At 40.9% G+C, this 72,089-nt stretch overlaps 1 protein-coding gene across 1 annotated transcript; it reads right to left on the reverse strand.

Moving 5' to 3' along the window:
* Nucleotides 1-2,905: 2,905 nt before the first annotated feature.
* Nucleotides 2,906-32,216, reverse strand: STAM2 (signal transducing adaptor molecule 2). The gene is made up of 14 exons (XM_075180881.1): nucleotides 32,036-32,216; nucleotides 21,804-21,888; nucleotides 19,759-19,834; nucleotides 19,546-19,641; nucleotides 16,835-16,981; nucleotides 16,634-16,703; nucleotides 14,413-14,599; nucleotides 13,001-13,095; nucleotides 11,067-11,146; nucleotides 9,872-9,959; nucleotides 8,678-8,732; nucleotides 7,571-7,724; nucleotides 4,296-4,474; nucleotides 2,906-4,175 (listed from the first exon to the last, which is right to left on the reverse strand). The coding sequence occupies exons 1-14, from the start codon at nucleotides 32,073-32,075 to the stop codon at nucleotides 3,959-3,961; spliced, it is 1,569 nt and encodes a 522-aa protein (XP_075036982.1). The 5' UTR covers nucleotides 32,076-32,216; the 3' UTR covers nucleotides 2,906-3,958.
* Between the last annotated feature and the right edge of the window lie 39,873 nt (nucleotides 32,217-72,089).

The raw sequence follows: 72,089 nt of genomic DNA on the forward strand, positions 1-72,089 counted from the left end.
ACATCCTTCATGCACCACATTCACTTGTGTCCTATTTGCATTACTCCCTCTCATTACCCCCCCCCCCTCCCTCTAGAATGTAAGCTCTCATGGGTAGGGTCCTCTCTACCCTATATCTTATGTCATGTCTTATACTGAATCTTCTGCTGTTTGTTTATTCACACGCCTGGAATTCATACCGGTATCTGTGTTAGCTGTAATTATTAGCGCATGATTATCCATGTATGTGTTATTATGTTCATTATAGCCATGTCATATATGCAAGCGGATTGTCCGATGCTACGGAATCTGTGGTGCCCTATAAACGACTTCCACTTTGAGCCACCCTTGCACATCTTGAATCAACGGTTCCCTTTTACCACTAAATTATAAGCTCACTGACGTTCCACATCTGCATTTATTTTGTCTGCATTGTACGTCTCTGTTTTATGTCTGCCCTGCTTTCTCCATTATTCAGCGCTGCAGAGCACTGTGGTGCTCTAAAAATCAACAATAAAAATAATTCAGCAGTGTCAATAAAATGATTTTCAATTTAGTCATTCCACTCCCAAAACGCATCTTCCACAACCGACAACCTTATCTCAAGTAGAATTCTCAAGTTCCTGAGAACTTGTATATATTACTTTCTAGAACAGCAGAGGGCACGTGGCATCCCTGTAGGGGAAGGGAGTGAACTGTGCTCTCCCTCCTTCTGTGCGGCCACTTTGAAGGCTGGAGAGCAGCAAACATGTCCCTCCAGATACTTCACGTTGCCTCTCACTGTTCTAGAACAACTAAATCAAGAAAGAAATTGACAATGAATGTTTTGCAATTGATCTCCTACAAAGAAATACAACAACACTTTTGGCAGCAAAACTTTTTTTTTTTTTTTTTTTTAATTGGAAACAATCCTGAAAATAAATATAACAATTTAGTATTGTGCAAGGAAGAGAAAGTAAGCAAACACCCCATTAACACCAATGTACCCCGCTAAATGCAGCAGCAAAGGATAAAATAATTATTACACTATCTACATAGCATCTTTCAAATGACGTGATCAGATTACAAGTTAGACATCACCCTCCGTCTCCTACCCAAAAATGACATAATTGCTGCCATATATACAAATTTAAGCCCCCACCTAAAAAGAAAATGGTTTAAAGAGCGGGATATATAAAATTTCACAACTGTCTATATTAGACTTAGAGAACAAGTGTCTTTTCAGGTGCTGTTGAACTACAAGTGCCAGCATGCCTTGATACGGCATAATTCAACAGCAGCTGGAGGTACAAGTTAACCACATTGGTCTATATACACTATACATTTTATATGTCAAATTAGATCTGTAGGTAAATGCAATAAATCTAGATCAATTCACTCTCAAGCATTTGTTTTTTAAAGTCAGAACACAACACGCGCCAGCATCTCACACACAAGTCTACGCTGGTCAGAATTTAATTCCTCCTATGAAATTGCATTTAGATAGAACACAAATGAATTAGGGAAGTTAAGAATATCAAAAGGAAATATGAGACACGAGAAAAAAAAATAATAATACAAAAAGGTTTTAAAAGTTAAACTACAGCCTAGACAAATAAAGGTGAAAGTTACTGGAAATAAAATAGGATGATCTATGGAAATAAAACTACATTATCATTATATATATTACACTATCCTCACTTGGGCTCAATGTGCACAAGTATTCATAGAAAGTGTTCCTCACTGCTCGAACGAGCCAGTTTGTCAGAAGCATGCGTGCAACATGGGGAAAAACAAACAAGTACATATGTCCACAAGGGGAAAGTTTTATGGAGTATAAAAACCTTCACTTCTATGCTTTAATTACCTATTAAAGTGTACACGTTGCCTACAAAGTGGAGGCAGGCCCTTTGTGAGCTATAAGAACACAGCCTCTCCATTCACCAGGAGCCACAGGGACAAAGTACTTCAGTAACACCACTGGTTCCTAGTGAATTAATTAGCTGCATAGTACTCTCACAACAGGACTGCCTCCACTGCTTGTGACTCAGGGACACTTTTTACTAGTGGATCGATAGGCTGCACCCTCAGAAATCTTGGTCCAGCTCACACAACGGCTTCCGTCACAAACGCACTTTAAGAACATTCACTGAAATGATTTTCATTAAGGTGCTGTTACCTGCATCATAGTCACTGCTACCTGCTACCTGCTACCTTTCTCCCCATTGTTAGAAAAGAAATTATAAATCACAAAAGGTCACATCCAGATGCTTTGCAGCCATAAACATGGCATGTTTCTACATCTCTTCTAGTAATTCAGCATCTTCCAGCGGCCACAGGAGAGTCTGGGTAAAGCACCGATACCAAGGAGACTGAGCTTACAAATACAAGACAACCAGAGGTTTCTCCCCTTAAAAAAATAAGACATGGAGCCTGGATACAAACATTGTTTTCATGCAGTATCAAAATCATTTTGGATCGGTGAAAGAGTCTCTTTTTGACTGGTGGGCAAATGATATGATGGCATCACAATATCTCATACGCCACATTCCATGATGTTGCGGGGCGGAATAGCCCTCTGGTCCACTTCACAAGTAAAGATGGAAGGCAAAGAGGAGCCCTTGATCGCCACCTCTGTTAATGTTACCCCAGTCGCCTCCCTTCCCTCCCAAAACAAAAATTATTCTGAAACCTAACTTAATGTGTCTGAGCTACAAATTCAATATTGGGAAAAAGTTTTTGGTTACAATTTAGTAAAATACAATCATCAAGCAAAACTAGCTTATCTCCTTGCCAAGAAAATACAATAGATAAGGTGCAGTTGGAAGAAAACAAAAGAAAAAAAGACCTAGATTAAAGTTTTATATTTTAAAATGAGGCTAATCCGCAGTGTGCAGTAACTTAAATGACAGAGATTCCAACAATATTTTGTGCCCTTGCATGTACAAGCGTCATTCTGTTTAGCAGTTTAAGTTTCGCCATTATTTTTTTTTTTTTTTAGAATTGTTCTGGTGAAGAACGGCTACATACAAAGCTAGAAACTCAAAACATTCTCCATTATTAGAGAGAACTCCACGCCTATATTTTATTCATATCCCTCAATAGATAATAGGATGATTTGCAAATAGGTGTCATGTATTTTTATGCTGCCTTATAGCTGAAATACAGCACTTAGCAAGGGTTTTAATAACATTACTGCAGGAGGATGTGGTGTACATTTATTAGGTATATTTTTACAAGTTGGCTATTCTGGGATATGACAGCCCCACAACTACCGATTCTGACTCACACATTATAATAGACTGAAGGCAGATAGACACTTTTTTTAGGGCTATCCAAACTATTTTACACTCTAATGCAATGAAGGCAAAATAATATTTATACAAAGTAGCTGTATTTCTACCATAATGCTCCAAAAAATAATAATGCTTTACAAACCATCTGATTATCAGTTTGTGAATATGAATTTAAACAGAACATTGGTTTTTACCCTTTTTAATCATGTAAGTGAAGTATTTTCCATAATATGGCTCAAGTAAGACAACATGGCGTATATGTTAGCACTGTTTTAAGACGCAGGATACAGACGACACAAGATAGGAGATATGTTACATTTTAAGTCTTTCAACTGTATAATGTGGTACTTAAAAGCTTTGCTATTTTTAAATCCTCTTAATAGAACCAGTTGGCACAAATCTAGTGTTAATTACTACATAAACTTTTGCAGCCGGAGCAGCTCAATAAGAGGCAGCGTTAACATCAACCTAATAGTCACAGGAAGTGTTTGTAATTGGAAATAAGACCGAACACAATGTCTAGGGAGGGGAATGCACCACTTGTATTGTTGGAATCTCAACACTTGCTCATGGTCCACTTTACACAATGATATACTGTCCTATTGTGTCTACAACCATCATTTTGGAGTTATGACTTTAGAGACTCGTGACTGACACAGGGATAACTTTGCAGAGGACTACAAGGGTGTTTTAATTTTTTCTTCTCAGAGCAGAGGCTGCTGATAGTAAGTTGGGGGCTGCTGAGGAATTGAATGTAAGGGGCCAGCCATAGTGTAGCCAGATCCTGGAGGCAAAGAGGATGTTGTGTTTTGATAGGCTGACATATCTGCCGACATTCCCATTGGCTGGCCATAATTCTGGGCCCCCGGGACGTTTGTATGATTTAAATACGGAGGATTTGAACCGGCATCGTGCCCAGTGCTGGAAAAAACAAAAAAAACAAAAACATTATGAAATAGCAAAATAAAAATAAATGAAAAGAAACCAAAACAAACAAAACAGCCAAGTAAGAAACAAAAGCGCACACGATGAAAACATTACCTCGGGTATGGTGTGTGAGCCGCTTGGGTCGTTACTGTGGAATTGATGTTTGGTGGGAGAGACCTCAGTGCGCCAATATGATCAGGGTTCATGCTATATCCTTGAGAGAGTGTCTGCGGATGGACCTGGGGCATACCATGCACCATATAGCTGCCAGCCTGAGGCTGCCCTGGGTAGCCCTGGAAATAGAGCACAGAGCTGAATTACTGCAAATAACATCGGGTAGCCACAAAGTAATAAGGGCAATCTCAAATTGAAATAATATTTGTAATAAAGCCAATATAAGCCTGAGAAATACAGTAATGCTGTAAATCCCAGTGACGGTTTTCTGGTCCAATATCTAATTACAATACAGTTCTAATGGGTGAAACAAACAGTCTGCCACAACGGCACTGAAGACCTTAAACACCATCATACATTCCATACACTGCAGTAACGCTAAACAGTAAATGGCACAGTCCTGCCACAGCGCTTCCAAGCAGCCATCAGTCTGACCCAACCTGCTTGAATATGGCCTACACTGAGCTGACAGCTGCAGAGAAGGAATCAATGAATCAAGGTTCAAGCTGGCTATTAACGCTGCAATATTGTGGCCCTAAACCAGACAACTGACACCAATATAGCAACGTGTGTGGCTCCATATCGACGGATTGTGACCGATTTGGCCATTGTAGAACAGCAATAATTCTGTTGCTTCAATGTCGCCTTGAGATGCAGGGTTGTCTCCTATGTGGGAACCGTATGGCTCCCCATTGTGGATGTTAAAAGTTTGACAGCTATTCTAATCTGGCATGGCTACATTCCAATGGGAGTCAGTGGAGGGGTGCTGGTAGACGAAACTAGAGATGTAGTCATTTTGATGAGCAGCTTGCTCACCCTTGGTGTAGTCCTAGTACAGTGGATCCCAAACTTTTTCAGTTCAAGGCACCCTTAGGTCTCCATAATTTTTTTCAAGGCACCCCTAAGCCAAAATAATTACCAAGTAGTCCCCTGCCTTGCTTACCACAGGCTCTGGCTGAGGCACCCCTTTGAGATTGCAGAGGCACCCCAGGGAGCCTAGGCGCACAGTTTGGGAACCACTGTCCTAGTAGAAAAGCTTTAAATTCCACAGAAAAACAGGAAAGAACCTCTTCAAAACATCCCTTGCTGGAAAGAAAAACAGTGTCTGAAAATATCTACATAGTATTTAAGCAGTGTTGCAGCAACTGTTTAAATCAGCTGTTTATAGATATCCCCATTTAGATCTCTTCCTGTGCGTCTTACATTCCAGCACAAATCCTGACTACCACATTGTAAGCACAAATTATTACTAACTGTGCTTGAAAGGGAAAGTAAAACTTATGTCCTTTGCTTCATTCAAAGGAGATTCCCTCCATACTCAATGCAGCTCCTTGCCAGGGACACAGTGCCATAACTCATCACAGACGTCACAGTACTCCGCACTGCAGAAGCCACCACTGCCATGGCACCTGTCCAATCTGTGCCACTCTCAGCACAAACCATCAGTGACAACTGCTTCAGTCTTTTAGCGGCACCAGTCCTTTGCCCCCCACCTCCTTCACTGGACTGCCATCTGGGGAAGCTCCCTTAGGTGGAAAACTTATTTTTTGACAGGAGTTCTCCTTTAAATGTTTGTGGGTATGGAAGGGGGGAAGGGGGTCAAGGGATTAGTACACTACATGACACAAATAGAAGAATTAGAACCTAGCAAAAAAACATGGGAGAATAACCAGGTGACAAATCTTAGCAAGATAAAACGGAGTGTTGTAGACTGTGGTACAGCCGGAGGCGTTTTGTTGGCCCTCTGATTCCAAGCCCGTGAACAAAGCTTCTCTTGATAACAAGCCATCCTGTTGAAGTTAGTGTCAAGGGTCAGTATAAAAGTGGTTATAAAGGAAGATCAAAGAGCAAGCTTCCCAGAGACACACTCTGCCAACTATATGAAAAGGCCATAATCCATTTTACTGCTGCTCTCAATCTGTAATGTGGTTCAAGCCGAGCTTCATTATACAAAAATCTTCTGACTTACACGGGTCAGCTATTCTGAGACGTACAGAGGCGTTCCTGGGAAAGGGAGAGAGTGTGAAGTATCCAAAAATATATTCTCTCCTCTATGCAAATACAGGCAGGTGAATTTTTTAGCGATTCTCAAATTGAGGCTATTAAATATCTCAAGAAACAGGATTTGTTAATCTGAGAAGCTTTCACTATGGTTAACCTGTAGTTAGAACCAATACAGGAATATACAGCGATAGACAGTAGAATTTTGACTATTTTCAAAACAATTAATTCACTAGCAGGCTGGTATCAGACGCATACTAAAATACAGCAGAAGGGGTCCAAAATGAACACACAGTAGTCCTGGTAAACAATCGTTCTGTGTCTAAAGCACTAACGTTGCAGGGAACGGTGGTGATCGCCTTAACGCTGACGAGAACCCCCACAGGCTTCACACCTACACCAAAACTCAAGTCAGTGCACTGTACATTAATGTTAACTTAAAGTGGCAATGTCTGGACCCCGCAGGCTAAGTGTTTAAACCCTTAGCCTGCGGGGTCCAAACATTGCCGCTTTAAATTAGTATTAACGTATGACGCACGGACATGAAAGTGAAGTCCCGGACAGCTGCCTCATCGGAATGACTGTCTGTCTGTACGCGCTGCTGTGGAAAAGCTGGATCTTTGGTTTTGAGGTAAGTCTGTTTATATTGGATTCTTTCTTGGCTGCAATCGGAATTTTGGTGAGGGTCTGAAGCGCGTCAGGGTTCTCGTCCCCGTTAACACGTACCCAACCCGTAGGGGAATCAAGATTTGGGTTCTGATGGACAAATCTTTATTTTTGCCTTTTGTGTAATAAAGTCTTAAAGTATAGATTGTCTGTAGGCATTACACAATAAAATAATGGTATACAGACGTTTCATCTGACCCAACATTGTTGCCTTCCTGCTCGTGGCACCTATTTATCACTGCACCATACTGTGTGGAACAGCAAGATGCACTTTAAACTACAATAAAATAGTTTTCTTGGCCCTCATATCAAGTCTGAGAGCAGTCTAAGCCCTGTATACTGGAGGACTGATTTATTTGGAGAACTATAATTTTATTATGTCCTGTCCACAGGCAGAACACAGTTCTGTGTGGAGAACTTCTTTAAGCATTGTGCATCCCTGCTACTTTATAAGTGACAAACTGTGCATTAAGATGAAACTGGGGAAACGGTCATATGCCTTACAGCCAGCCACAGGGTAATGCAATTAATGTGAAAGTAGCTCAAACCTGCATGGAGACACCAAGAGAAGGTGGGGTGTAGTGCGTCTGTGGAGGGGGCTTGCTGTACACAGAGTACATTGGCGCTTCATTCGCTAGCTTGTTGTACAGTTCTAACGCTTCCAGGACCTTCACGTTCAATTCAGAGAGTTCAGAATGTTTCCTGGTTAGAGAACAAAAGAATTACTTAGAAGTGTAAACACAATCTCAGTATAAAGAAGCGTGGACTACATTAACTACACGTGGAAAATTAAATCAGCAAAACACCAACGCTGCTGTTAAAAAGTACTTCTCCCCTATATGCACATGAATATCAGAGGTAGGGAGTGGATGCAGGCTGAACCAATATTCAGTCTATGTGATAGGTACACTTTAGGTGCTGTGTGGTAATGGGAAAATAAAAAATAAATATGTAAAAGGTAAAGATAGACATGCAGAATGATTAATATGGAGAGCCTTCAGCTACAGTGTAAACTGACATAATTATTATTATTATTAATTTTTATTTATAGGGCGCCACAAAGTATCCGTAGCGCCGTACAAGGACAAACAGTGGCACAGTACAAGGTGAAACAGCACAGTACAAGTAACAGTAAGCACTATAACTCTGGGGGCTCAGGCACAGCATGAAAGAGAGGGAGGGAGTGGAAAAGTGAGTACAGGCAGGTAACTATGGCCCAAGAGGGTGGGCACGGATGACAGGTTGAGAGTCACTGAGGGGAGCGGAGAGAAGCGAGAGGAGACAGAGGGCAGAGGGACTGAGAGGAGGTGAGCTGAGTAGCTGGAGAGCGCAGTTAAAAGTGATGGAAACAGAAGGTAGGAGAGCCCTGCTCAAAGGAGCGAACAATCTAAAGGGAGGGGAAGACAGACAGACACATGGATGAGACGGAGAGACGGGAGGAAGGGGGAGAAGGGAAGTAATGTAATGACTAGTTCTCCCCACTGGCAATAAAATATGCAATATACAAGCAGGTGAAGCGTAAAAATAAAACAAATCCTCAAATAGGTACTAGTGACAAAACACAACCAGACAAAAAAATTGCTCACTTCCCGCAAAACAAATCTATAAACACACAATACAATGTATGCCAGAAGTTACAAGATCTCAGGACTTACCTGTCAATCTCCTCTAACTTCTCATCGATCATCGGGCACATTTGTTGGCAGACATCTGCAAAGGTTGGAAATCACTGTCATTTCTGTGATAATCACAATATGTTTTATCATGTATCGTGAATGACTGTCTAGTTCTAATCTCTGTGCAACAATATCCCTCACACCTCTTAATGACACCAGCAGAACATACAGTTCTTATCCTTCACCCAGAACCTGTTATTCCAGCTTTCATTTACCTGCACATTAATCCTACAAGGGATTGCATATAATTCCTAATGTTATGCTAACAATGGCACCAGGAGTGGAGGTACTGGAGATGAACGATGATGGGAACCAGGAGGCATGGTGACAACCTCGTCCCAGCTGCTACTAGAATCCTTTCATCCAAACTGTGGTTCTCACCTCATGTTATGCACCCAGTCTGCCCTCCATGTACAGGGTGGAGCATAAAGAGCTCCCACATTTTGAAAGGGTATAAAAAAAATGGACAAAACTATTTAAGAAAACATTGTATTTATTTCTGAAAATATGCCCCACCCTATACTACCAGAATGCTGGAGGATTTTTTTATTTAGTTTTAGCTCACTAACAATCTTATATTCTAGTTTACATTAGTTTTAGCAAACATTGTACATACAATGCACAAAGTATGCATGACTTAATAGCCAAATACTTATGCAAACTACCACAGCACATACAGACATGCTTAGTTTGAAATCATAATACTTAAATGTCTACAGAATTCAATTTGTGGGATCAAACAACAACCAACATGCCTAAACCATACCAAGCTGTCAAGCAGACATTTAAATGATATGCAATATTTAATAAACTTTAGAAACTTCATCAACTAAAATGAACAAATAGTTGAAATACAGTGTATAATGTAATTGGAACAAGCTCCTATACCAGTGTTGGCTAACCTGTGACCCTCCAGGTGTTGTGAAACTACAAGTTCCAGCATACCCTTCCAGCAATAAGCTGCTATATATTGGCAAAGCACGCTGGGACTTGTAGTTTCACAACAACTGGAGTGTCACAGGTTAGCCAACACTGCCCTATACTGTACTTTTGGTACACGCTAATGATATAACTCCCATACAGGATCCCAAACATCATTGCTGGAGACCTAGGAACATGGGACAAAGTATATTTATTCCATAACACCAGTTATGTAAAAGTGTAACACAGTACCTTCCAAGTCAAGGAGAGCCACAGGATCTGGTTTGGGATCTGTGGGATCGATGTTCTGGAGGCAATGTAATGTCTGATTCATTTTGTCCTATAAAGGAATTGACATAAAGATGCTGAAAAAGAGATCATGTTCAAGCAGGTGATCATATTACAATAATACGCAGATTTTAGGTTACTATACTTCCTATTGTACCACAAACTGTCTTTGCAGTTTAAAGGGCATTTTTTGGAATACACACGAGGGCACATCTGTAATTACCCCATCAGGCCACAGAGGGAACAGCAGCCTGTTAAATATTGCAGGCTACAAAACACATCCCCATAAAAACCTTCCCACAACACTTAATGGTTGGTATATATCCTCCTGTGACTTTTGCTAAATACATTGTTTTACATCTGAGATTTTCACGAACACCTCTAGATACATCAGGCAGATTTTATTGTTGATGCCCTTGAATACTACACAAGTCAGCTCTAAAGCAAATCTGCTTAGAGGATTTCGTGAAAACCACAGAGGAAAGCAAGAAATATAAAACAATTCTTTTTAATTTTGCACTGTATATAAATATTTTATTATTGGTTTTCAATTTTGTTATGTTTTGTTATTATTTTTGGATTTTACATTTTGACATAAGTTGTTCCTTTACTACTAGCGACCAATCAGGATTAGGATTTTGTTCATTTACTTTGCTTCCTAGGAACATATATTGTGTTTTGTTACATCTATTGCATTTCCCAATTTGCTGGCCAGTTTGACAAGCTAGGAAGGCTCGCGACGCTGCAAACGTTCAAGGTCATTTAAATATATAGCTGAGGTATAAATATTATGAAATTGTTGTGATATGGGTTAATATAATTAACAGGAGGAAAGTTTGTTAAAGGGTTTGTTACTGTACTGAAAAAGTGTGTTCTGTTCATCCTCTACACAGAAATAAAAGGTTTACTCTCTCTCATTCAGGATTGATGGGGGAGACAAGACAAGTTTCCAGGCTAGCACCGTATATTATTATATGCAGTGATAAGTGCCATTTCTATCACAGACAAAACCCATTTAGTAATGACAAATAACCAGTGTGAATTTTGGCTGTGGTCTCTCTGTACCCAGCACTATCAGACCAGTAGCGGCAGCCAGAGGTTTGTGAGGGTTAGGATTCCTGCGCTATGTAAGTACAGTGATTAAAAGAAATGAACCTACTTCATCTATATATACTGGCTCGGGTTCAGACTGTGCCACAGTTTCAGGAATTTCTTCAAAAGCAGCAGAATTTTCAACAACTGCAAAACAAATGTATATTTGGCAAATGTTAATAAAATAACTTGTATAAAGAATATTAAGCATTACAGAACATTGGCACCGAGTGAACTTAATATACATTGTCGACATAAAGGTCCCATGACATTACAAGATATATTATGTAAATCAGATATATTAAACTATATACAACAAGCTTCTAATCAGTTATATGTTGCTGTAATCCTGCCCAGCAATGTGGGAGTTCTCCTGGTCATACAAGTTCCACTGATCTGTCCAACTGTTGAACCGCTGGATCTATATGAAATCGAGCAAGACGCTTGACGGGCCAAGCTGGAGACCTATTCATTTGGTGATCCGGCGGAAAACCAGATTGTGTGACTGCACATTAATACAGATTGCGGTCGCTACCTCAGATTTACAGACAGGAATGAAAAAGTTTGAGCAAACCAGAGGATGATCTGTATGGCTGTGTTGGCCTTATACAACGCTGTCAATGTGTGACAGTATTGTGTGCATGCAGGCATTAACAGACTGTTGTTTGCGGTCGTTGTGCTTGGACATGCAACCAGCACCAGGATGACTGTCAACTTTATATGATGTATAACTAGAGGCGGTACACAGCCTGGTTACATTCAGTATACATCTGCTTCTTTCAAGTATTATTTTTAAGACTCACTACACTAAGAGGCAGGCACGCTCCTTGTCTGTTGCTTTAGTCACCCAAGGAACGACATCTGAAGAATTTCCACAAGCTTTCACTGTATGCAGCTTTCTCTAAAGCTCCGGTTTTAGAAAACAGATGTCACCGTGCCCCCACTTTCCCATCCCGCACGTGCTGCGGGAACAGTTTTATTTGTTACAGTGTCATCACAGTTTACCCTGTATACAATATAGGATCTTATGGCCCTGGGGTAAGTACAACAAAATGCTGGGAATTCCTGTAATTCCAGGCAGGAGAAATTGAACTGCGAACAGCTTTATTTAATGGCCACATTCTGACAGCACTGTCAGCATTACTAGGATAGGGAGATCCTCTCTGCTGATTCGTTTGTACCTTTCTTATAGCAGGAAAACTTTTATTATGAAACAATGAAATACAGAGGAATATAAGTGTAGTCTGCTTTCTGCTTCAGTAACATTTGGGAGGTACAGAGACTTTATAAACCCAAGGAGATGACATCAGGGGAGACGGCTTCACCTGTTACAGTGTTGTAATGTTTTAGGCCCACTCTTTAGAAAGGCAGCTCATTAAGCAGACATCAATTAACATTTGCTGCTCAGGAAGCAGAGAAAACAGGAAATGCAGCAGCCATCTGCTAGCATTGCCACTACAGATTGGAGCTACAGATAAATGTATTTGTGACATTTAAAAAACTGGATGCGATTTCTACTGTTTGCTTGGTAAATATACAACGGGCGTGCTCAATTTCAACACAGGAATCCTTTTTACATGGAAAGATTTCTTCTAATTTAAATGCTTACAAAGAACCATAAATCAAACATTTTTAAACTTAAATTATAGTTTTGACTTGTGTTTTTAAAATAAAGTTATATCGTGGCTCCAATATTGATAAAGTGTAATAAACTGTATGTCCCCAATAGAATCATATGGCCATATATAACAACATAGTGCAATGTGCCTCAACCAGTAGCAATCAGATGCCTGAAATAGATTAAACAAATCAGTTCTAATTTGCTTGGTTGCCACGAGTTACAGAACATTTCTGCACACAGCAATGTTATGGTGTAAGCTCTTTATGCAGTATAAAATAACTGGCATGTACATAAGGCAGCACATACTGAATGTGTCATCATGGGAAAGAGAAGCCAAGCATTATTACACGCATTAAACAACCCCTCGTTATTTCACATACCTGCTTCCGGCTCCTCATTTAAAGTTGTTGAAACGAAATTAGATGGGAACAACCCAATGCCTTTCTCATTTTCCCCCTTCCACCAGTTTGTATCACTACAAAGTGAAAGTAAACAACTAATTATTGTAGTGCACAAACTTCTTCCGAAATAAAAAGGCAATAAAATACATTGCATCCATCTATCAGAGATACCTATGGTTTCACCTACACATAGTGGGGGCAGCCATTTTATTTAACCTGTTCACTGCCAGTGGATCCATGCCAAATCTGCACCCCAGGAAGCCACACCAATTTTAGCCCTCTCTCACTGTGCTGCCGTCACTGGGAATAGATTTGTTTCTACCATAGCAGGTTGTATATTGGGTTTTTTTCCCAGACAGAGCTTTCTTTTGGTACCATAGTCAAGTGTATATATATCCTTATATACACACTTTGTGATTATTCCCCCAGATACGTTCATGAAATTCATTCAAACCACGAAAGATACCCATTTTGCTTACTGCCATACCAAATATCGGCTTACTTTAGGTTTGGTCTTTATTTTGCACCATAATAAAACACCAAGTAATGTTCAATATCTTGTGACAGGTTACCTGCCTATCATCTAGAATGTGCTACGTGTAGTTAGATTTTTGGCATTCAATTCAAACAATGCTTTATTTTATTTACAGTTGTGGAAAATGCTACAGCGCAACTCTGAACAGCTGATAGACCTGTGATTTCACATACTGCCTGGGGTTGGATTACGGCATTGGGGGGCAGGTGAATGGTATTATGGTCCCTCTGTCTCCAAACCCAATGTGGTTTGATGGGCGGCTGAGCTCTTTCTTTGTAACAGCAGCTGCTGTCACAACTTTCACTTTCATGTCTCTATCTTTCACTTAAGAGGGGTTCATTTGAATCAAGCTAAGAGGCAGACCATAAGTCTTATCTCTCTTAGAAGCCAAACAAGCCCTCTGACGTATGTAGGCCTGAAAGCTGCCCAAAGGAGCTTCTGGGAAAAACAAAAATGGTGTTAAACATATCTCCAGGAAGCAGGAGCATGGGTCAAATAAAACCATTTGCTGGTTAGAACAAAATGTAAAAAAAAATGACTGAGGTGTGTGGGGAGGAGGTTTGACCTCTTACTGAAAGCGCACAAAATATGATTGGGCAAGATGAATATCTCATTTGGAACAAATGGACAGAGATGAAGAAATGGTTCTTTGTCCCATGGCTCCACCCACCCAATGGTTCTTAGCTCCACCACGGAGTCAGAGATGGGTCACTTGGGCAGGGGGCTTAACCCTTTCATAACTACTTGATAAAAAGTCAATCTGCAGTACGGCACAGCCAGGTAGGTTCTAAATATCATTTTGCGTGCAAGGGTTAAACAACCGTACAGGCTGTCACTGAGAAGTCATCCTTCTTACCTATCATCCAACACAATAATAATGTCTCCACTTTTAAATGTCAGCTCATTGTCCTCCACAGCTTCAAAATCGTATAGAGCCCGGACTCTTCTTGGCATCTTCTGACTGTCGTGCTGCACGTCCACAGATGGGTATAAGGATTTGGTTTCCGATGGCTGCTTCTGCTCTTGCAATGATAACTCAATTGCTGTTATTTGGAAGGAAAATACAATTATAAGGAAGAGAAAAACAAATGATTATAATCCTTTAACAAACCATTGGTTTGAAAAAAAACCTAAAAAAAACACACACATACAGTCATACCCCATTCACACTGCCTAAAAAACCCGGGATCTAATTAGACCCGGGACTTTTGCAGGGTTATTCCTGTGTCAGTCCTGGGTCGCCTGCTGTGTGAACAGTGCGACACGGGTTTTTCAACCCAGGTCTCACATAAAGAAGCTGAATGGGGGATTAGGGACGCTAGAGGATGACGTCATTTCAATGGTACAGAGAAAAGAGATAGGAGGAAGCATGAGCATGGCAGACTGGCCAGAGGAAGAAGTACGTGAGCTGCTGGCGATTAGAGAAGAGGAGGAAATCAAAAAACAGATCACAGGCACTGTATAGGATGCAACAGTTTACTATAACATAGCAAAAATACTAAGAGCTTGGGATAAAGCGCAGCCAGCAGAAGGTGGTAAATATATTTAAGTCACTTTGAAAACAGTCAACACAGACTTTGGCCTCATCTTTGTGTGCAAAAAAAAAAAAAGTTTCCTTTAAATGACCTCACAATTTTTCAGCCAATCAAAGCTCCTTTTGTGATGACTCACACTTATTGCCAGGACAGACACAGGAAATTCCCGGGTCCTAGGTGCAGTGTGAACGGGGTTCTCTGATCTGTGACACTGCAAAAACCTGGCTTGAACTACCCGGGATATGGCAGGGGCAGCAATGTGAAAGTGGTATAAGTCATCTTCTTAAAGAAGCTAAATGCACTACTTTTGTAATATTTTAAAAAATTGACAGTCATAAATAATGATTCCATTTCCCGTTGTCCATATTCTCCCTAACCCAGTTCATTCCTCTACTCTTTCAAAACTATTCCACACCCCCAGTCATTTTCAATGGCCCTTAGTTTTATGTCTGCTCCCGGTACTGAATTTAGCTTCCTCCTTTACATCATCCCTCACTGCCTTGTCTTCTCTTCAATTCTAGATCCAATATTATGGAAACTGTTCCATTGCCACTTTTTTCTCCCCACTTGTCAGTCTCATCATTAGATTTGTATACTACTGATAACAATTGAGGAAGAGCTCTGTGGTGGATAAGTAAAGGCTGCACTGATTGATACACTTAGTTTAGTTAAATTAACCCCTTCCTGGGTAATAGAAAAACCAGATTCATAACATATCTCAATGTTCATAAGCCTCGAGAGGTCACAGGGACAAGGTGAGGGACAGAACTGGAAGGGCCACTTTGTTTGCTTGCACTCACTCTTACTGAAAATTAGTGATATAGAGATTGATAGCACTAGCCAGATGTCTGTCACTCAGCCAATATGTTTTATGGATCTCACACCAACTAAACCTAGCAGTTGTTTTAAATAATTCCAATCACAAATACACAGATATATTCAAACTTGTTTCATCTGTAGCTCATTCCAGATAAATAGTAGAACATTTGTTTGGCGTGGCAATGCTTACAGCAAATTGAAATTTCAAAATACATTGAGATATTTTGACATTAATGTCTTGTGCAATTCATTACAGATAAAGACTAATAAATGTAATAAAAATAAATAAAAAAAGAAATACTATTTCAGGGAGATCCATGTATTTTAAATCTTACACATCTTGCTATTGTATTTATATCGCAAAATAATACTTTTAAAGAAATTATAGATATACAGAGAACCATTATTTCCATTGTGCAACGGGATTACAAAATTAAAATAACATCAAATATATCAACTATTTCATTGTTTAACTGTTATCAAGCCGCTTCCGTTAAGGCCAGTACCCAACAAAAGGTCTGTCTCACATTAGTGATATAACATAACTCAGAGAGCAAAACTACAAACACTACAAAGATGCACATTATTAGGTGTAAAGGACAAGCTCATTTTTTAAATATAAAACATTCAAGCAGGCAATGAACTACTCAAGTTATTTAAAATGAAGGTCTGGATTATTAGCAGTGAAAGGGCCTATAGATGGTCATGCAAAAATAAACGTACCCTTCGCAATATCTTCATCCTCCTTATTTTTGGTGGGCAGTGTTCCGTTCTTAGGAGTATTTGAATCACTCTGTGGAATACAGTAGCGTCTTAGTACATACACTGTATTTACCAGCAGGTAGAGAGTAGAGGGAAGTGTGCTACGTAATAAACAAGTAATCGCACAGGTCATGATTTTAGATACAAGCAGTGTTATCCTACCTGAGAGCCAGAGGCAGGGAATGTTACGCCTTCTTCCTTCAGAGATTTAATGGTGGCTGATAATAGACTTAACTGGGGATTCCGCTGGAAATCTTCTGACCATTCCACCATCAAAGCCTTCAGTTTCTCAGAAACTTTTGGATGTGCCTAGAAACACAGCATTGTCGACACAAACTGGATTACGAATAAAGAACTAGATGGACCTTATATGGAGCTTGAAAGTTCATTGAGACTAAAGCAGAAAATACAGAGATTGTTCTTACACACAACTTTACTAGGAGTGTATAAGAATAGACGGGTGAGTCATATAAGCATGAGGAGTTTTGAAGCTAAAAACCAAACCTGAATTCAATCTTCAAGTTTCATAAAGCATCAATCCCATAAAAATGTCAGGTGGTTATTGGGGGTGGGGGTAGGTTATAGAAACAATGTTGGTATTTACCATTTCCCTTTTTTTTCCCTGCAGGCTACAAGTAATAGTTTATACTTCTGGACTACCATGACAGCAACGGTCACATGATGATGTGAGCAGATAGGCTTTGGAACATTGCTCTGAGCGCTCTGTCTGAACTGTGACATCCTCCTCTCCCCCCCCCGTCACATGACATGCTGAGAACCGTGAACCTGTGTCTATGTAGCAGACTGACTGGGTGCAAGTCTTGCAGCCATTTTTGCTTGCCAAAGCGCTTTTTAGATAATGATTTGGAGGAGAATAGCTAAGAAAAACCAGATGTATGCTTAAAAAGGTACTTCACTTATCATTTAAAGAAGAAGAAGAAATAAATGTTGTGTGTGCTTTAAATGGCTGTAGAGGAAGGGTGCGAGTGGGAGGACCAATGAGCGTCTACAATGTTCGTGGTCGCAGCGTCTCATATGTCCTGCCGTTCACACCCTATTCCAAATGGTCACAGCTGGGTTTCAGAACCTGAGGTTCAAGTGAGGGGGCGGAGCCAAAATACTCCACTCCCTTGCTTAGGTGGAAGTGCAACAGTATAAAGAGACTATAGGTAACAAGAAGGGGGAAAAAATAGAAACATTTAGAAAGAAATCCTCCCTTCATACTCTTCATTAATTGCTTAACTTGACTGGCAGTTAAGCGGGAACACATCTATGCAATTATCGTGCAGAACACAAGATTCACAACCGTTTGTTCAGATATTGCAGAGTGTGTACACTCCCACGATCATGTTTTATCGTACCAAAGCACATCCCACGCGTGTTCCACTTTTCCCATCTCTTACTCATCCAAGATTCCCCATTATTTTCCAATAATGAACGGACGCTAATGGAATTTAAACACTATACAACATCAATGTTATCCAGTTAAATCCTGTTTTAAAAGGAAGTGAATGTGCAAAACTAATCTAACAACTGGAAGGAAGACTTGTTTAAACGCCATAGAATGCACTTTCAGATTACTTTAAGATTATTGCAACTTTTCTCTTTAGTGTCCTTTCTTTCTAAGGCACATATGTTATTATGCTTATATGTTATTAAGCGTAGGAGTTTATTGCTATTGCCCTTGCATAGGACACACAGCTCCATTTGGTTTATAATGGCATCTAATGCAGAGAGCACAATAGAAATGTGTCATACAGGGCAATCATAAACAACTGTAACTTTGCCCCATTATATAAATACATGGCTGAAAAACATAGGAGGTAGACGTATGGCTAAAGCAAGGAATGTCTGTGAAGCAACAGGTGAACATGTAACAGAAAAATACATTACATGAACCATCACTAGCTATTTATATAGCGCCACTAATTCCACAGTGCTGTACTGAGAACTGACTCACATCAGTTCCTGCCCCATTGGAGCTTACAGTCTAAATTCCTTAATATACACACACACTAGGGCAGGGTTTCCCAAACCCAGTCCTCAGGGCTCCCCAACAGTGCAGGTTTTCTGGATCACATGTGACATAATTAGGACCACCTGTGGATCTGTTACAATGTGTCAGTCAGTAATGAATACAGCTGTGCTCCAGCAAGGAGATATGGAAAACCTGCACTGTTAGGGAGCCCTGAGGACTGGGTTTGGGAAACCCTGCACTAGGGTCAATTTGATAGCACCAATTAACCTACTAGTATGTCATTGGAATGTCAGAGAAAACTGGAGAAAACATGGGGAGAACATACAAACTCCACACAGATAAGGCCATGCTCGGGAATTGAACTCATGACCCCTGTGCCAAGAGGAAGAAGTGCTAACCACTAAGCCACCGTGCTGCCGATGAATTGGACAACTGCTCTGTAAGGGATAAGCTGTATTTTGTAGTATAAACAATTTGGATGGTAGGGTGGAATAATCCCATTATGTTTGTCACAAGATGATAGCCAGCCCTGAATAAATGGTACACCACACAATCCATAGCCACATAGGAAAGCATTTCAATGCTAATATCTGCATAACAATGCTAATATCTGCATAACAGACTTCTTTGACCTCGGTTGATTTTCTTTACTTGTTAATAGAACTTTTAGCTTTACCATGTGACTTCATTTATTATACAGAATTCTGGTATTAGACCTCTGGGGCTATAACTAAGCATACATACCTACTCTAACATCCAGTCAAAGTATTTTTCTAAATATAAATACTCATTCTTATTCAGTGATCAGGAGGAAAACAGGCATTCAAGGTTAGGCATAAATCAATAGTCTTTGTAATTAGAAGCTGCAAAGATAGTAAATGAGCTATGAATATACCTTATTTATTATACCACGGACTTCACTTGCAAAATCTCTGGAACATATTTCAAGCTGAAAAGCCTTTCCGCAGTTTGACACGCAGGCCCCTAATAGCTATGGAGATACAGGAAAAGGCATTTTGATGAGACATATTTCATACCTCACAGGATGTTAAGTAACTGCTGTGTCCGAGAAGACTATGAAAATCAATAGAAGCCGGAATCTACTTACAGTGAGCGCTTGCAGAGCCACGTGCGGGACTTTGTGATTAACTCTTTTCATTATAGCTTTAAGGCCATCTTTTGTTCTGAAATTTAAAATACATGACAGAATATATTAGTTGAACAACCTACCTTGCTCTTAGAAAATCAAATGAATTCAGCCCACAAGATATAACTCTTATTATACTCTGCAAGTTCTAATGTTTACAGGGGCACCAAATGTGTATATATTTGTGGGGGGTTTACCTTTAACATGCAATATCATAAGCTTGGATGTCAGACATCTCACATCATCACGTTTATACTTAAGACACCACAAACGCTACAGTGCCAGAATTACAAGAATAAGTACATACAAGGTTGTACAACGGAGGTTCAGACATGAGACAGAGGGTAGAGAGGGCCCTACTCAGAGTCTAGAGGAAACATATGCTCCAACATGTAGGGAGAGATGATTTGCATCTAACTAGACACAGATCACCCCTCATATACAAGGTATAGAAAGCAATTCGTCTTCCCAAAAGTATATCAGAAAATAGTTACAAAAGCACCACACAATGCAAGGAAGTGATAACTGGGGTGTTTGTGCTTGGCATGGGTCCTCAGCACCACAGTCAGAGCACCTGATGACTGTATGACACTATGGAGGAAGGTGCACTAGTTCACACAAGGTCACAATTGTAATTTCATCTTACATAATTTTTCCACAGTCTCCAATCACCACAAGGCGATGATTAACTTAGTTAATGGTTAATTTAAAGAACAAGTAGTGAACCAGTTTATAGAATGAAAGGATTACAGAGTTGAAATTGTTGTTTCACATTATCAGTAAATCGAGTGACCCATAATAAAAGTACACATACAAATATAGAACCAATCTGTAATTTCTTGAAGTGAATCAATAAAAAGGATTAGTCCACTTTTGTAGGCTTTCTGCCCTAAAATTTCTACAACTATTGTGTACATAAATTTTCTTTCCTACTGTTAATCGTTGGTTAGATACCTTATTTAGCTAAGCATCTAATAGGGACCTGTTACTGCATTGTCTGTATTCTTAGAGAGCCAGGTGTATGTGTCTGCTTACACCCAGTTCACAATGGCATATTATATGCGCATCAGCAGTTCCAGCACAATATTTATGCCAGTGAGTTCACACCTACTGATGCCTCCAGAAGACAGTGTTGTGGGGGTTCGTAAACAAAGGACTATTCGTTTTCTAGCAGGTTGTCACATGATATTGGGGGAAATTGTTACTGCGTGGCCACATTAGAGGCGTAAAATAAAAACAAGGATATATGGACTATGTATGTTGATGTTCTGCAGGTTTGTAAAATATAACCCAATAGTAAGATGTAACAATTGCACATATGACACAACCATTTTCAATGTGACAAGCATTACTTGCTACTCTGTTGGCATATATCTTTGTAAATATGTCTCCATCACCTCAGTAATCACTATCAACTACACAATATTATAGTCAAATCACAAGGGAAACCTCACAAATGTATGCATATTAAACATAACAAGCTCAATCACTACATAACCATGAACTGTCCACACATCAAAGAGCTAGACTATATCATTGTATCATTATACAGTGTAGCTCTTCAGATCAATAGAAGATATTCTCTATCAAGCTGCACTAATAATGAGAGGAATATATTGAGGAAATACATTTATAATCCGTTAGATTTCGTACACTTAAACTATATAATAGGGTGAATGGATATAGAATACATTTTTTGGACTATAAAATATTACATAATTTTATTCACTTTTCTACCTAAATCTCACACTGTATTTTAGGTGACCTGTCTTGATATACTTTGCAGAAACAATATAATTGATTTAAGTACCTTATTCTATTACTAAGAGCACTATATGAAAAGAACCATATTTCTCTTCTTCTTGGATTAAAGAAAACAAAGTTAGCAATGCAAGTAATATTATTTATTGCAAGATACATTTTTAGTTAGTGTTGACTTTCTACTTAAGAACAACAAATATTGCATAAGGAAAACCATACAAAAGAGCAAGTAATTCCAACCTTACCCATTAGGAGTAACCACAATTTTGTCACATAAATCCATAATAAGGCCCCAATCTTCCGTGGTGTTATATTCATTTGTTGCTTTCTCTAAACAAGACAGAAACCATGACATTAGAGGGGTGAGGGGGAAATCAGCAGGAATAGAATAGGAGATTTAACTTGGAACACATAATATGCAACAATGACACAACATATTGCTCTATATTATCCATTGCATGACAATGTGTAGCCATTACACCATTCCATCCTGCTTTCATATGATTTACAACACGAATGCTGGTGACACTAATTGTGTTGATTCCCCTCTTCTATTTTTTTAAACAAATCACTACCCAAGTGCTAATGTTATGGCTCTTATTTTATTATATCTACACTTCATTATAAAGTAGTGACTGGGCAGCTGGGAATAATTAAATGGTTCATGGCAATATCCATGGAGTCCTGGGCAGTCAGATACTATGGGGCCAGTGCGGCTAAAGTGCGCACCGCTGCCGTCAGTGCGGCTAAAGTGCGCACCGCTGCCGTCAGTGCGGCTAAAGTGCGCACCACTGCAGGTTAACATTATTGCATTAACGTAATACGATTAGTGTTGCATTACTCCTAGACAAACATGGACGAATTGAATCGGCCCCTATGTGCGGTACGGCCCAAGGCACACTGCATTTGGTGAGAGTTTACGATTAATCGAATGATAATGAGAACATAAATAGTATTATCATGCTAGATGTGCAAGATGGCTGCCTCATATTTCTCTTTCAGAGTGCTAAAGTCTGTTCCATTAATTTGAAAAAAGATGGACAGGGCAGCTAGAAACATGGGTTTAAAAAAAAAAACAATAAAAGGACACAGGAGGTGTAAACACAATTGGGTTTATTTGTCCTAGAACATCCAGAAGACAAATTCAGCAGAAGACTGTAAATTGTGCACTGGGGCTCAGAATTCTCTGCTTCTACCGTGGTTTAGGCAATATGTCTATTCCGGTTCCTGGAGAACCATATTACCATCATTTAACACCAATGTTTGGGAAGCCATTTAAATGTCAGAAGATTCCACCCTGTTAAGTCAGAGTGAGGTTTGTATTAGGACAGTGTTGGCTAACCTGTGACACTCCAGGTGTTGTGAAACTACAAGTCCCAGCATACCCTTCCAGCAACAAGCTGCTATATATTGGCAAAGCATGCTGGGACTTGTAGTTTCACAACACCTGGAGTGTCACAGGTTAGCCAACACTGTATTAGGAGCACTGTCAACCTGCCCATCTGTTGTCACATCAAGTATTTATAGGATTTCTGTCCTGTTTTAGCCATGTGGCTAACTATAACTGGGGTTGGCTGTATGTTGTAGAGGGAAAAATCTGGTGAAGTGCAATAGTTTGCTTTGGAATTGAATGCATGGAAGTCACAGCCAATCTCTTTTACCACACAAACTAATTTGAAACACTACGGAGAGTCAAAATATAGAAAAGAAAAAGAAATTTAATATGACACAATTGTACAAATGTAGAAGGTTCTCTTTAAAAAAAAAAAAAAATAAGATTTTAGTTTCATGGTCAGCAAAATTGTGCATATTATATTATATGCATGTCAATTCTTGAACAAACATATATACATCTTTAGAATTTTAATTTAGGTTTTGTTTTTTTTATTTTTTCTCTCTCAGTCTCAATGGCTTGATATCATTAATTAATTGATTCAGTTTGCTATAGACTGTGGCAGGACACATTGGGGTATATTTACTAATCTGCGGGCTTGAAAAAGTGGAGATGTTGCCTATAGCAACCAATCAGATTCTAGCTGTCATTTATTTAGTGCATTCTACAAAATGACAGCTGTAATCCGCAGTTTAGTAAATATACCCCTTTGAGTGAATAAAGCAAGATATATCACTAAGCAAAATGTGCAGCAATTTCAGATTAATAGAGCATAGTGAAAACTCCCCAAATAATGGTTACAGAACAATGCAGTATATTTAATTGGTTTTGCCCTCTTCATTTAAGCCCCTTATTAGGTTGCCCCCCCAACCTTTTCCTCTAGAATGAGTTTGCAATGTACATGTATTACAAATACAGTATTCCAGTTGTTTCTAAGGCTGAGTACACACTGCAGGGTTTTCAGCAGATTATTGGGCCAATGAAACGATAAATGACCATTTGGCTCAATATCAAATTAGTGTGTATGCTGCAAAGATTATTTCATTTGATTTTTAACCCTGACTAAAAATGTCGTTCTACGGCATTGTTCCCATCCTGCAGTGTGTATGACCGGCAGTGTCCATAGATCTCTATGGAGTGTGCAGAGTCACAATCTCTTCAGCCAATGGTTATGACAGATGAAGAGCACAGACATGAAGGTAAATCTTGTAAAACGTGTATAGTGTGTACACATAAAACGGCTGCTGATCGGGACTTTTTTTTTTTTTTTAAAACTGTTGGTAAAATCATTAAAGATATTACATTGGGAGAAATGTTTGTACTGTGTGTACCCTGCCTAACAATGCACGTACTACAGCTAGCTATCTTCTGCCCAGGAGCTGACAAGTTTGCACAGATTATCTGTGCAGTATCTGTAAGAGATGAGTACAGAGCTGTGTATTTAGAGATATATGTAATGCAGGAATCAGATCAGTTATGGCAGGGATAGGCAAGTATTTGCTATATTACCTATTAACGAACTATCTTCTGTGGGGTGGGCAGAAAGGAGTTACATAATCTTTGTGTCCATCAACAGACGAAAAACAAATAGAACTATTTAAATTAAAAAAAAGTGACAAATCCAACCACTTTAAGGTTTACATACACACATATAGTGTACCATTTATGAGACAGGGAAAGAAATTAAAAAAAAAAAACTCAGACGCAACGACACAGTGCAATAACCAAATTATATATACTGTAACAAAAATAAATAAAAATAAAGCAAAATAAATAACTGGGGAAAAACACAATTAAAGTTGAACATGTCGCTCACCAATAAATAAAGTGGATTTTATTTCTTATGAACAAAGGAATATTTAGAGATGTAATTACTAAATGATAGCTTCATTTCAGAATAAGTAGCTTGAAAGAGAACCTCATTTTGCCTTTCCCATTAATAGGCATGTCCTCACATCTCATTATGAGAAGTAAACATTAGATGCTCTGAAAGCAGGACACAGGACAATCATTGTAATTCTGACCACTTTCATGTCAAAACAAAACAGAATGATGCATCTAATAACCATTTCACAGACAACCAAAACACTTAATCATGTTGTGGAATCTGTTATGCACTGCATGACATGCAGTACACTCTGACAGTAATATATTTATATATACACATAAAATATATACACACACACACATATAATGTGCAAGAAGCATCAGAGCATTTGAGCTTGTATGATACCTCCTATGGTTGACATGCGGACGGCAGTTAGATGGCTGCATTTTAGACCAGTTCTGACCCTTACATTCCATATAATTACCTTTCTGCAACTATAAAACATCGAAAAATGTGTGACGTCAATGGGTAATTACTGCAGTAGTGCCAACAAGTGATATCACACTAAGAGCAAGGTTGTTCAGTAGATCTACTGGAATATCATCTCAGTTCAGCCCCTGGACCCAGGGAGTTTAACGGTCATTGACGCAGCCTCCTCTGTCCCTCCTACGGTGATCTCCGCTGCCTCCTCTGTCCCTCCTACGGTGATCTCCGCTGCCTCCTCTGTCCCTCCTACGGTGATCTCCGCTGCCTCCTTGGTGACAGCAGCTGCCACCAAACATGGGGAACAACTGTTCTGGCTCTTTTCCTGCAGAAAGCATGACCCTAAAGAAAAACACCAGGCTCAGCCTCCTCTAGAACCAGCCAAGGAAGGGCGCTCAGTTATGAAGGACAGTTATGGTTACTGTTTTAAGATTTCACAGAGACTGGTTTATGTTTTGTGTCACTGCCTTCTGCAGTTTTTCCTCAATCCAACTGTACTACACCACTGGAAACTGCACAGAAACACCGAAGACTGCTTTAGTATCTATTACTGGAGGCTGATAATGCAGCTGCATGACATCTGCCAATCACACTTTCCCCACCAATTGTTAGCTCACTACCTTCTGCTGCATGTGTTCCCCACACCTCTGTAAGCTCATTTGAGCATCTTTACCTTCTGTTTCATTGTATGTAGTAAGTTTGTGTCAGGTCATGAACCCCTCAATATACAGTGCTGTGTAATATGTCAGTGCTTTATAAATAAAGATATAAGAGTAATGTGACGAGCTGTATACAGTAAGGTCATGATAATGTCTAGTAGCAGATAGTGCGACTAGGGAGTGCTACTCCTTTAGAAAACATAGGCAAATGCAGCACATTCTTATACAACATATCTACCAGATATATGTAGCCTTCTACACCGCAGTAATCCCACTCTGTGGAATACAGGCAGAAAATAGCATTGCTGTGAGACTCGTTTTATAAAGAGAGTAACAAATAATTGAAGTGTCCCCATTTTATACACACAAAAGAGGCAGCCATTGTGTATACTGAACCAACTTTCATAAGAATGCAGCCAATCAGGTCGCTGGGAAGTAAGGACATCTGCATGGCATAAACCAACAAAATCTGTGCTTCTACTGTGTGCAGGCACTGTTCTTATACAGTGGTCAAAGTGGACTGGCATACGATGGTAGCCATACCATCACTTCTTCTACGGCTTTCACTGTAACACTATCAGATTCCATTCACTTACATTTTCCATACCGCCACTTCTGTAAAACAGGTAATTAACGCTCTTTCTTACTACAGTGTTCCTGGCACTTATAAGCTCTTAACAAAATGTACAGTAAACAATATAAAAAGCATAAAACAACTGCATAATGTCAGGTTTGTCCTGTGCTGGCAGTATAGACTTTGTTCTGAACCATTTTTAAAACGCTGTTTATACATATCTATGAATGAAGCATTATGTGATAAGTAGAAACAAAAATGCCCATAAAGCTTTAAAAAGCTTCAGAAATAAAATAACTAAAAAATAATTATAAAAGTCCCGATAGCGACCTGAGCAGAAATGGCTCAACAGCGGACAGTCCCTAATCCTCCACAAATATTCAAACAGCTAAGGTGCAAAAAAAGTTTTGAAATTGAGACCTTCATCTGAAAATTCTCAACATCTGCCTCTTCTTCCCTAGATAAATGGCATGACTGGCAATGACTAATAAATATTGCATGCATAATTTATGCTGTACCCTCATATCAACAAGGTCTCTGCCATAAATGCAGCTTTTATGTGATGGGTCTTATATCTTTCTCTCATTCTGTAACTGATTAAGATTCTTAATCGATTGTTAGTTATAATTGTCTTTGTGAAAACTACCTACTCTTACTATTTGTTGCACATCCAAATGTTGTAATTCCTTATGTTTTCCTTCCCCTTTCTTCTGTAACTCATATATCTAAAATCCAAATGATAAAAAAGGCAACAGTTCCCTTTTGCAATAAATGTACAATCCAAACAATCTAAGTGCATGATTAGGGTCATAAAAGGATAGATAGGTGACATAACTTCTGCAAACAATAGTGCCATTAGCTCTGGCATGACTATACATCTGTCTGTGGAATTAAGTTGTAAACGAATGCTATGACAAGAGAGTCCTTCCATTGTTATGTATACAAATCATGAAATTCCATTCCTGTGTTTTCTAAGTAAAGAACAGCGTGAGCGCCTACATTTATACATACCATAATGAATTATTTACCTAGTGATTAGTTAGGCAGATAGCATCTCCTCCCTAGTCCATGTTATGGGAGAAATACACTATAGCCAACAGAACCTATCATTTAATTGTACACAGTACAGTATATCTCATGTCTGATATAGAAAAAAAACACGTAATTCTTAATGAGATGATCATTTCCCTTGTATACTTTTAGAATGTCACTTGTCCCAATCTGCATCTAAAATACCATGCAGAAAGTACGATATTTTTCCATGATTCACATACTTTGGTGCATAACTCATACGTGGAGTCATTGTGCACAGACTAAGGACATCCCTTTCAGGACACGGTCAACAAACACATTTTACTAATGAAAGATTGACAGAATTGTGGCAATCGTTAATAAAGTAAGACTATTTTTGCTTTTTATTTTGGAATCAAGGGAATTAAATATGAACGTGGACAGCCACAACATTTGTGCCAATTATAAATTGAAATTTTAGGCAAGGTAATTTTAAAAATGGCCTAGTGGTTAGCACTTCTGCCTCACAGCGTTGGGGTCATGAGTTCGATTCCCGACCATGGCCTTATCTGTGTGTAGTTTGTATGTTCTCTCTGTGTTTGCATGGGTTTCCCCCAGGTGCTCTGGTTTCCTCCCACTCTCCAAAAAACATACTGGTAGGTTAATTGGCTGCTAACAAAACTGACCCTAAGGGAATTTAGACTGTAAGCTCCAATGGGGCAGGGACTGATGTGAGTGAGTTCTCTGTACAGCGCTACGGAATTAGTGGCGCTATATAAATAACTGATGATTTATGAATTGTGCTGTATATGAATAAAGAGATTACCTTTATCCCTATCTCTGGGGAGCTTCCAGTGTGCCCTGCTACCTCCCATACTCTCCAGTGGATACTTAAATTTAAATATCTAGGGATATGGGTCACGCACTCGGTTGCTGACTACAAACCACTGAATATTGATTGACCCTGTGATTAATTATTTTCAGGCCAAGACTTCTACTTGGGACAAAATTGCCCCTGTCCATGTCGGGTAGAGTTAATATAATAAAAAAGGTACTTCAGCCAAAATTCCTGGACCCGTTGCACCACTCTCCGGTAGATCTCTTGAAATGGCTCTACTCCCGAACTTTTGGGGAACTTGCTCTTCCGGATTTCCGGGCTTACTATCTAGCCACACAACTGGCGCATCTGAAGGGATGGTTAGGGAATTCCCCACAGGCCACCCTTGTCAGTTGTATTTGGCCAGGTGGACAGGTTTTGAGCACCCACTGGTCCAGTTTCGAGAATTGATCCACTGCTACTTAGGCAGGCCTTATTGGTATGGAATGCATTCCAGGGGGTGATGGATACAGCTGGGAATGGACCCCAATATTCCGATCTGGGTTAATTCCACCTTTCACGAGTTGTATAAATTGCGGCAATTTCCCAGATGGCGTGCCGCAGGGGTCACATACATGTGTCAACTTTGTTCCAATGGTGTTCTTAATTCTTTTGTGCAACTGCAATCAGAATTTTCATTCCCAAACTACTTATTCTTTACTTACCTGTAGCTCAGACATGCCCTGAAAGCCCAGTTTGGCAGAACTCCCCTTACATTTGGCATGGCCCCCCTCCGTCCACTTCTGGGACAGGTGGGCACAACCAAGATCATCTCCATTCTATATACCAATGTCCTGTTTGTTAAGTTAATTATGTTATGCTGTATCTATATTGTTTGAATATTTGAATAAAAATACATTAAAAAAAAAAAAAAGATTAAACTTTAGTGTATCTGTATACAATTATTTTTTTACATTTACTTGATATATAGGATCGGTTGGGCTGCTGACAAGAAGCACAATGATATTTATAATGACAAATTCTATTCCTATATATTTTTCTCTAATATATTTTTTTTTTTACCAATAAAATCAATGATTGGAATTACAATCTGATAAGCACAGAGAAGAGCATTTAATACCACAGCTGCATTCAATGCCATGAACCAGATTGACTTGGTTTAAATTACAGCGAACAAGTTTGTTGTGATATGTGATCTGCTTGTTAAACTTAGCTCATAGGGGGGAAATGAATTGGGCGCTGTACTGTAAAAAGCGCCCGCACGCGGCTTTTTGCTCGCAGCTCCCTGAGCCACGAGCTGAAAGCAGGATTGAATTAACCGTAATAACGGTAATAGAGTTATCGCAGCAATAATCTGGGGGGAATTGAATTCCCCCCTCAGTGTATGCCTGGCCATAAATTTATGTGAAAATGTGAATAATCACCATTTATTTATATAGCGCCGCTGATTCCATAGCGCTGTACAGAGAACTCACTCACATCAGTCCCTGCCCCATTGGAGCTTACAGTCTAAATTCCCTAACACACACACACACAAACAGACAGAGGTCAATTTTGATAGCAGCCAATTAACCTACCAGTATGTTTTTGGAGTGTGGGAGGAAACCGGAGCACCAGGAGGAAACCCACGCAAACACGGGGAGAACATACAAACTACACACAGATAAGGCCATTGTTGGGAATTGAACTCATGCACCCAGCTCTGTGAGGCAGAAGTGCTAACCACTAAGCCACCATGCTGCCCATAGATGCCTGTGCAGTCTTGCACAACTGTGCAGGTATGCCTGTAACATACAAACCTACCTACCTACTGTTGTACAGTGTTGTAAAGGCTTGAATATTATACATACCTACACAGTTCTCTTTCATAGTTTTACAGACCTTTATTACATAATGACCTGTCCATGAAATTCTTCTCTTTATCATAGTTGCATAGTGCTATACAGAACTTGATTGCATGCATACACCCACAGTTCTATCCTTTAGTGCAGTGAATATTTTCACAAAGGGTTAGGACCAGACACCCACTAAGAACTTTGTTTAACTAGCAGATCCCATATCACAACAAAAATGTTCTCTGCAAGTTAAGTCACGCCAATATAATATATGTATAGTAAACTGGTACTTTATTTAACTACATCTTCCTAATGTTGCGTATAAAACTTTTCACCTTTGAATTCAGTGCAGTTTCTTGCTACACATGTACATTTCTCTGAAAGCTTTTGTCCACCTAAACTTTAAAAACTAATTTGCTCTGCTTATATGCTGATTAGATAAGAAAACTGCATTAGACAAGTTATGCATTCAATTTTGAAAATCTCATAGACCAAGAAGTTTAAATGAACACTCCAGTGGTCAGTACATCAGAAGGAGCAGACAGCTGTGGACAGGCCCTCAGTACGCGGTGCTTATGGGATGTAGTTAGTTCTAAATGATGTCTGTCCTGCGATTGGAGGTGGGGATTACTCCTTGCTCTGTACCAGGCCATCCACACTTAGAAAAAGTACCAAAAAAAGGTGGAGTTAGCCTTTTAGGGTCTATTTTTACAAATATAACAACTATCCTCTCTTAAACATCTTTCCACACTCTCTAATACAGTGCATCTTAACCATCCTGTCACATATTCAATATCATCCTATTTTAACTGTTGAAGCAGTGGAGAAAAAAAATAGTCACTTGGGAAAGTTCTATATACAATAATAAAGACTGATAATGGTTTAAGACAAGATAGGGAATATATGGGAGAAGCACCCTATTACCTTTTTGTCTGTCAGTTAACACCTTGGGGTAAATGTATCATACCCTGGTTTTTTCATCTCGCAAGAGATCGGCGTCTTCGCAGCTAAAATTTAACCGGGGTATGATACAGAATAAATACAGGTTAATGTTAAATATCTATTTCCAAATTGACCCTTGAAGTGCCGTCAGAGCATCGCATGGTATGTGTGTATGTGTATACACATACACACATATATATACACACACTTCCAGGTATTACAGTGAATACAATATTGCCGATTCTTGCTCGTACCTCATAGGCCAATTAATCAGTGCTATATTTATGCAACTAGTAATTGAATATCCACTTCTATTTCACACACACACACACACACACACACACACACACACACACACACACACACACACACACACACACCCCCCCCTTTAAAAAAAAATCCACAAAACTGGAGTTAGCCTTTACATGTAATAGAAAGAATATATACAGAGGAAATTAGTTATCCCAAATGAAGTCAACTTATCATGCTCCATATTAACCTAAAACATCTAAGAAAGAAGATTAGCAAGCTGCTCCAGTGATAAATGTTAGATAATCAGGTCAGGGATCACCAAGGCGGAGATGGAGCATTGGGCATCCCAAAGACTCCATCTTATACTGAGTCATTACAACGTAATTGGCACCATACCCTCCAGTAATTAGTAAATGGTTCAGGGGGGGGGGGGGGGTGATCAGGGATTAGTTTGGGAAACTGTCACTTTATCAGTATATTTCCTCGGATTGGTGAGGGGAGAACAGACATTGCATAATGGAAGGGGCCATTGTTTGCCTTCTCTATACCGGAGTCCTCTCACCCCACACATTACTCTGAGGTATTATCAGTATATTGGTACTGTATGACACAGTTGTGGGGGGTGTCTCTACACCCGGTACCCCGACACCCCAATCACTCACCCACATCCTGGTCGAACGGGCCGGAGCTGAAGAGCGGCATGGCGCTGGGCGGTAGGGAGGGGGGGATATGTCCGTGTAACCGACTCCTGTCAGACTCTTCCTAGTCCGACTTCTCCCGTCACAACATCCAGCGCAACTGGCTTCCGTGTGCCCCGGGGGCTGCCCCCGCCGCCTGACTCAGACCTCTGCCACCCTCACCTCCCCGCACGGGATAAACTCGCTGCCATTGCTATTAAACACCTCACGAAATATCCGCATCGTTATTATGGTCGCTCTGTGTGTGTGTTTTGTGCACCCATAGCTGCGCGTTCGGTTCAGGCATTTACTAGGGCAGCCTAATTAGGGGTCCTTCGTGTTCTGAGGCCCATGGCAGGAGGAAGGACAGATAGGCTATAATCAGGAATGTCACGTGAGTGACGTCACCGGCATGATGGCGCCATAGGCTCTCAATAAGGGCCTCTGACGTCATAGTTTGGGAGTGATCTTCTAAAATCCAGGTTCTCAAGCTGTGGTGACTGAATCTCAAATGGGGTACTTCTAATAGAGCCAGTGGGTACCTTGATCTGGTAAAAAATAACATTACATTAATTAGTAATGAATTAAATATATTCAAAGAGGTCATTATAAATTTTATAGTCAGAAACTGAATTTTATCATGGCGTTTACTGCTCTCATGACTAGTTATTGTCACACCCACTCACCCTACTTCTACAATTATTTATTGACATGTATTTGTAGAGCTGCAACATATTCCATAGCGCTCTACAGCTCTGCTGGGGTGCTCACTACTTACCCCCAGGAGATCTTTGCAGCGAGTCAGGAATTCAGGGACAAAGGAAGAGGACTGAATCGAGGAGAAATAGGTACAGGAGAGACGCCAGGCCTGAAAGACTGGGTGATGTGTAACAGTGCATTATTGACTTCAGGCTTATTTCATGAACTGAAGTAAGCAATTCAGTACTTGTGTTGGACCAGACCAGCTTCTGATGCTCTTAGTGCCTGGTTTTCACCTGCGCTGAAGTAGTGGCTACAAGTAAAACAGTGTTAATTGCCCTAGCCATTAGTGTGTCATTGCTAAAAAGAAGGCTATGTCAATGCTTGCAATACATGTGCCAGATTACGATCAGGCTACTTTTGGCATCACCTGAGGTTTTTGGTGCTTGACAGTCCGTAGGAAGCTTGTTACCAGGGAATGCTGTGACTGCCTTTGCTTGCATAGGAGGTCATTTACAAAGTGCAAAATTGCTGATCTGCATGCAAAAGCACCCTCAAACCTGCAAGTGTGCCTTTATGTCTAGTGGGACCAAAGGGTTAAATTAATATGGTTTAATTGTTGGAGTTGCAGCTGTTTTTTTACTATGGGCTGTTACTTTTCACTATGCTGCAAACAACAATAGTTACCATACTTCCCAAACTTGCCTCTTCTTCAATCGGAACAGGGCGAGTGACCAATGGGACCATGTCGCAATGGGACGGGGCCACACTCCTTGGGGCATGCCTAGCGTGGAAGTGCTAATCTGCCCCATAATCCCTTCCAAACACCATTTATTGCTTAAATCGGGACATTTGGGAGGTATGAGTTACTAATGGCTCTAATTAATGACTATAACTGATGAGTATAGCCTTTAATGCCTGAAGACAGCCGGAGTTAAGAGAGCCCAGAGAAATCACAAAGTGAGACCTTTCAGCTGTGCAAATTCCTTGTAGAAACACAGTAGACTTGCGCAGCATCTCGGATTTACAGCAATCGCCCTTCTGGCCAGAGGATAAAGATACCTCTGCTCCTTACGAGGGGCAAGGCCTCACCCTGATAGAAACGGATACACCTGATCGTAGCCAAAAGGTCACGAAAAACTGGAGTGCTTTTTTTAATGAAAGACGTGGTTCTAAAATGGTAGGAGGTTGGACTTTTACCACCTTCCTGCAAACCTTTGTCCATTTCTAGTATACAGAGGTGTGTCTGAAGTCTTCAGGCAGTGCATCTAAGAGTGCGCTGGGACGACCAATCGAAGCAAATGCACAAAATCTGTTTTGCAATGGGCATCCAGTGTGCGTTAGAGTGTGCAGGACACTGTGGTCTGATCACTGCAGTGTATGACAATTCCATGAGCTAAGAATCCTTTAAATCTAGGTATGCATACTTCATGACACATGATTTACTATTGAACTTTAATGTGGATAAAGTATGCTTTTTGCTTTGTTGAGGTTCTTTTTTTGAATCTTTGCCTGGAATAAATAGCCCTCCCTCAGTCAACTACAAAGCAAAATAATAAGGTCACTGGTTTATTTCGTGAATTGTCAGAACACATATCTATTAATTTTCTGCTAGAACATAAATAACATGAATACCAGTTTTGATTGTTGGTATTTCATCTCTCTCCCTCGGGAGTTAAGAGCACAGATTCCTCCTGTTTTGGAACACTGCCTTAAACATGATAGATTAGTGTTCTTAAAATGTTCCAAATCAGAAGAGGGGTCACAACATCTTTGCTGCGATTCATGTGAGGCTGGCCATGTCCTCTTAGTATCTACAGTAAAGGAAGTAAATATAAGCCTCATATAGAGCAGTTTAATTATTCATTTTTTGATTTTTTTTAAAATGTTGGAAATGTGCACAGATATTGAAAACAATTGTGGATTTGCATATTGTCTAATTGCGTTTATAAGCACATTAAAACACAAAGATAAAGGAAAATCATTATTGTCCTCATGTTCTGTGGATCTATTCACTACATCTGAAGGATGTGTAAGTCCAACTCATTTAAATAAAGTTGTCCGGGTTTTCTGCTCTACTTAGTCAACAATTTGGGAATCCATTCATCAAATACTACTTACTGTAAAAAGTCTGCAAATACAGTCACAGGGCTCGGAAAACATGGCTCCCAGATGGTTATGACGCTTTGATAAATTGGGTGCAGTTTGGAACCTAAATGACTTTTATCCTTGTATAGAAACATATTTTTACATGAAAAAGAACATTTTATTGTGAAGGAAAATAGTTTCAAGGCCTCCTTTTATTTTTAATTCTTGAACCTGTAACAGATGACTAGCTTTAACAGGATTGTGATCACTATACAGACTTCAGCAACTGTAGCATAACACCAGCTGCTGCAGAATCCCTAATTAGATGACTTTCCTTCAAGTCAAACTTTAGTTCTGATTTATTCTTTTGAAAACGTGTATGGGGGGGAAAGTGAGACAGATACTAAAAGGTCGTGCATTGCTTAATTAGTAGTTTAATGAATCATAAAAAAATATTAAATGTAGTTGAGGTGGATGTACAAAACATGTTTCTCCTTACACATTTAAAAGATAACTGTACACCCAAATATTGGCCAGTCTTAGTATCGATCTTGCTTTTGGTGGAAATACACACTCTCACAGTCAAACAAAGCCAGACACATATTTTAAAACATGTAAGATATTTCATATACGTGGTAAAAAAAACATTTACACATCTAAGTTAGTAACCTGGGATATGTAATGGCTTGTATGTTTTAGCAATAAGGAGTGTGAGTCAATAGCGGTGTTTTGTCATTGAAATAAGGCACACCAACCAGTACATTTCACTTTATAGTAGAACATGTTCCAGGCCAGTTTTCACTTGAAAATATCACTACAACTAATGTGTAATGTATGGGTTTGTTAACCTACTATATTGTAAGCACGGTGGCTAAGTGGTTAGCACTTCTGCCTTACAGAACTGGGGTCATGAGTTAGATTCCCGACCATGGCCTTATCTGTGAGGAGTTTGTATGTTCTCCCCGTGTTTGCTTTGGGTTTCCTCCGGGTGCTCCGGTTTCCTCCCACACTCCAAAAACATACTGGTAGGTTAATTAGCTGCTAACAAATTGACCCTAGTCTGTGTGTGTGTAGCCCCAATGGGGCAGGGGGTGATGTGAGTGAGTTCTCTGTACAGCGCTGCGGAATTAGTGGCGCTACATAAATAAATGATGATGATGATTGGGCGCCATCCTGGCTAATGTTGGAGTAGACTAGGATGGAAGGCAGTTTCCTAGTGTTTTCACACTCATGTTTACTGACATTTGAAGCTGACTGTTGACTTCTTCAACATGTTTTTTTTTCGTGGTAAACACACAGAGCCTCTAATCTGACCCTTTTCACCCAGTACGAATTGTTCGGCTCCCAAACATCCCACTAAAGCTACGTTTACAGTCACCTGGGCTGGGGTAATTCATTGATGGTTAAAAGGCACCCTTCTCAGTGAAGGAACACAGCCCTAGTGATTGCAATAATAGCTTGAGTGCTAAGTTTGGGAGCAGAGCAATTTGTACCGTGTGGAAGGGGTCAGCTTGGAGGGTCTAAACGCATATGGATGGAACAAGATGTGTTAAAAAAAAATGCAAGGAGGAGGAATCCTAGTAAAAAGGCGCGTGGCTATAGCGACATTAGAAACAATGGGTGCTATTGTCACATACACCTACATGCATTGAAACATTAGTAAAACACATTTAATTATCATGATTGTGTATGAGGCCTTATTGTAAGGTAATTACACTTTCATACAAGGTTCAACAAGGTTCCATATTAATCGCAGATGGGAAAACCAATTTAGCAGACCACAGAGCTGGTTTTATATTAATAAATAAAAAAAGTGCATCATACCATATTCCCCAAATCTTCAAACAGCCCCATTGCTAGACACTATAACAGGGAGATCATGAGGAAAAACCAGGAATGATTCCTCTATTGGGGGGGAGAGGGAAAAAATTGCTTTTCATCAACAATTCAGCTAAAGCTGCACTAACACCTAAAGGTTTTCACTAAGGTGTCCCTGATAATAAGTCAGAGCCCCAGGGGCATACACCTATATCTCCCTGGGCTCAGCAGTAATGGCAAATTAATTTAGCTTACTAATGGTGGTGGAGGATTGTGTGGAATTGAGAACCAATCATACAATGCAATCTCTTGATTGTGGCTTGTGATTGGTCCTCCCACTCACAATTGCCCCTCCCCTAGTTTTCAACCAGGGCTGTAAGAAGAACCTGCAAGTAACCAATGAGTAATTCTATGTGCTATATAAAAGTAGTAAATAAATGAAAACAGATATATTTCTTAAACTGCAACATAATGTCAGGAACACAGTAAATCTTTATGTATAATTATAATTACAGTAGCTTAAGTACATCACCTCATTTATAGATGGTTATGCTTAAAGCAACTTTATAGCGACAATTAACTTTAAAAGCACCATATGATTTGCAGAGCACTTTTGCAAAAATAAAACAGGTGAATAGGCTTTCCTCCAAAATTCTTGCTTTGTAAAAGCCACATGAAGTTTTCTACTATAATAAATAGTAAATTGCCTGCTGGGAACATTGTTCTTCTGGATTCTACCATCTATGTCTCAGCTGCAGAATTACACCTTGACCAATGCACAGTGCCCGTATTCCTTACAGCCGTACATCTTACATTCCTCGCAGCCGCCTCAGTTTAGCCAGAATGTGGCACCCCTTTACCAGCATCCCAGCAAAACACACATCTCCTTGTAGTTCACAGTGCATAGTAAAATTCATGTTATTTTGGGAAGAGTCATCCTTTGGGTTATCCTACCTCCAGAGGAGGGCTGGCAAATTTTAGCCCTGGGGGCAAGAATTGACTTTTAAAGGGGAAAAAATGTAGGCGATCCAGTCCAAGGTAGCCCACTATGGGACCAGCCCAGGGGGGGCAGATGCCTCCTTGCCCCCCAGCCCAGCTTGCCCCTGCCCACCTCCCAACAGAGGGTATGAATACTCAGAAAAGGTTATGTGGTCTGGATTTTTCCAGCCAGGTATTGTATGAGGTATGCTATGTATCATAGTGGAGATATAAAAAAATGGTGGGGGCATTTCGGAAAACAGATGCACAGAAAAAGGTGTAGAACCCATAATGGTTGGTATAGGTTACAAAACCACACCATAAGCAAACCAGGATGGGGGGGTGGGTTCTAGTGCATGGAAACCCCTCCTTCTAGCCTGTGGTACTGTATGCTTGAGGTGGTGGGACCAGCCACTTTGCAGCTTGTGTGCAGATCGTCTCTGTCTGCACTGTTCACAGCCATCTCTCCCCAACAAGCATTGAAAGCAGCAAGAACAGGTAGGAGAGAGCAGGACAGTCTGTCAACTGTTCTGTCACACTCAGTCAGGACTTTGTCCTGATTGTAGGGACAGTTGGGAGGTATGTCCTGCTTCACACGGCTCAGCTTGAAAAGGGAGAGCTGTGTGCCCTTAACAGTAGTGCTCGCAGCGTTGCCCGTGTATATGATGGGGATTAGGAAGAGTTGGAAAGCAGCCAAGCACTGTCTAAAATTATAGCCACGCCCCGAAGCATGCTGGCCACGCCCACTGGCGGTGTGGCATGGGAACCCCTCTCTACAAATCCTGTGCTTGCCCCTGCACACCGTCACCATTTGTTTTTCTTAGTCTTCATAAATATCCCCAAGTCAAGGCCTAGTCAACCTGTGGCTCTCCAGCTGGTGTGAAACTATACACACATGCAGTGTCGGACTGGGGCATGAAGGGCCCACCGGGAATGCAACACTAGGGGCCCACCAGAGGTGGTGTGGTCAGCCATCATAGAGGCGGGACCAGACACTAGAGGGGGAGCGGTCAGCCCACAAAGGACAGCTAGCACCTTAGTGTAGTATATAAAGAATGCAGTGTGTGTATAAAGAATACACAGTCTTGACCTGCCTCTTAGATTGGGCAGAACAGTCACCAAAAATCAGGATTGTCCCACTAGACCAGGTTTGGCTAACCTGTGGCACTCCAGGTGTTTTGAAACTACAAGTCCCAGCATGCTTTGCCAATATATAGCAGCTTATTGCTGGAAGGGTATGCTGGGACTTGTAGTTTCACAACACCTGGAGTACCACAGGTTAGCCAAGCCTACACTAGACTCAGAACATTTGACAGACTGTCCTACCTGTTGTTGTCACTTTTACTACCTGTGGCTGCTGGTTTCTTTAGTTGCGGCTTGTCTGCATCCTGGAATGTTGAGGGCCCTATTTGGAAAAAATAATTGGTACATTTAGAAACGCCAACCATCCCTGCCATTAAATCAACAGCACCCACATTTAATAATTAGGCCTCTCTCCAGCCTCAACATTAAAGTAATAGCACTCACATTTGATAAATAGATCTATTTCCGTCCAACCAACCCCAACATTAAATTAATAGTATTCCCATTTAATAAATAAACCTATTACCCTCCCTCCAAACGGCCCCAGCAATAAATCAATAGCATTTACGTTTAATACAGCCATTTCCCACTACCATTCCTAGCATTAAATAATTAATATTCACATTTAATAGATAGCCCCCCTCCCCACACTCAGCCTCCTCCCCACACTCAGCCCCACATTCAACTATAGACCCAAACCAACTCAGCATTTAGTGTTCTCTGTGCAGCTATAGTACTCTCAATTCACACTATATATACATATATATTCTTTATTGTTTCCCAGGAGTTGTGGTGTTTTTAACAGTGTATAGAACCAAAGCAGGGGAACTCTCTTGCTAAGCCTTGTGACAATACCGTTTGGCTAAACCATCTACAGAATTTTACAATGATAATGTTTCCGTGATGTATAAAACAAAAGTTTTTCATTAATTGTGTACACTGGTATTTTCACATCCAGGCAAACATCTGAATAATGAAAACTTAAGTTTATTTAACACAACGGAGCTATAGTACTTTTTATTAAAAGGTTAAACAATTATACCATAACAACTGAATACGTTATAATTATCAGTCTCTCTTTAGCCAACCCCTGGGCACAGTCCTGTGGTTACTAGCATTCTCCCCCTCTTACAGCCAGCAAGGCAGTCCTGCTCCAATGACAGCCTGTTTTTGGGGCACATGCTTATACAAGGCTCACAGGCAATGAGGAAAAAGATATCTGGTCCTTGCAGCCTCTGCATCTTGTTGGTACAGCATGAGTCGTAACCTCTTGCTAGTACTGGTTAACCTGGATCCCCCTCCTGTGGAGGCTTCTGGGTACAGGTTGGGCACTCCCAATTCTGGCTCCTCGATTGGCAGGGAGTGAGGTGCTACGCATTACTTCTGGACCTCACATTGGTTGTTGCTCCACAAATTCTGAATGTAATAGACTCCCACAATAAATGTCAACAAAGGAGTCTAATCACTGCTGATTTTACTTAACCCTTTATAGCTTTTTCCTAAGATCCAGAGCATTGTACACACTTATGGTGAATGCTAGTCAGCTATCTGTGTGCAATTTAACAGTACCTGCAGACTGCAGTACAAAGAGGGGGAAAAAAAAGAGGTGAAAAGTAACCCTCATTCACTGTGGGAAACGAGTAGTAATAGTAACCCCTCTTTTTGCCACTTACCTTACCTTGAAAAGCTCCGGCATCCTGCTCCTCTGGGCGGCGCGGCTAGTGACAAGAAGACAGCCGCGGTAGAAACTCCGTCCTCCTCCCCTGCTGAAGTTCACAAAACACTACCGCGCAGGCGCAGAGAGCCAAGGCACGGCTCTCTGCGCCTGCGCGGTAGTGTGTTTCTTACACAGACGACCGTCTACGAGGTGCTCCCTGCAAGCTCCGCCCCAATGTCGGAGGGGGCGGGGCTTAATCGCGGCTGGGCCTACCGGTCTACAGCCCGGCTGGCCGGCAGGCCAGTCCGAGGCTGCACACATGCCTATGTATTGAGCTGTATGCTCAAATCAGACAGGATCAGCCAGTTTGTGGCAAGCTTCAACAATGTCTGTTGATTTGATACAGAATCTATCATCTATGTAGAAAATGACTTAGGAGAAATAAAATATCTTGGTTCATATTTGTGATAGAGACCAAATCATTTTCAGTTTAAATTGTGATTGGATATAGAACACATGACTGAAACTCTGTTATAGACTAGGACAGTATTTAGCCAATATTAACCATGGAGAAAACTGCTACACCAGAAGTCTGAACTGTAAGTCCATTGATAAGCCTTAGTCACCTTGTAGGTTACATTGCAATAATGGTTTGTGTCACATCGGATAGATAAGATTTTGTGAGGTGATAAGAGCATGGACTGAGCCTGAATATTTGTAAAGTGCACCGGACTGTTCTAAATGAGTGGTAGGTGTGTGCAACTGATACAAGTCCAAAGTCTCACTGGAGAGCAGAGCTTTAAAGGGACATTACATGTTCTTCATAGTACTTTCATTTGTTGCTTTTTTATGAAAAATGTCAGTGGCACCTCTCACCTATTTTATTTCATCCAAATATAGAGAGAATTGTGTTCATTTGCATACCAGCAAACAGTCTTAATATCATACTTGCAAACCTTTTTTCATTGGCTTCAGGAAGATCCCGAGGGAGGTGGGTATGCAGGGGCGGGGCTTGATGAACTGCATCATTTTGGCACTGCCCCTTAAACGATTGTCACAATTTTGGCCAATTACAGCAGGGGCAGGGCTAAGATGACACAATATTTGCATCATTAAGCCCCACCCTCTGACACTTCTCTATTGCGGGGGCGAGAACCGGGAGGTTGCCCTGCCCTCCCGGGAGGTCTCCCAGAAATGCGGGAGTCTCCTGGACATTCTGCGAGAGTAGGCAACTATGCCTTAAAGAAAAGCAACTAATGAATCTCTAGAGACTGAAGTGTCTTTTACATTTCTGTCTCCATTACTGAAGTCATGTTGTCTTACCTGTCAGTCTTTAATTAAATCTTGGTCTCCATGAAAATGGCCACCTCCAACTAAATGTAATAATTTCATAGCGAACATTATCAAAAAACCCACCCATAACACTCATGTACACAAGTCTTAAGTTCTACTTTTCCCACAGAGAAAACTGATAAGATAACATGTAGAATCATTATACAGTACATATGTAGATATCAACTGATGAATAATATGTACAAAGTGCACAGAAAGCAAACAGTGAAATGCATGTTTATGTTACAACAACCAGTGTGGAATAAACTTATAGAACTGGTAGAAGAGATCTTCACCTTTAGCAGCCGCCTTTTCTGTAGAGACTGATTATGCTCACAGGTACTCAGATGCCCCCAGGTCTTAAACTCAGAGTAGTATAAGTTTATACTCACACGGCTGCGCACAGATACAGAGAATGGCACACAGAATAGAGGCGGACCAGCGATCTGCAGACTGGACAGAGCACCGGAGGAGGTGTCAGGTATCAGCACGATCAGGATCACAGGCAATGGTTCAGAGTCCGGGTACAGGCAATATGTCAAGGTCACAGGCAAAGGCTCAGAATCCAGGTACAGGCAATAGGTTATACAGAGGTAATCAATCCAAAGGTTCACACCAACAATAGCTCAGGAGCAGGCTAGACACAGAAGGACTGGAACTATAACCGGCAGGGAGGCTAAGCCCTCCCTGCCTTATAAACAGACACTGGCCACTGGGGGCAGGCGTGTAATCAGCCCTAGAGGCTGTAATATTGTAACCAACTGGTGATGAGCGCACGCGCCCGGCTGTACCTAATGCCGGGACAAGGCGCTATCTACTGCAGCGTCCTGACCATTGCCTAGGCAACGGCCGGGACAAGACCCGGAAGTGACGTCCCGGTCGTCATAGCGACGGCTTGGACGCAGATGAGAGGGTCGCGGTGGCTGAGCACCGCCGGGGCTCGTAACAGTTTATAATTAAGATGTCATGAGACACATTTATAGACCTGTGTCCATTATACTAGGACCACTGGCAAAGTTGCCACTCCATAGGTTCCAATCTTGTTCATTGCCCCAGCCACCACTCTCCAGGAAAGTGCTTATCAGCGCAGAGCCAGTGGCGGATCCAGGGGGGGGGGGGGGGGGCAATCGGGGCTTGTTGCCATCAGCTGCACACTGTGCAGGTCCGCTTGGCAGTGACAGTTTGCTGCCGTGTTTTAAACACAATCAGAGCAGCGGGGCAGCACACTGCCACTGCCGAGCGGACCTGCACATACTGTGCAGCCGCCGGCAGCCTTAGACATCAGAAAGGGGGCGGGGCCTAAATCGCCCCCCCCTAAAATCGCCCGGGGTATATCAATAGTCTGGATCCGCCCCTGCGCAGAGCTGCTAGCCTCTGGTACACGGGTCAGCATCCAGTATAATGGGAGTAAGATAGAGGCATAGTCGGTAACATCCTGGATTCAGTACACTGGTCAGCAGGAAGCCAAGTATAGGACTACGGAAGAGGCATGGTGGGGAATGAGCCAAGTTTGGAAGATGTATCAGTAGGCGACTGAATAACAGTAATATTGCTATGAGACTAGAGGCACAATAATCTGGGAGACAGGAAGTGCAGTGCTGGAAACAAGGAACTTAGCAATAAATAAGGTACTGCAAAGAGTTGTACATACAAACTAGGAAAGAAACTGTCCATCATTGTTTGTAGTTCAGTGAGAGCTGCTGTCTGGATTTATGGTCTGACAATATGGAGCTACACAGAATTAAAGCAGATCATAGAGAGAATGTCCGTCCCTTATTCATAGGATAAGGTTGCTAAGCACTTCCAAGTTTAGCGCTGATTTTCTTTACATTATTTTTACATTTTTATCAAAACGTTGCGCTTTCAATATTACTATTATTTTTGACTTTTAGTTATAAAACAATGACATATTATACATAGAGGAGATCATGACACAAACAAATCACATACTATGATATTAAACACAAGATAAAGAGGGCCCTGGCTAAATGTACTTGCAATCTAAGAACACTTGATACATCAGGTTACAAAATGACAATTGTATTTCTTGCCTCTTACATGGAATTCAGTGCATAAGGACACCAGACGTAAAACAGCGACACTATACTTGACATTTACCTTCAAGAACGGAACTTTACCTTTAATATGAACATTCCAAATTGTAGGAACAGAATTGTCAAATGTTGACATTGCAGTGTCAGGGAAATGTTTTGCGAAGGGACATAAAATACCTATTAACATTTAAGCGTCCATCATTGATTAGTGTTCACATTATCGATGGAACTGTTAATGTTTATAGAGCTCAGAAGGTCAACTGTGATTATAAAGTTGTTAGGAATAAAATGAGAATAATCATGTATTAAAATATGCAGAAGAGCAAAAAATAGAAAAGCTTTTATTTTCCGAAATATGTTCTGTTCCTAACTGTCCTTAATATTCCTTATATCAGCAGGTACTTATCTTGTCTCCATGGCAGTACCGCCTTTTCAGTGTGGTACAAATTTAGTGTTCAAAGCTAATACATTTAAATCCTTAAAGAATAAATATTGTCCCTGCTGACTCACTAAATTTAATATAGTCGGCTTTGAGTGCAAATGGACTTTCAAGACCAGGTCGCTATATTTGTCAACTGAAGTGTGTGTGTTAACTTTGTGCTTTCTGCTAAATTTCACAAGCAAACAGAAGCCATGCGCCTCAACGAGACAGTAAGGAAACATTATTTAGCAAAATAGGTGTATTTAAAAATCAGACCATAGATTGCGGAGAAGATTGGTAAACATGCAGGAAATGCTCAATAATTTTTGTTATTTTTTTAGTGTAATTCAGCTTGATTAAGGTATAGTCATAAGATATGAAAAAAAGTTTATCTTTTACTGAAAATTGAGCAGCATTTTTTACTGCAATAATGTTTAAATTGCCATAATCCTCTTTTTATTGTTCGTGGGGAGAACTGGAATGATAGAACATTTTAGTATTTTTTCACTGGAGGATATAGATATATTGTTTTTTGAGTCAGGGTATTTGTAAGAGGTAATTTTGGTGATGGGATAAAGATTATGGGGCTCATTTAGAGATGTTGGTTTTCGGCTCAGAATTTATGTAGGAGAAGACACTCACCCACAAGAAGCGCACTTACGCGTTCATATTGCGTCAGACACATCCCAACATGCATCCAGCTCAAAAACAGACGCATTTGCTATTGTAGATAACCAGGCACTCACATCAATTGTTCACTAAGACTTAGTAATCACTCCTCTTACTATAGGGTACTTATATCAGCAGGATAGGATACCTTCACCCAGGAAGCGAACACCGGGTCCAGGAATTGGGACTGGGAGGGAGGGTTGGTTTCCCTGGAACCACAAGAGCTCACTAACTCCTCCCCGCTCTTTTAAACCATTCCCTTTGCTCCTGCCTCTATGACACAGGGGCAAACGCAGGATTTGTAGAGGGGAATTTCCACACCACACCGCCAGTGGGCGTGACCAGCATGCATGGGGGCATGGCTATAATATTAGACAGTTCTTGGCTGCTCTCCAACTCTTCCTATCCCCATAATATACATGGGCAATGCTGCGTGCACTACTGTTAGGTGCACACAGCTCTCCCTTTTCAAGCAGAGCTGTGTGAAGCAGGAACAGGGTCCAGCCACCTCAATTACGCAGTGCCTCAGGCTTGGAGGGGGTTTCCAGGCACTAGAAACCCCCCTCAGTTTGCCAATGTGACACTTGTACAGACAGCACTAGACCTTCCTGCCTTGTTAACCCTTAGTGATCCAAATAGTTCTGCACACAAACCTCAGCTTTTATTTTCCTTTGGGTCTAATCATCCCTCAGTTCTATCGCCTTCTAAAAGGCGAATGTGTCCGTGTCTAATTGTATAACAACAGTATGAATAAGCCCTTACTGTATTCAACATACATGTTCCTGTTACCTGTTCTGCCCCCTTAAGTCAGTTGTATGCACAAATCAACAATATGCAAAATCAAATATGTTTATACAGAGGTATGAGTTTGCATTTTCTTTGGTGGGCATGTGCTATGTGTACATGTGTGTGTGTATCTTACACAAATCATATATTTTTTATTTTTTTTATTTGATCCACAATTCACCTAATGTTATAAATGCATTTTTACTACTTCTTCAAGTTGTTAAATCTATTTTTCAGGTTGCCATCAAAATTGATCCCTCTTTTCTCTTTTCTTTGTGTTTATTTGTAGTGTTCTATTTGAATTTCATTTAAAGGGGGTTTTTACCACTTAATGGCTTTACTAATCAGACCTCTACTATCTATCTCATCTGCGGCTCCATGCTGGCTCCAGGTCACTGCGGTACTCTGCTGTGCTGAGAGGTGGTCATGCTTAGTAGGCAGCTTTGTGCGCTCTGATTGGTGAATGACAATGTACCCAGTAACTGTGCAGCTGCTTGGTTCATGATTGCAGTGGGTAGAGGATACTCTGCACACCTCTGGATGCCAGCTGCAAAGGGGGCCAAATTGTACAGACCCAAGTGCAAATCCCCCTCCTGTCTCTCAGCCCAGCTTGTCCTTGTGGTTATCCCACTTTGTCTGAGGAAGTAAATGTGTATTAGATGTAACATCCTTAGTGAAGTCTACTCCCTTTATTATTATTTAGATGTGTCAATGAGTCAGCTGCAGATGTGTCAGTGATTCTGCGTTAGATGCGTGAGAGAGTCTGCGGTAGATGCGCCAGTGAGTCTGCGGCAAATGCGGCAGAGTGTCTGCGGCAGATGCGGCAGCTATTCTGCGTTAGATGCGTCAGAGAGTGTGCGATAGATGCGTCAGAGAGTCTGCGTTTGATGTGTCAGAGAGTCTGCGGAAGACGCCTCAGAGAGTCTGTGATATATGCGTCAGTTAGTCTGCGGCAAATGCGGCAGAGAGTCTGCGGCAGATGCATCAGTTAGTCCTCGTTAGATGCATGAGAGAGTGCATTTCATGTGTCAGAGAGTCTGCGGTAGATGTGTCAGAGAGTCTGCGGTAGATGTGTCAAAGAGTCTGCGGTAGATGGGTCAGAGTCTGCGGTAGATGTGTCAGAGAGTCTGTGGTAGATGGGTCAGAGAGTCTGTGGTAGATGGGTCAGAGAGTCTGTGGTAGATGGGTCAGAGAGTCTGTGGTAGATGGGTCAGAGAGTCTGCGGTAGATGTGTCAAAGAGTCTGCGGTAGATGGGTCAGAGTCTGCGGTAGATGGGTCAGAGAGTCTGTGGTAGATGGGTCAGAGAGTCTGTGGTAGATGGGTCAGAGAGTCTGTGGTAGATGTGTCTGCGGTAGATGGGTCAGAGAGTCTGCGGTAGATGTGTCAGAGAGTCTGCGGTAGATGCGTCAGAGTCTGTGGTAGATGGGTCAGAGAGTCTGTGGTAGATGTGTCTGCGGTAGATGGGTCAGAGAGTCTGTGGTAGATGTGTCAGAGAGTCTGCGGTAGATGTGTCAGAGAGTCTGCGGTAGATGTGTCAGAGAGTCTGCGGTAGATGTGTCAGAGAGTCTGCGGTAGATGTGTCAGAGAGTCTGCGGTAGATGGGTCAGAGAGTCTGCGGTAGATGTGTCAGAGAGTCTGCGGTCGATGTGTCAGAGAGTCTGCGGTAGATGGGTCAGAGAGTCTGCGGTAGATGTGTCAGAGAGTCTGCGGTAGATGGGTCAGAGAGTCTACGGTAGATGGGTCAGAGAATCTGCGGTAGATGGGTCAGAGAGTCTACGGTAGATGTGTCTGCGGTAGATGTGTAACTGGATGAAGCAAGTCATATATGAAGTAAAACATCACTGCAAAATTATACTTGACATTTGTGATTTCTTTGATGACTACACTACCTTACATTAAATAATGCACTAAATAAAAAAACATTTGGCCTGTAAAAATAAAACCTTTGGCTAACCCCCTAAAAAGGAGCTATACAAACCGTGATCTTTATTTGTAAATTGCTTACTTCAGCTGGTCTCTGTACTATCAGCTCACATTAGGTCTTTTCTGCAAATTCGCAGACGTTTATTTAAAATATCTATTACTTTTTCCTGCGTACGTTGACCCCTCTTTCCTGTGGGCGATGAAACATCTATAAAATACATTGCCTGTCTGGAGAGAAATTCTGGAGAACATTTTCACAGCAGGACACAAAACAATCACGGCCGAGTGTGAAATAAGCCTGGCACACTTGGGAAACGCGGTGTGTAGCACAGGCCATGTTTTCACTATTAAAAATGACCTTTCTAAAATACAATAGATGTGAAATGTTTCTCCTTTCCTCTGACCTGAAACCTTTAGCTGTGTTTGCTGTGTGGTCGGAAGCTGCGCTGTCTTTAAGACATTAATTACATTTTCATTGTATAATAAAGGAAAAGCAATCTTTAAAATAAGTTGCCTTATATATATGCAATGGTTCCCATTCCTTGACAGAGCTCAGCAGCTGAGTGTAAGTTATTGTTATCTGTTATCAAGCTGCATTGACCATTAATGGGATTACTGACAGTTAATCTACTGTCTGTATTCAACCTCCCTATGACCACAATTTTACATCAAATGTTTCCAGTTCTGATGAGCTCCTGAAATGTTTATTTATATATTTCCTTATGTCATTGCTGGTTCTTTTATATAAGCAAATTTGTATTTTAGGTAAAGCAAGCCTTTAATTCTCAATAATACACCCCAACCAATTCCCATTCCACCAGGATGCTTGATTTAATATAAAGAACGATTTGCAAGAGGTCAATAAGCTGTTATTTTGTACAATATATGTTAAATCAGGATTTAAGGCGTCATAAAATATACTAAAGCCTATATCAGGCTTGTCCAGCTCGTGGCCCACGGGCCGCATGCGGCCCAGCACACCTGTAAATGTGGCCCAGCAGGAGTTTTGGTTGTGGCAAGGGGGCAGCGCTGTTAATGGGAAAAAAAAATCCTGCAAAAAAAAAGAAAAGAAAATACTTACCTTGCGGTCACGTCAGCTGGTACTCCGGCTCCCTCCCTTGTCTCCTCCTCCGTGCGGCGCTCGCAGTGAATGTCGGGCGTGATGTCATCACTCCCAACATCCATTGCGGAGCGCAGTACTGAGGAGTTACCCGCGCGAGAAGAACAATCAGCAGCAGAGAATTGGAGAAAAGAAGAGAAGAGGACAGGAGAACAAGCCGATTAAAAGGTAAGTTAAGGGGGATTTTTTTTATTATTTCAAGGGACGCTGACCAGTGAATAAAGGTCACCTGGTCCTGGAGCATCATGGACCTTATCTCCCTGCTACATACTTCTACTTGTAATACTAATGGGGTATTATATATTATTCTCTTTGGCCCATTATAAGTTGTTATCCCTTAACTAACATAGTGGTGTAATTAGCAAAACAGGTCACAATTTGGGGTCACAGTGGTGGATATGTCAGGTACTGCAGGCCTGGTCAGGGCACCCTGATATACAATGCCTGGCTTAAATGCACTTTATTGATATTGCTTTGAAACAATACAAAAAGTGATTATAGTATAATAACTAGAGAGGATTTTTTTGAACAGGGCGATTGAAAGGTAAGTATAGGGGGATTTGAAAAAAAAGTGATATATATGTGTGTATATATATATATGTATATATATATATATATATATATATATATATATATATATATATGTATATATATATATATATATATATATATATATATATATATATATATATATATATATTATCACTTTTTTTCTCATATATATGTTAACTACGTTTTCTATGGTTTTTTGGATGATTAGCTATCGTTAATGTAGAGTGAATTTTATGTGCGGCCCAAACCAACTCGTCGTCTTCCAATGTGGCCCAGGGAAGCTAAAAGGTTGCACACCCCTGGCCTATATGATAAAATAAATGATGTCATAGAATGCAGATTTTAATATTTGTTTCATTGTAATCTGGTATTTATTACTGATATCAACTGTTTGGGCTGCAGCAAAAGAGGTTATTCATTTAATGTAACAACAATCATTATTACCAGGATAAACGGGCTATTGTGAGGACTTTTAAATAAAAACATCATAGCCAACGTTTTAAAATAGTTTGCAGGGCATTGTGTTGCTGAGCAATTGCTACTAAGCAACTGTACTCTCTAGGTGAACCTCATTATGACAAGTCTACTGAACTTGGTTATAATGTGATCGATTGTATTTCATCTACAAACTCGTTATCCAATAAGGGAAAAAAAAGTAAATAACTGCTGCTTTGAGGCAATAATATCATACATGATTACAGATACTTTCCTCCTAGAGTCACTGTGAGGAGCACTTCTAAACAGTTTAATTAGGAGGGGGAATGTGTGTGTGTGGGGGGGGGTGGCACAGGAGAATAGATGCCATACCTGAACTCCGATCCAATTAATAGCATCTGCAATTTACAGAATTTATTTATTATTATTATTATTATTATTATCATTATTGTAATTATTATTATTATTACTAATATATAGCACAATCATATGCTATAGAGGGGTGCAGAAATGGATTTTGTGGATTTCTAAAATGATCGCAGAAGTAGATGTTCTGTGAGAGAAGAAGCATGGCGCCCTGGATGAGATATTTATAGGTTGACATGTCTTCTACCTGGAAGGTAAAATGCAGTGTACTGTAAATCCCCCATTCCGTTCCTTTGGCTGTATGGTGATAATGAGGACATTCCACACTTCTGTGTCTAATGTACTGTTACAGCCAGCAATATATTCCTGTTATTTTTATCTCTTCCCTAACAACCACTTAAGATCTATTTGCTTAACATTGCATAAAATGTGTAATGGAAGGGCAGAAGGCTTTATAACTTAAAGAGGACACGTCTTTTTTTTAGATAAAAACAGATTTTCTTAGTTCAATGCCTTAAAATAACCCCCCTGCCCTCTACATCCAAGAGGGAGCATAAAATACCTTGCACGCTATATGCAAATGATGGCTGGAAAGACATTCTCGTTCCCTGACCTTCGTCCTACAGCTTCAGTGTACTCACTAGGCAGGGGGGGCTGTGACGTATTAGGGAGCCGGCCAGGAGCAAACATGACTCCATTTTTCCATATATCTGCACTTATATTTGTATATAGCGCGCAGAGACCTTTCTTGCGCTCTCCCAGGTGGATGGAGAAGTGAGGGACTTCTATTACTAATTTTAGGTCATAAATGATAGGTCCTCTTTAAAGGACAATTATACCAAAAATGGAAGATGCTTTGTTTAACAGGGAAACAAAATAGTTTCAAGAGATTATAAGAAGATATTTCAGCTGAAACAACATGTACATGTCGTGATCTGGACATTTGACTCAGTGGCATGATATCCAAATCCATGGCCACTTTCACCGAACATGGTAACAGGGGCAAACGCTGGATTGGTAGAGGGGGGTTTCCACACCCCGCCACCAGTGGGCGTGACCAGCATGCATGGGGGCGTGGCTATAATTTTAGACAGTTCTTGGCTGCTCTCTCAACTATTCCTATCCCCATAATATACATGGGCAATGTTGCGTACACTACTGTTAGGTGCACACAGCTCTCCCTTTTCAAGCAGAGCTGTGTGAAGCGAGGGAAGGGTCCAGCCACCTCAATCGTACAATGCCCCAGGCTTGGAGGGGGTTTCCAGGCACTAGAAAACCCCCCTTGGTTTGCCTATGGATAAGCTCAGAGGCAGGGCCCGCTTTCCTCTTGCTATACTGTCCCCCTGCGCACCCAAGTCAAGTCCCATTGGCCTGGTCTCTATGTCACCTCCTACAGTGTCTTTGCCCTGTCTGTTGCGCCATTGCTCCTAAGCTTGTCTCCTTCCCCCGCTCTGTACCATGTTAATCATTGTTCTGTTCATTGTGCAATTGTTGTTGTTTGGTTACTACTTCTCATTGTTCAGTGCTGTGGATCTTGGTCGCACCTTAAAAATAATTAAAATTATATTTGTTTCAGTTCGATGAATGAATCACAAGCATCCCGATGAAAGGACACATCTGCCCGTGGGATGTCCAATCAGAGTTGGTTTTCATCAGCCAGAGCTATAATTCTGGTATCAAACAAGTTTAATTTTTTTTGCCAATTTGGTAAACACAAAGCCAAATTTGGAACACATGTGGTTGTCTAAAGAATTTCATCATGAGTAGGTGGTTCTTCTAGGTGTGTCAAACTTTGTGCCAGGTTACTGGCCCAATTTATCAGTGCTGTAGTTAGTCATAGATATGGAAGTCATAAGATGCAGGTGTAGAAATGCCCACAATTAAGAAATATGTTAGTCAATTTAGCAAAAACGTTTGTAAGGCCAATTAACACAGGAAACTCAGAGGTTCCGCTATCAGCCCATGATCTTTAGATGCCCAATGAATGCTTTGAAAAGCATGCTGCAATGATATATCATTTGGTGGCATTTTGTCTATTCAGCCTTCTAGTGTAAATTGATCAATGACCATTGTTTTACTTTCGTATTTAGTAAGATCTTAACTTATGATATGAACCTTTGCATAAAAACATACTTGCCTATCATCATCATCAGCAACTATTTATATAGCGCCACTAATTCCGCAGCGCTGTACAGAGAACTCACATCAGCCCCTGCCCCATTGGAGCTTACAGTCTAAATTCCCTAGCACACACACACAGACCGAGAAAGACTAAGGTCAGTTTAATAACAGCCAATTAACTTACCAATATGTTTTTGGAGTGTGGGAGGAAACCGTAGCATCTGTAGGAAACCCACGTAAACATGGGGAGAACATACAAACTCCACACAGATAAGGCCATGGTTGGGAATTGAACTCATGACCCCAGTGCTGTGAGGCAGAAGTGCTAACCACTGAGCCACTGTGCTGCCTATTCTCATGGAATGTCTAGGAGACTACCGAATTTCTGGGACCCTCCTGGATCCCACCCACTTTCCTAGTAAAGTGGGCTTGGGCTTTGTTGTTGCGCTTCTCTGTGAATCGCGTCAAAACATAGCCCACGTCACATGGTGATGTAAATTGTGGTAATGTGTGTGTGTGGGGGGGTGCAATGATGATGTGTAAAGACGTCATCACGCATTCCGTACTTAGCCTGTATCTTGCAATATGATCCCCGGGAGGAGGGCTAAAAAGTAAGTAAGTTTGTATAAACATTTGTGAATATTACATTATCTTTTTATGGACTGTATGTTTAGTTGACTCTTTAACATTTACCTGCTTTTCACATTATTTCGTGTCACACATTGTGTTAGTTTTCATTAAAAAGGCGTTTTTTTGTTTGGATGCACAATGTTACAGCAATGCTGCGTTTAACCAGCAGGGGTCCCCAACACATCTCAAGCTTTGCTCACTGTATTTCTTTCTACAATGAAACAGTTATTCTTGCTGTAGATAGTAACTTGATTTGATATTTGCCCATTACATCACTGTAAAGGTCATTTAAGGAGCGATAACGTGCAAATTTAGATGTATTTTATTGAACACTGCATAGTTCTCTGTATACTTCAACTGCTCTTTTCATCGCAAGGTTTTGAATGATCTAGTCAGCAATTAGTCTGTGTTAATTTGAAGTGTCATAGATGGCTGACATGTAATATCAAATGCTCTGGTTTATTTGCACCGTCAGGGCATCTGTGCACTTATAATGGTCAAACAGCAATCCATTAAAATAGTTCTTAATGCCTCCTCTAGCATCCTCTATGCATGGTTAATCCTATCTCCACTCTATATAGCACATTTACAAATTATCTTATGTGAAGAAGTAAAATCTAGTTTTTGTTTTGCATTCTGCAGCTAAATTTTTATGGATACAGAATACCCAGGTCCCATCAGAGCAATCCTCAGCACCTCCAGGAAGGTTCCATCGTGCTGTATAAATCCCAACACAGTGGATACAATTAGCTGCATAGTGTCATAAAACAATTTGACTTTTTTTAAAATAACTTTATTTACATTTTCAAACATGACATCAATCAGGAGTCCAAATGAGAGCAGTAATACACGCAGGTAAACAAGGTACAACATGTTTGTCCCGCAGGTGGGAATGTTGGAGGAAGGGAGGTGAGTGGGCAGCCTAGTGCTTTACAGCAGGTGACCACACCCCCTTTGCAATGTAACCACCCCCTCTGTCTTGCAGCCACGGACTAAAACCTTGGGTATGCCACACCTGTCTTATAACACCTGTTCAGGTAGATTGTTACCCATATCATCATCACCATTTATTTATATAGCGCCACTGATTCCGCAGCGCTGTACAGAGAACTCACTCACATCAGTCCCTGCCCCATTGGGGCTTACAGTCTAAATTCTCTAACACACACACACACACTAGGGTCAATTTGTAAACAGCCAATTAACCTACCAGTATGTTTTTGGAGTGTGGGAGGAAACCGGAGCACTTGGAGGAAACCCACGCAAACTCCTCACAGATAAGGCCATGGTTGGGAATCGAACTCATGACCCCAGTGCTGTAAGGCAGAAGTGTTAACCATTGAGCCACCGTGCTGCCCATATACAGTATGTCATCGTACCTTTCACCTATCCATTGGCCGTACTGTGATAATTGCCTTTTATAGGGTTGAATTAACAAGGGCGTAATGAATTTGCCAATCCAGGCCCATCTCGCTATGTAGGCCCACCTCATTATAAAGCCTTATTTTCATATTCCTGTTATGTTGGCTTAGTATTTGGCTACAAAACAATACATTTGTTGAATACATCTATTAGATTATAAAATGACTGATTTGACGATGGCATAAACAGAAAACATTTTATTGATATATCCATTTCCACAGTATTAAACTCACTGGAATGATAAATAGATTAGAGTAAGTTATATACTCGAAGAAACAAATGTTTAATTCAGCTGTTCCGTTATGTTTTGTTTCCCTGTAGAAGTTCTTCCTGTGGATTTTCTTGTCTGCTGTTGCTGAATAGGGTGTCTCCGAAGGCACAAACATTTTTTGTAATACTGCAATAATACGAACTAGAAATCCCTCAAGGTCAAGACATTGTTTTTGAGGATGGAAATATTGTTATAATGCTGGAGTGGCCGGCTTCCACATTGTTGGATTCATAGACTGAAAGGTCACTAAGTCAATGTAGACATACAAGGTTTACTCGTGTTTACATACTGCTATTTCTCTAACCAGAGGAAGCAGGAACAGGCTGGTGTTCCGATAGACAATTTACTGCTTACCTGCTAATGTACACATTGGAGGCTGTGGAGACAGAAACCTTACTATTTGTCTAACCTTGTACACGAGCAGATTATGTGCCTCATTTGTAAGTCTATTTGCGCGACATGGAAATGCGTTTTTCCGCAATGCAAAAAAACTGTGCCAAAATGTGGCCCCTTGCATGTCCATAAGCCTGATGCAAGTTTACGTGTTGATAATGATAACTTGTGTTTCTGTCTTTATCCCACTAAACATCAGTCAAACATCGCGGGAGATTCAATTACCGCCGTAGCGTCAGGCAGTGTGTTACTGCGTGATGCTTCGGTAAAGATCTTCCCTCATAGAGGTGTGAACAAGAAGAAAGAGGGAAGATCTTTGCCAAATTGACTCTTCCCCTTAATGGGAATCATACCCAGTCTAGTCAGTTGGCAGTTGGCGGCTGGAGATTCCACGGGGGAGGTCTGCAAAAAAACAAGCGGGTTCCTTCATCTCAAAGACTATCAGCCCCGGGCTGAACAGTGCTGGGGCTATTCCTGACGCTACTGGGCTGTAAGTATCGGGGTAATGTTAAAAACAACAAAACAACACAGTGGCCTAGTGGTTAGCACTTCTGCCTCACAGCACTGGGGTCATGAGTTCGATTCCTGACCATGGCTTTACCTGTGTGGAGTTTGTATGTTCTCCCTGTGTTTGCGTGGGTTTCCTCTGGTTTCCTCCCACACTCCAAAAAACCCTTTACCACTTTTTTTATTTTTTTTAAAAAGGGTGGCCCGACTGACTTTTTGTGGGGTTATGGACATTTTGAAATCATTTTTTAAACAATAAAAGATAGTCATCATTATCATCTTCATATAGCTTGGCTCATGGAAGAAGTTGATCCTGATGACAACCATATCTTTGCTCCGGACAGATCTGTACACTAGACATAAGTTGATATGCTATCAAATTGACCCTAGTCTCTGTCTGTGTGTGTGTGTGTGTTAGGGAATTTAGACTGTAAGCTCCAATGGAGCAGGGACTGATGTGAGCGAGTTCTCTGTACAGCGCTGCGGAATTAGTGGCGCTATATAAATAAATGGTGATGATGATAATGATGACTAACATATCATAGGTCCAGATGCAATTATGTGCTCTATTTTAGGTTGCATGCAGGGGCAGGCTAGACTGGGGGCATTTTTTTTCCTTTAAATTGCTCCTAATAGATTGCTGAGTTGAGTCTAGTCCCCCGGGCTAAAATTTGCCAGCCCTCCCCTGGTTACATGTATCTTTAAATATGTGCAACTCAAAATAAAGATGTAAAATCACAAGTGTACAATGCATTTCTGCGTGTAAGTTCGAGCCGCATCTTTAAGTCGAACTCTAAAGGCCCTTTCCTTTCTGTTTATTTTAGGTAACGCAGATAAGGCATGCTGCATGGACTATTATGTACTGTAATTACATTTTACTCTCAAGCCATTGATTAATCTGAATGCTTCACTTTCCTTCTCATGTTAAAGCTGTTTTTACGTGGTTCTCAATGCCAAATGAATTGATGCCCACGCACATTTATGAGCAGCTTGAGAACGTAGGTGTGCAGACCTGTCAGCTGCTTTCCATACAGGAACAGGCAGCTGCGCAAAGTCTACAGCGCAATCACCGGCGACGTAGGTAGAAAGTAAGAAAATAATCACTATCATGGTGGTATGATACATCGGTAGGGGGTAGAACAATAATTAGCATGCAGTAGAAGACCCATTTACAGGAAAATATTACAAATTGTTTAACCCACTGAGAATTTAACTTAATTATAAAAAAAATTATTTTTGTGACTGTTCAGTAAACTTTATGGCCATACATTATTCTGTATTAGCTGCTGGCTTCTTTGTCATTTTAAAGCATTCTCTTTAGTTATTGAAGTGGTCTGAGCCCTACCCGGTGCAGCAGTCACAGGAGACAGGAGTGAATGATGATGTTACAAGAAAGTATACTTTACTCCTCCCCCTCCAGGGCAAGTGGCAAGTGCAGGGGAGGGAGGGGTGCTCGGTTCACGCCATTTTAGCCTCACGCCCATGGCGCAAAGCAATTGTGTCATCTTGCCTGGGGGCAGGGCCAAAATGCTGTGATTCGCATCACTAGTTAGTGGTCAGGATGCGGAAGGGGTGGCCTGCTCTCCCGGGAGCCCAGGAAAAGGACCTGAAATTGGGAGAGTAGCAACTATGCATGAAAGATGGCACGCTGGGCATTCCCTCACTGCATGTGCTATTGTGAACTTCGCTCTTCATATACCTGAGAGGCACTTCCAGCATTCAGGAGACAGACAGCCACGCTCCGAAGCAGTGCTCACTGATAATGCCAAAGAAAAATGCTTTTTAAAATAAAGCCATTGGCGTTAGGATTAATGACCAAACTAGCTCTGACCCCAAGCCTAACCCTCCACCCCAAGTCAAATTCTGTGATTATCTTTGAAAATGAGATACAGCCAAGGGAAGACTGGCAAATTTTAGCCCGGAGGGCAAGACTCGATTCAGCATACTATTAGGAACATATTAAAGGAAAAGAAATGCAGGTGGCCCAGTGACCTGGCCCAAGGTAGCTCACTATGGGACCAGCCCGTGGTGCAGATGTCCCCCAGCCTAGCCTGACCCTGGAGACAGCTGTGCTTAGAAGTCCAGCTGCCTGCCTCTTGAGTGATAGAGAAGCCTCTCGGGTGCTCACAGATCCGGGGGAGCTGAAATACCACCTGTCATGTAACTCTGCCGCTGAGAGGCGGACAGATTCCTTCAATGCTGCATATGTAGTCACTGTATATAGGAACTATGCAGCTAAATAGCTTATTCCTAGATGTCACTGAACTAAATAAGCAGTTTACACATAGCAGATTTCCCCAGAATTCTTCATATATATATATAGCCATAAACTTTATTATTCATTGGGAGCTTGGAGGACAGCTCATCATCATCATTATCATCATCAACACTTATTTATATACCACCAGCAGATTCCGTAGTGCTTTACAATTGGGAACAAACGGTAATAAAACAATACTGGGTAATACAGACAGAGAGGTAAGAGGGCCCTGCTCGCAAGCTTACAATCTATAGGACAATGGTTTGATATACAAGGGTAAGTGCTACATCATATTGAATATTTGTCCAGCTAGAATGCAAAGGTTACAAAGTATTTAGTGGGCTGTATGCTCAGACACACAACTATGTTGGTCAGAGGGTTGTCTTGTGTTAGCTGTGTAGAGGGTGGTAATAGGGTAACCTAGGGAGATTAAGAGGGTGGTAGAGGAATATTATAAGCTTGTCTGAAGAGGTGGGTTTTCAGAGAACGCTTGAAGGTTCTAATTCCTAGTCCTGTGTGCAGAATTAGAGCCAAAATGACACAATTCTCAGGGAATCGTAGCATTTTGGCCCCGCCCCACGCTGTAAAATGATACGTTTGCATCATTACGTCACGGGGGCAGGGCCCCGACCCCCGCATGCCCACCTCCCCCACCGGCATCTCCCGGACGCCTTCCTGAAGTTGGAAAATATGATTTAACTATATTAAACATTCCAGAAGAAAAAAAATAAGAGACTGAGTAGATGAATGAAAATAATGGTATCGATCGGTGTGAATTAATAATATCCTCCGGAGGAGAATGCAACAACTTTACTTAGAGTTATTGACTTGGTGGATTAGACAGCAACTGATAACACACATCTATGTCAGCTAATGTAAACTATGTATTGTCAGAAGTCTGATCGCTAGTAATGACATTTACAAACTTAATGTGTTCTAAGTCTGCAGTCTGGAAGGATATAAGATGTGTGGGAGCTGAAGAAGAAGTCTATAGGCATTGGGGTTCATTGCTATATCCTACCATTATTGTTTTTTTATGTGCCTCCAAGATAAGCTCAGCAGAAAGGATGTTTTGTGGTTTACAAGGACAAAATAAGGAATTTGCTTAAAGGAACATTGACCCAGAAAATGTGATATTCAAAGTTTTATTGAACTAATATTCTTGTTTCATTTATCATACTCCTTCTGGAGAGCCCCCTGTACATGTATTTATGGACAGATCAGTGTTGGATTATTTAGAACATACACAAGTATATATATACATTTTTATTCATCTTTATTTGTTTTTTTCACTTTCTCGCACTGTATTTTTCTTTGCTTGTTTTTAATCAACTATTTCTTGCAGAAATTAAAAAATTAAATTAATAAAGTCTATGATTTTATAATTCAACTAGCTCACAACAAGAGGATCACCAAATGTTTCCTTTGATCTATGAATTTATAAGCTATCAGTAGTCAGGGGCAAGCGCAGGATTTGTAGAGGGGGGTTTCCACACCACGCCACCAGTGGGCGTGACCAGCATGCATGGGGGCATGACTATAATTTTAGACAGTGCTTTGCTGCTCTCCAACTCTGCCTATCCACATAATATACATGGGTAATGCTGCGTGCACTACTGTTAGGTGCATGCAGCTCTCCCTTTTCAAGCAGAGCTGTGTGAAGCGGGAGCAGGGTCCAGCCACCTCAATTATACAGTGCCCCAGGCTTGGAGGGGGGTTTCCATGCACCAGAAACTCCCCTCGGTTTGCCTATGGCAGTAGTACCCCCTCAGGGGTGCACAGAGGATTTTTGGGGGGGGGGTTTCTCCCCGCCGACCGAAAAAAAAAAAACAACCCACGAGAGAGAGCTGCTGCGCATGCTCCGTTTCGCCAGCACTGTCCTATACAGCAGCCGCGGCGCTGTCTAAGAAGCGTCTGCGGTGGTGCTGTATACAATATAGCACTGCCGCGGACGCTTCTTTGACAGCGCCGCGGCTGCTGTATAGGACAGTGGCCACTTAGTTAGCGCAGGGGGGGGGGTTCTAGAGACTCAGAAACCCCCCCTGCGTGCGCCACTGCCCCTTAGTTTCTACTATCCAATATAAACATCGAGGGCCTGATTCATTAAGTCCCGTGGTGTGCCATATTGTGCGTGAACACGCTCTGCGCATCCTCAGAAACTGACTACGCCAGTGCATGCAATTCGAGTTCGGATGCAAATGACACTTCCGACTGTCTTCAATTTTAAGGACTGAACGGGGAGGAAAGTGCCGTCTGCACGTAGGCAATGTACGGTAAGAGAGTGCCGAGGTCAAGGGCACGCACATTCGTAAGATTCAAGCTTCGGGCATCTCTCAGGTACGTGATTCCTAGGAATATAACTTGCTCCAACTACAGGTCTGGTGTAAGTGCCGATTGATAGTGATGACGGGCATGTATGCATGCTAAAATATGTGTTTGCAATTAAAAGCAACTGTTAAAATGCATCTTATATACAGTAGGCACTAAGAACACCCTGATATATTTATTTCATGTTAAAAACAAAGGGGGGGGTATTCAATTGTTGATCCGGGCGCCGCCGGAACGAGCGCGTTAAAACTATTACCGTTTATACGGTAATATTGCGCGGAATTACCGTTCATACGGTAATTACTCGCTCAATTTCAGCTCGCTGCTCAGGGAGCTGCGAGCTGGAATTGAGCGAGTAATTACCGTATAAACGGTAATAGTTTTAACGCGCTTGTTCCGGCGACGCCCGGAGCAACAATTGAATACCCCCCAAAATGATTAAAAAAATATTTTTTTTTAAATGTATTTTTATTAATGACTATAGTATTAACAGATAATAATGTCTTTTTTTTCTGTGCATTCTGTTGGGATTTTATATTGCACATATACATTGTGTGTATCCTGCAGTGTGTTGTGTCTGTCTGCATGCAGCAAGCGCTGTATAGACAGAGCGTGCTTAAACCTGTGTGCAACTAGAAACGATTCTTCAGATCCGCTTGTACTTGAATACGGTCATACCTGCAAGCAACTTTCCTTTGTTTTAAAGAATTGCAAATTGCATTCACTTTGCAGTAGAGATGCTTAGGCTCGTTTTTCTGAAAACCGATGTGCTGTCGTAATAAAGCCTTATTTTGGATATATTTTGGTCTGTAGGAGTGAGTTCAATCCCATGGAGGGTAACCACTGTCCCAGCTAAGGGTGGTTTCCTCACAGATATAATTAGTCTGTTTTCAATATAAATAGCCAAGATTTGCTTGCTATCATTTCAGTTTGTGTTATCGCTGAAAATATTCCCTATGTTTTGGAGTTAATTTCTGTTTCATATTGACTTTGGGAAATAAGATTGTAAATAAATTCCTTAGCAGATTTCCACTGTGTATATGACAAACAGAGGAGTAAACAGGACTTCCGGGTATCACAAGCTTAGGTTTTAGGATAAAATTAAACCTTGAAACACAGGGAAGAAAATAAATGTTGATATATAGGCTATCAGAGTAAATGAACATTGAGAAGAAAGAAAGAGTGTGAACAATTGATTAGTTATAGATTAAAAGGCAAATCATAAAATGAAAATCGCAGCTGCATACAACTGCTAACGAGGTCATTTAAAAAAAATATGTATCACATTTTATGCTGCATTCTGCTGTGAAAAAACAAATATCTATTAAATTTGTTTCCAGCGGTTTAGAAAAAATACACAAATTGGCTTTTAATTCATTTCAATTGAATTTTTCTTTGATGTGTCAGGAGATAGAAATAAACTAATGGTATTTTCTAAAAACACAAACGCTTATCAAAAAAACAAACCAGGGATAACTTTTGTGTACTGCAAAAACAAAATATTGATATTGAGATATTGAGGTTTGAACGGGAGCAGCCCAAAAAGTGCCAAAATAGGTTAACCACGGCGGTGAGAATAGCCTCAGTGGTGACAGGGTTAAAAGATACTTAACTTGCTATGTAACCAAAAAAGCCTTCTATGTGGGATTGTTCTTTTAAACTCTTTATAGGGATATTACATGTAAGGTGTGTCTTTGTGCATTTGTACTCATAATGAGTCTGAGTCATTAAGAAGAGCAAAGCATTAAAAGGAATATCTTTGCACTTGGGCAAAACCATGTTGCATTGAAGGGGGGGGGGGTAAATTTAAAACGTGGGGACAGATTTATAGTTGGGGCAGAGCATGTATTAGGTCAACTATAAATTTGAGTGTAAAAATAAAGCTATCAAGTATTTGTGTGCTAGATGAAAAAACAGCAAGTATTTTAACTATGTGCAAAATAATAAACTAATTTGCACCCCTTGCATTATAACATGGTTTGTCCCGGAGATCATTTTTTTTTCCCCTTTTTTGCCTTACTTTCCTTAATGACTCAGGCCCATTATGTACTATGTGAATGGAAGATAGCACAGCCGGAGAGTAATACGGGGAATCACATGTGTGCATGACGCATAATATCAATAGAATTCCCTGCAGCTACAATAAAACAGTTATAATACTACTCCTGTTTATCTATGCAACAATTTATCAATAACACGTATTATACATAATGCTTAAAGGGGAAACGCTTCTCCTTTTAAACATTCCAAATCCAGTCTGCGTAAAACTTTCCAGCAACTCCAGGGTTAAATTACCAAACTGCATTCGTTTTTTCTAGGGAAAATAGGACACCCATGAAATGTAGAACACACAAGTGCAATAAGTACAGACAGCCTCAGGTGTTCAAACAGCTTTGTGTAAATTTAGGTATTTCCCAGTCTATTTATAGCGCAATACACTTTTGTGTACTACATTTACAAACGAATATTTCAAATTGGGATAATTGCCTGAACTGTGCTGTGTGAAATTGAATAAAACTGATGTATTATATGTTAAATAAAAAATAACATGGTTAAATAATATATTTGTAACAACTGCTGAAAGATACAGTAAGAAGAAAATCATTTCCTACAATGAGTACAGTTTATTTTCATTTTATGCAGCTATAAAAGTTCTGTAAAACGCAATGATAGAAATGATATGATATAGAAACACATATAATTCTGCATATTTATTGAAATGAATGGGTGCTCCCATATTTCTTAGGTGTCCGTAGACTCCTATGAAACAGTGCCCCCGGTGGTGAATATAGCAAGAAACATTATTTGCTCTGTAAAGTCACATTTGAAGAAAACATCCCTGAGATATGCCAAGCACCCTTATTTTATCCAGCAAGCTGAGATTTGCAGATATATAGGGGGAAATTTATGAAAACTTGGAGAACATCTAGCTGTGCTGTAACCCCTATCAACCAATCACATATTTGTTTTTATTTTGTAAGCTATAGTAGAGAAATCCCAGTGAGAATCATATTAGTTGCTATGGTTACCGTGGATAGGGCAATTCTCTTATGGTCAATTCTGCTATGATCAGTTCTTTATATTTAGCCCTTAAGTTTAATTTTAATTGTGGATAATAATTTAGTGCAATGGTATTGGCCAAATCAGTCCTTGAGACACATTAATATGTAAATATTACTCTTTGGGGACACTACGTGATATAAGTGTGTGTCTTTAGTTTCTATTAATATGAGATAGTAGCAATATCTCCCTGAACGGCTGCAAAGACTTTGTGTCCACTTTTTAATTGCTTATTTTTTTGGTTTTTTTCTTTAAATTAGCCCCTGAAAATACACTCAAACACACCCCACCGAGATAGAGAGGTGTAAAACATTAAGAGCGGGAAATAGAATGTGGTTTTGTTCTTCCTTTTGTTTTCCTTCAATAGTGCACAAATCTCTTCTCTCACAAACATGTTCACTCAGACAAAAAATTAGGCTCTCATCAACTATATTTAATATCTTACGTTTACTTTGACCCCTCGCTCCATCCATCCATTCAAGAGACTCTTACTTTGTTTAGTGGTCAGACATATATGGTAATAGACACCGTAGGGGGAACTGGATGGTATTTACGCAACTGAACGGGGAGGCGCGGAGTCTGATGCAACCCCAGTCTTCACTAGGGACCCCCGCAAAGAGGTATGGTCTTGGCTGCATGGGATGCGCAGGTTGCCGTTCTCCAAGTTAGTTACCAGTGAGGTGGAGGTAGACAGGAATAGGCAGGCGCGTCCGGGTCAAACCAAACAGTAGCGCAGTACACAGGGAGAACCAGAAGAAGCGTCAGGAGTGAGCAGAAGGTCAATGCCAAACAGCCTGTGCAGTAACAAATCGGGATCCAGGAGAATGAGCAAAGGAACAAGCCAGGAGTCAGCAAAACACGATGGAGCATACAAACAGGAAGTGCTGGAGCTGGTGTGACCAATAGGGTGCCAGAGTATTGGAGAACGCTTTCATTGCAGGCTCCGCAGTGCTCCTAAATTCTGGTTATAAGCTGTCAATCAACTTCCCAGGTTACATGTGCTCCAAAGCTCACTATACTATACGTAACGTTATGCTATGAGCTATACTATAGCTGACCCTCCAGCATGACCAATTCAACAGGTTACTGTAATGGGCAAATAAGTGGAATATTTTAGGGCACAGGGTTTTTGTACCATGTGAAACTGATCATGTTGGAGGGTAAATAATAGTATATGTCATATTACAATGTGCATTCTCAGTATGGTATTTTATAATGAGATATATGTATCACAGGAGTCTGGGAAGTCTGTGGTTTGTATAACAGCCAAGAATCGGTAGTGTCGGTATGGGATTGCATTTATACAGTAAGTATGGCTGGACCATAATATTAAAATAGGGAGGTGTAGAAACCCCTCTGAAGGGGTATGTGTGTGATAGGCTAAAAAATATATTTCAGTTGGAGATTACCTTTAAAGCACGGCTAATCGTATCTCTTCTCCCCAGTGTATTAGCCTAATGTAAATGTCAAGACATGAATGTATAAAATATGTGGTAGTAATTTAGATAGAGTCTATAAAGGTGACAACAAAACCCGCTATTTACTTGAGAGCCATTGTTTTTTTCTCTATCTTATAATCTTAGGGATATATTTACTAAACTGCGGGTTTGAAAAAGTGGAGATGTTGCCTATAGCAACCAATCAGATTCTAGTTATCATTTATTTAGGAGCTTCTACAAAATGACAGCTATAATCTGATTGGTTGCTATAGGCAACATCTCCATATTTTTTTTAAACCCGCAGTTTAGTAAATCTAGCCCTTAATCTCTTCCAAATCCTTCTATTATTGTTGTTTAGTGTGATCATCTTCTCTCAACACAATATTTTGAGCTTGTGGTATAGGAGCAGCTCTGACATTATTGGGGGATGGGCAGGGGAAGAGGCTTCAAAAAGAGCAGACAAATTGGAAATACCCACAACCCGCTTAATTATACTAATTTCCTTACCTAGTAATTGGATAAGAACAAATGCAGCCCTCTTTACTAGGCTCAAGTAAAGCAAATTGTTGATATTATAGCCGATTAAGTCCAATCGGCCTCAATTGGTGATTTGGGGTTTGTAGTTTCAGCAAATGTATAAAGGGTAAATAAACTGCATTAAACCTGGTTAAACTGTATTCTCTGGGCCGTGCATTTCATTTATAAATGACTGTTTTTTAAAAAGTTCAAACACAGCTGAAATATTCGGATTGTGTTTGTGTTCTACCATCACAGTACATGCTCCCAATAACGCTTGCCAACTCTTCCCTGTTCTGTAACACTCCCTTCATGTGGAACGTGTTATGTGTTTTTATGCTAAAGGGTGGTTCCCCTATTAAGGAAGATGTAATACCAAGGGGACTGACTGCATATGACCTTTAAGAAGAAACTGTGTGGACTGTTTAACTATAACACCCACATTTATAGGGCCAAGAGAGTCACTTGATATTAGAGTTAACAGATACTATTTTACTTGTACGTAAACTACAGAACTTACAAAGGCAGCAGGAAACTCCGCAGCAAACGTCCAGAAGCAAAAATTATGAAACACCGGTATACTAGTCCCGCCGTTTCCAATGGTCAAAGAAGACCACTTAGATGTGGTCCTGTCACCGGAATGTCGCCAGGTTTGGATGTTTTTTAATGCAGGGGAGGTCATTTCTAAAGCTCCCCTGATACGTAGCACAAAACACTTTCATTTTACAGCTGTGCACCTCAATGGTCCGCTCTGCACACTTAAAGGTGCATGCCCCATCTCTGCTTTCAAGAACTGCCCCCAAAAACTAAAAGAGGGGTTTGATGCACAGAGATGTAGAAAAATCTGTTTCTGTCCTGCATGGGAGACATGTTTCTCTTGTGGGTGGGATTGTTGGAGGAAGGGAGATATGTAATAGGACAGCGCTAGGCAGCCCTCTGCAAAATGGCCACGCCCCCTGTCCCGCTATTGGGAGCGTACCTGTTGGGAGTTATGGGAAAGTGTAAATATCACATCAATGTCCACCCACTTACTTCTGTCTTACTACCCCTTTAAATGCACGGCTCCCTCACTTCTTATCTTCTGACATCTCCACCATCATCATGGGTTATTTCAACATCCCTATTTCTAATCCACGTTCTAATGCTGCTTCAAAACTGCTCTCTTTAACCTCCTCACTTTACCTCTCTCAGTGGATTGAATCTGCTACTCATCAGGGTGGCCACTGTCTTGATTTTGTTTTCCCTAGACTATGCTCAGTTTCTGATTTCCTTAACACTCCTTTCCCCCTTTAACCTCCCTGCTGTCAAACTCTTCCAAGCCTCCTCATACCCGCTGGAATATTAACTCTATTGATTTTCAACAGTTTTCCACCCCTCTCCAACACCTTCTCTCCCCAATTATTACATTCTCCTCCCCTGATATGGCAGTTCCTCATTTTCACCAAACCTTAGTAACTGCCCTTAATGAAGTGGCTCCAGCAGCTCTTCATACTCCACTTAGACTTTGTTGTTAACCGTGGCACACTAAAGTAACACGGAATCTACAAAAACTGTCTCGCAAAGCTGAACGTCACTGGCGTAAATCTTGTACCTCTAATGATTTCATCATTGTACCTCTAATGATTTCATCACATATACTGCTATGTACCACTCCTATCGAAGTGCTCTGGACACTGCTAAACAAGCATACTTCCAATCTCTCATGCTCAGGCTTCTAACCCCAAACGCCTTTTTAACACATTTAAATCACTTCTCAATCCTCTCACCTCAAACCCTCCGACCAGCATCAGTGCCCAGGATCTTGCTTCCTATTTCAAGGACAAGATTGATAAGATCAGACTTAAAATGGTATCATCTCCCTCGACTAGCAATCGGCTCAATTCTTTCCCAGCACCCTCTGACACCCTCTCTTCATTTGATCCCACAAATGAAGAGGACATTTCTACTCTCTTCTCATCTTAGTACTCTACCTCCTGTCCTCTTGATCCCATTTCCTCACAAATTGGTAGGTCCCAGTTTCATGTGCTCATTCCACCTCTAACTAAAATCTGTAATCTATCTCTCTCTACTGGTATCTTCCCATCACTATTCAAACACGCAGTAATTACTCCTATTCTAAAAATACAAAATTCGAACCCAAACTCTCTCTCAAATTACGGCCCCATCTCTCAGCTCCTGCAAATTTCTCGAGCGAATTGCTCTCACTCGCCTCACACGTTTCCTTTCTGCAAGCAACCTATTGGATCCTCTAAAATCAGGTTTCGCTCTCAACACTCCGCTGACCAAGGTTGTCAATGATCTGATCACAGCTAAAGCTAAAGGTGATTACTCTCTTCTAATTCTCCTGGATCTCTCTGCTGCATTTGACACTGTTGACCACTCTCTCCTCATACAGACACTACAATCCCTAGGTCTTCAGGACACTGTCCTATCCTGGTTCTCATTCTACCTATCTAATCGCTCTTTCAGTGTTAATTTCTCTGGAACAACCTCCACTATGCTTCCCTTATCAGTTGGAGTACCACAAGGCTCAGTCCTAGGTCCTCTGCTATTCTCTATCTACACCACCTCTCTAGGAAAACTAATAAGCTCCTTTGGATTTCAGTATCATCTCTATGTGGATGATACACAAATCTATCTATCCTCTGCCGATCTTTCACCATCTGTGTTGTCTCGCGTTACTGACTGTCTTTCTGCCATTTCATCTTGATTGTCCTCTCATCAACTCAAACTCAATCTTTCAAGAACAGAACTAATAATATTCCCACCCAACAAAAGAAGCTTCCTGCCTGACATTTCTATTTCTGTTGACAACATGACCATAAATCCCACCCCGCAAGCTCGCTGCCTAGGTGTAATCCTTGACTCGCAACTATCCTTTTTTCACCACATCAACTCTATATTTACATCATGCTGCATATATCTAAAAAACATTTCCAGAATACGCACATATCTCACACAGACACTGCAAAAACTACAATTCATGCACTCATCATCTCCTGCATCAACTATTGTAATTCCCTCCTTACTGGTCATCCCAAAATTTAGACTTGAGACCCTACAATCTATTTTGCACACAGCGGCTAGATTGATTTTCCTTGCAAATAGTTTTACAACTGCTGAGTCACTCTGTCAGTCTCTACATTGGTTGCCTGTTTTTCAACTAATCCAATATAAAATTCTTCTACTAACATAAAAGGCCATCAACAAAATTTCACCAACATACATTTCCTCACTTGTCTCAAAACATCTCCTAACTCGACACCTCCGTTCTGCGCAAGATCTGCGTCTCTCTTCCACTCTCATCACTTCCTCCCATTCTCGGTTACAGGACTTTTTTCGGGCTGCACCCACTTTGTGGAATTCCCTCCCTCGCACAGTAAGACTTTCCTCTAGTCTTTAAGCCTTCAAGCGTTCTCTGAAAAACCACCTCTTCAGACAAGCTTATTATATTCCTCTATCACCCTCTTAATCCCCCTAGGTGACCCTATTACCACCCTCTACACTAGCTGGACAAATATTCAATACAAGTTAACCCGTGCATGATACTCATGCATTCTAGTCAAATCAAGCTACTTAAGGTGTTAAAAAGGTTCTTGTCATGCATTTGGGCCATAGCCCAGGCCTCCTCAGGGGAAGAGCGTTACTTCCCGACGCAAGCGCCCTTTTTTTAACGTGGTTTTGTCCACATGTCACCACCTCATCATTTTTCTCCATCACCTCATCCTTCATCTTCATCGCCACATCCTTCATCAAGCTACTTAAGGTGTTAAAAACTCCCCACTGTCACCCCCGGCAACCACCAACCACTCCCAACTGTCACTTCTCCTTCAAGAAATATATAGGTCAGTGTATAACTCTGTCCAGCAGGTGGCTCTGCAGCTTGTTTTTTTTTTCCCACACACGCCACTAGGCATTTATATAGTAGATGATGTAGCACTTACCCTTTTGCATCAAACCATTGTCCCATAGATTATAAGCTTGCGAGCAGGGCCCTCTTACCTCCCTGTCTGTCTGTATTACCCAGTCTCGTTTATTATTGCTTGTTCCCAATTGTAAAGCGCTACGGAATCTGCTTGAGCTATATAAATAAATGATGATGATGCTGAGGATGAAATGGAATACACAGTGTCACAGTAAATAGTATTGCTTCATTACAGCACTGGGTTCATGAGTTCAATTCCCAACCAGGGTCCACTCACTGCCAACAGCTGACGCACAATTTGTGCTGTAGAGTGGCTGTTTTACTGTTTTATAAATGGTCCATAGGGTGTTTGCTTATTGCATGTAGACAACTGGAGTTGTTTGGCACTGTGGAGTGGGTGTATGACCAATCAAAAGCCACAAGTGAATGTGGCTTCTGATTGGTCCTCCAGTGCACACACCCCTCCACTGCAGCCATTTTAAAGTGACAAATTTAAATGGTCTGTGGCATCCCTTACAACCCTGGGCCCCTGGAGTCATGGTAAGCCTGGTGTTATATTCTGACACTGGGAGATTACAATGCTCAACAGGCATGCTTGTAGGGGGGTTTCCAGTTGCCTGGAACCCCCTCCCCCCACCCGTGGCCTAAGAATGTAACGACCGGAACCAACCTGCATACAGCGTGCGGTCATTTGCTTCAAGAAATGAAGCTGCGTCACCGGCCACAGCAGCAGCAGCAGCACCTCCTCTCATCAAACAATGCGGAACGGAGGACTGTATGTGAAAGCTCTGTCTGTGTGCTGACTCCAGAGGTGAGTCAACTTGCACTTAAGAAAACAGAGTTATTTATGTGTTTAATGATAATGTGTGTGTGTGTATGCATAATATGAATTAGGGGAACTACTGTGTGGTATAATATGAATTGGGGGCACTACTGTGTTGTATAATATATATTGCGGGCACTACTCTGTGGTATAATATGAATTGGGGGCACTACTGTGTGGTATAATATGAATTGGGGGCACTACTGTGTTGTATAATATATATTGCGGGCACTACTGTGTGGTATAATATGAATTGGGGGCACTACTGTGTGGTATAATATGAATTGGGGGCACTACTGTGTGGTATAATATGAATTGGGGACACTACTGTGTGGTATAATATGAATTGGGGGCACTACTGTGTGGTATAATATGAATTGGGGGCACTACTGTGTGGTATAATATGAACTTGGGACACTATTGTGGGGCATAATATGAATTGGGGGCACTACTGTGTGGTATAATATGAATTGGGGGCACTATTGTGTGGTATAATATGAATTAGAGGCACTACTGTAGAGCACAGTATGAACTTGGGGTACTACTGTGGGGCACAGTATGAACTGGGGACACTACTGTGGCGCAGAATATCCTTCTCTAGGTTTTCCTGGGTGCACACCCTAATGAAATGTACTGCACACACCTATGTGTAACACGTGGGGTATGCACCACCTAAAATAATAGCCACGCTAATTGCATTATGGTCATGCCCACCCTGGCACCATAGCTTGGAAACCCCTCTCTAGAAATTCTGCATTTGCCCCTGATAACAGGGCATCAAAAATATTTGAATAAATATTTTACAGCTGACCATCTAATCAGATAGTTGGAGACTCACATTATTGAAGAGGAAGCAAAGCATATTTTGAAGTATTTAATGAAACAATTCATAACTCAACTGCATTTAAATAGAGATATACCAAAAATCTGCTTTGGAAGTGGCACTTGCCCTCAGTGTGTTTATCCTTCATACACAGCATAACATAAAAGTAGTTACATTAAGAGCACTGTGGTAACTCTAAATTAACCAACTGTAAAGAATGATCTCCATGGGGTTGATGACATTAATCCACTAACAAACCTTTTCATGTCTTTTTATAAAATCTTTGCTGAAATTCCCTTCTGAACCACATCAGTCAGTGCCTCATTTCAAATGAAATCCAACCACAGCAGTAAACTGTGCTTAATTTATAGATATTGTTTGTAGTTAGAACTTCTTTTAAATATCGCATCTTATATAGCCCATGATACATGTCAGCAAGTGAGTAAAAGATTCAGTTGCACAATGTCAAAATATCAGATCATGATTACTGTAATACTGCCTGTGGTGGGTGTGGTCAAAAACGGTGGGTGGGGTTTGTATGATGTGGGTGTGGTCCAGCGGATGAAATGTGTGAAGCATTGATATTTCACACAGCTATCATCAAATAATCTGACCAGTATTCAATGCAGAATTCAATTAAGTGACAAATATAAGATTAAGAGAGACATCTAATGATCAGTTTACAATAAAGAGAGCATTCTAGTAACCAACATACAATATATGGGGAATGCTAATGAGCAAAATACAATACAGTGTCAATTCTGCTTAGCACTATACAATGCAGATTCTAACATAGAGACTAGTATTCAATGCAAAGCACACTCTGGTTGTAACATTATAATGCACAGCCCACAATGCTTTAATTAAAGCGTAACGGAATTTGCTGGCTCCATATAAATAAATGATGATGATGATTAATCAGATACATGTCAACTATTTTTAAGTAATTTTAATGTAAAAAAAGCTTCTGATATGTCTTCCCTTGAAATCTCCCAAAGTGACAATTAAAATAGATTTGTAACCCTACAACTTTCAGATGGCTGCAAATTTAATGAAAATGCTGTGGATATTTGCAAATTGACTTGATACCAATACTGACACCAATCTCTGGGTTACTTTGCAATCCAGAAAGCAATCCTTGGTGGCTACTATGCAAACTTTACTACAGTGGCGGATCCAGGGGTGGGTGGGGTCGGGGGCGATCGGGGCCCCCCCTACCAGGGGCTTGCTGCCGACAGCTGCACACTGTGCAGGTCCGTTCAGCAGTGAAAGTGTGCTGTCCCGCTGCTCTGATTGTGTTTTAAACACAATTAGAGCGGCGGGACAGCACACTTTCACTGCTGAACGGACCTGCACATACTGTGCAGCCGCCGGCAGCCTTAGAACACAGAAAGGGGGCAGGGCCTAAATCCCCCCACCTAAAATCGCCCCCGGGGTAGGACAAATGTCTGGGTCCGCCCCTGCCTTACTATAATATGCAGTCCACAATCTCAGATGGCTACCGTACAATTCACACTCTACTCTATTGGTAACTATTCA

The sequence above is a fragment of the Mixophyes fleayi genome, chromosome 7 (assembly GCF_038048845.1).
Source record: "Mixophyes fleayi isolate aMixFle1 chromosome 7, aMixFle1.hap1, whole genome shotgun sequence".
NCBI classification, from domain to species: Eukaryota; Metazoa; Chordata; class Amphibia; order Anura; family Limnodynastidae; genus Mixophyes; species Mixophyes fleayi.

Excerpts from the sequence above, each read along its gene's own strand:
- STAM2 (XM_075180881.1), bottom strand. The coding sequence starts at position 32,075 with ATGCCGCTCTTCAGCTCCGGCCCGTTCGACCAGGATGTGG. Across the intron at positions 21,889-32,035 it reads CCCGTTCGACCAGGATGTGG|AGAAAGCAACAAATGAATAT; the intron begins GTGAGTGATTGG and ends TGTCTTGTTTAG. Across the intron at positions 11,147-13,000 it reads AAATGAGGAGCCGGAAGCAG|TTGTTGAAAATTCTGCTGCT; the intron begins GTATGTGAAATA and ends TTTGTTTTGCAG.